Source organism: Diaphorina citri, unplaced genomic scaffold (assembly GCF_000475195.1).
Source record: "Diaphorina citri unplaced genomic scaffold, Diaci psyllid genome assembly version 1.1 scaffold1858, whole genome shotgun sequence".
NCBI lineage: Eukaryota > Metazoa > Arthropoda > Insecta > Hemiptera > Psyllidae > Diaphorina > Diaphorina citri.
Window position 1 is genome coordinate 1 of NW_007379284.1, and position 59,769 is coordinate 59,769.

The 59,769-nt window shown below is 37.2% G+C and overlaps 2 protein-coding genes across 2 annotated transcripts; one reads left to right on the top strand and one right to left on the bottom strand.

Annotated features, from left to right (window-relative positions):
- Positions 1-779: 779 nt before the first annotated feature.
- On the bottom strand, positions 780-15,390 carry LOC103517469 (protein Dok-7-like; the record flags this gene model as incomplete). The annotated part of the gene is made up of 4 exons (XM_008482504.2): positions 15,323-15,390; positions 9,456-9,535; positions 2,076-2,226; positions 780-958 (listed from the first exon to the last, which is right to left on the bottom strand). Coding segments are annotated over exons 1-4 (478 nt in total), but the record flags the coding sequence as incomplete, so codon positions are not given.
- Positions 15,391-38,092: 22,702 nt separating this feature from the next.
- Positions 38,093-42,364, top strand: LOC103517470. The gene is made up of 4 exons (XM_008482505.3): positions 38,093-38,225; positions 38,466-39,269; positions 40,186-41,139; positions 41,464-42,364. Exons 1-4 carry the CDS (start codon positions 38,216-38,218, stop codon positions 41,757-41,759), a joined length of 2,064 nt encoding a protein of 687 aa, XP_008480727.2. The 5' UTR covers positions 38,093-38,215; the 3' UTR covers positions 41,760-42,364.
- Positions 42,365-59,769: the final 17,405 nt, after the last annotated feature.

The window sequence follows — 59,769 nt, forward strand, 5'->3', positions numbered from 1 at the left end:
AACTTGAGAGAAGTTGTATGTTTGGAAAGTGAAAGTATAACTACGGCTAGATAAAAGTCACGAAAGATGCTTTTAGTTAAAAGAGTTAAGTTATGGCGTAGCCTGGAGAAAAAGGTTTCCTCTTGGAAAGTACGATAGTATCTACTTATCTACCCACTGAAGTATAATGTAATAAAATGTGGTTTTGACTGACTTTAAAAAAGCCTTTGGAATGTCCGACCGATTTTCTGTGTACCTATTTGTATACAAACTTAATATAAATGATCCAGTTTTCGTACACTCTTTATCAACTTTCGTGGGTGGTTAAAAACATTAGTTGGGATAAGAATCCCGACCGATGCAGGCTTTCCTCAGGGAGGGAATTTCGGCCCTCTGAACTTTGTCAGACCAATTTTCAAAATGAAGCCTTCTGAATGTTTCTGAAGTATTGAACCTCTCAGAGAATGAGCGTGGATATTATAAGAACCTTCCAAGTTTTTATACACCGAATTACCTACAGATCTGACTGTAAAGCTGCTAAGATTATTGTAATTCCCTTATTGTAAGGCGGTCTCTATGTCCCTTAAATGCCGTCCATTTTTTCTTCAGGACTATTGAACTGTGTTAGCACTAGAAATGATGAATACTAAGTCATCTTACCTGACATATTCCTGGAAATGGTTCTCCTCTTGGAAGCTATCTTCCCTTCAGCGGCCAACTCCCTTAAATGTCGTCCATTTTTTCTTCAGGACTATTGAACTGTGTTAGCACTAGAAATGATAAATACTAAGTCATCTTACCTGACATATTCCTGGAAATGGTTCTCCTCTTGGAAGCTATCTTCCCTTCAGCGGCCAGCTTGAAAGTTCGGGACAGCTCCTCTGCTTGGTCCGTGATTAGTATGAACAGTCCTTCTCCCTTGCCACAGCGAGATCCTCCCTCGAAACAAAACCGTCCTGTGTCTACAACACCGTATTTCCTGAAAAGGGAAAAGAAGTTTGAATAAAGTGGTAGACTTAGACTGGCGAAATATGTAGGACATGGGTGAGAAAAGCCAGTCGAAATAGGTAGGTATGTGGGACATCTTCTAATGGTCCTCGTTGACCTAGACTGGCGAAATATGTAGGACATGGGTGAAAAAAGCCAGTCGAAATAGGTAGGTATGTGGGACATCTTCTAATGGTCCTCGTTGACGTTGATAAAATATGACATGAAAACCAACGTTAGGTACTACTTTTTAAGGTTAACTGATTGAAGACTTTTGTATGTGTGTTGGACATTTCCAGACGCGCTACACTTCAAGCCAACTAAGCTGACTCGGATATACTTAAGAGCGGGGTTTACCAAATCAGAATTGAGATGAAACAAGGATTTCACAATACTCAATACCCAAGTCAATCTCGGATTGCACTCAATCCTGAGACAATCCACGGTGGTAAAACTCCACCTTCGTTTGATGGTACTTATACTTACCTCTTACCTAAGAGGTATGCCATATCACCTAACATCTCACCTAAGAGGTATACCATGCCACGTAACATCTTACCTATGAGAGTTATACGTTATACCATTCCACCTAAATCACCTAATATCTTACCTAAGATGATGGATCTCCCATTGTCCGGATAACCGAGGTGGAACTCCTGACGTCATACAGAACTCAGACGCGCTACGCTTCAAGCCAACTAAGCTGACTCGGATATACTTAAGAGCGGGGTTTACCAAATCAGAATAATTGAGATGAAACAAGGATTTCACAACACTCAATACCCAAGTCAACCTCGGATTGCACTTAATCCTGAGACAATCCACGGTGGTAAAACTCCACCTTTGTTTGATGGTACTTATACCTCTTACCTAAGAGGTATGCCATATCACCTAACATCTCACCTAAGAGGTATACCATACCACCTAAATCACCTAATATCTTACCTAAGATCCTCGGATTGCACTTAATCCTGAGACAATCTACGGTGGTAAAACTCCACCTTCGTTTGATGGTACTTATACCTCTTACCTAAGAGGTATGCCATAGGTATCACCTAACATATCACTTAAGAGGTATACCATGCCACCTAAATCACCTAATATCTTACCTAAGATGATGGATCTCCCATTGTCCGGATAACCGAGGTGGAACTCCTGACGTCATACAGAACCTCCTGTCCTGAATATGTAGTCTGGCTGGTCCTGGAGTCAACTTGGTCTTGGGGGGTGCGGACTGGATTTGAATCAGAAATTGCTGATCTGAAAGTTGAAACAGAAGAGTGGTTTGAGAAAGGGGCAGATTGGCAGTTTGACCTTGGGTCAGTTTGGGGGGATCAAGGGAATTAACGTGCTGCGAAAGTCGCGCCTCTGTGAGTACTATGCAATCGCATTCCGAACTCAGAGCCCTCAGCAAAACCAACACTTGGTTAAAGTTTTTCTTAATGCTAGAAACATTAATGTGAAAAACCCTAAGGGAATGTTCGTCGCTTAGAAATGATTTACAAGTCTCAATATCTCCCACAATGGCTTCATCTCCTTCATATGTCATTTATCAAGGGACTATTCTTAGCCGGATAAACAGAGTAATAAGTTTGCCTTCACATCTTGAAACGAGAGATTTAGTGTACTTTTTGTTGGTTTTCCGCCTTACTCTAGAAGTTTCCTTTATTTGCACTCTGTGTATAACACAAACATAGTAGGTAGTAGGTACAGGGAGTTAGGGAGCAAAATAAAACTACTTAGTCAAGTAGCTCCTTAGCTGCCGTAAAGTTAGCAAGTATATTGGGTGTTAAAAAAACTAGTTAAGGAGTTATAGCCATCTGAGGTGTTGTATAAAAACCAAGTCACAGTAAATAACCTGATCCCTACTTAACACACAGTGAAAACTGGTCCCTTTCTTTGCACTCTGTGTAACACAAACATAGTCGTAGGTACAGGGAGTTAGGGAGCAAAATAAAACTACTTAGTCAAGTAGCTCCTTAGCTGCCGTAAAGTTAGCAAGTATATTGGGTGTTAAAAAAACTAGTTAAGGAGTTATAGCCATCTGAGGTGTTGTATAAAAACCAAGTCACAGTAAATAACCTGATCCCTACTTAACACACAGTGAAAACTGGTCGTAACTCAAGTATCTCTCGCTTTTCAGACGCAATTTTCGTTTTTTTTTTTTTAATTTTTTTTGTTTGAAAAAAAACAAGTCTCTCTCTCTCTCTCTCTCTCTCTCTCTCTCTCACTCTCACAAGAAAATTCACTTACAAAACTTTACTCTTGGCGTAATACGTGCAATTAAAAACAAGCGAATAAAACAGCTCTCTCTCTCTCTCTCTCTCTCACTCTCACAAGAAAATTCACTTACAAAACTTTACTCTTGGCGTAATACGTGCAATTAAAAACAAGCGAATAAAACAGCTCTTTTTTTTCTCTCTTCGTTTCCCCAATTGACATCAAAGAGTACTTTCTTTGGAGAGGACCGAGAGAAAATGACAGAAAGATGTTGGGGGAGGGAGGGAGGGAGGGAGGGAGAGAGAGAGAGAAACTAGAAAGGGGAAAGAGTGGATTAGAGAGAAAGGGAAAAGAGAGAAACCGAGAAAAAGGGACCGAGAGAGAAAAAAAAAGGAAAAAAAAAAATACGAAAGAAAAGTGTATTCCTTTCTAAAACGGTCATTAAAAAGAAGGGGAGAGACTCCACCTCCTCTTTTTGTGCGTACAGAAAAGGAAAAGGGCTTTTAAAGTTTCGCCTTCAGGCTAAGGCGTTCAACCTGGTCTTTAATCACGAGAGGCGAGAGCTGCCAAGGTAAGAGAAAACTTGTATGTTTCCCTCCACACATATTTATGTTGAGAAGATTATTTCCTTCCCTTTCCCTCCCTGCAGTTCTCTTTCTTTCCCTCCTGAAAATTCCCTCTTCTGTTGGGTACCCAGCGACATGTATGTGAATTAGAATCCAGGGCTGGATGCTGGATCCCATTTCTCGGATTTATCACTTCTCAAGCAGGAAAAAAGCGTCGTACCTTTTGAGAGTGTTTACTTGTTTACAGTTCGAGTAGTGGATAGTGGTTCAAATTTTGAACTTCAAAGTGAGAGGTCCATCCCTCAAGAATGGGCTCTGGGTCAAATCAATCTTATGAAGAACCAGTACCTAACCACGTATCGAAAAATCAAGGCTGAGCCCTATACCCTCAAGAATGGCAAGAATGGGCAAGAATGGTCAAATCAATCTTATGAAGAACCAGTACCTAACCACGTATCGAAAAATCAAGGCTGAGCCCTATTCATACTGCCCAGAGTGCCCAGGGGCGGCAGTAAAGGAATTGCTCCAATAAACATTGTCCTGTCCCTCACTCAAATATATATAATCATCCCCTGAAGAAGACCATAAACAGCCGTAGGTAGCTGTCTGCCGACCACCCCTGTCACACACAACAAATGGAAATATAAATATGAACATAGTACCATGCTACATGTATTCAAACCTTTAGAATGCAAAACCGCTTAAATATGAGAGAGAGGAGAGAGAGTGTGTGTTTCTCGCAAAAGACATTTTTGTTTCGTAGGCACCACAGTTTCTCTTTAGATGACAAGTTCCACCCTACGTCAAGTTGCTATCGAAATTAAATTTAGAAAAGTACCTATTAGTAAGTATCTACATATGTATTAATCAATCCATTGGTATTGAGCTCTTACTCAAAAGGTACTAAGGTACGGTCCTACATAGGTGCAATAAACATGTTGTAATACAGGCATCTCCACCAATGAAACTATTATTCAAACCTCAGAACTCTGAAGGAGAACAGGATAGAGCCGTTCCGAGAACGAAACTTATACATATAGGATAATGTAGCGTTTATAAAGTAGGTAGTGCCTTAAAATACAAAGCCAGTCGTTCCAGGAACGAAACTTATCCTTTTCGAATAAAATAGCGCTTACAAGGCAGGTAGAGCCTTCCAAGATAACTATAGGCGGGCAATCTATTTCCTTACACCACTGCCTATCCTGGACACATCTCAGAACTCAGTGCCTCATTCATCTTCACTATCTCCTCTCCCTCTCCTCTCTCTTCCAGTCCACTCTCATCCCTCCTCCTCCTAATACGATCCTATCGTCACTTATCCAACTCCTCTTCCTTCTCCTCTTCACCCCCACCATCCTTATTCCCCTCTTCTACCATACTCAATTCCTCACTCATATCCTTCCCCCTCTTGTCCACTTTCATTCTTCTCCTCCTGTCCTCAGTCATCCCCCCTCCTCCTGTCCTCAGTCATTCATCATCCCATCCATCATGTCTCCAAGCTCATCTGCAGACAATACGGATGGTTCAGGAGAAACGGAGAAATCCGATATAGTTTTCGTTTTTACTTATACTTTCTATTAGATAATATTAATTAACGAGATGAATGCAGTTCTGGGATATGAGGGAAAGGGGAGAGGGAGAGATAGAGAGGGGGGAGGCCATCAAATTATTTAGTTTTGAAATCTTGAATTTTGGCGAAGAAACAATAAAGCCCAAGGACTTGAGGTTGACCCATGTTTGTTTTTGTTTGTCTAATATAGGAAATTCGAGCTTGGAAAGACGGGAAACATGGAAATGGAACTGAAAATGGGTTGGGTACAATATGGTACATGGAAATTCCGGAGAAGGACAAACAAAATAATAATTGGTGAGGAAGTCCTTCGCAATATGATGATACCTATAAGTAAGTACCTACATAGAACTTTGAAAATATTCACTGGCAAGGGTTGTAAATTAGTAGGTAGTAGGGATGAATTCTGTAAACATGATGAGGGGAAAATCTTCAAAATTGTTGACAAACAAAATTATAATTGGTGAGGAAGTCCTTCGCAATAAGATGATACCTACCTATTAAGTAAGTACCTGCATAGAACTTAGAAAATATTCACTGGCAAGGGTTGTAAATTAGTAGGTAGTAGGGATGAATTCTGTAAACATGATGAGGGGAAAATCTTCAAAATTGTTTTAATTATGAAAAATTTGTAGCAAAATTTCATCATCCTTTGGAAAGCACAGAGAATTTTCCCTGAAACTCTTCCTCATTTTCTTCATTAACAAAAAAAGGAGAGAGGCCCTCGAAAATTTGTACCTTTTCTTTTGCAAGTTCTTTTCCTTAATTTTTATTATTTTACAAAATACTTTTTTGTAGGAGAAAAAAAATTGTTAATAAAGTAGAATCTTCATAAATTATGAACTTTGGAGCTTGATTTAATTAAATACTTGGGATTAGGAGTGGGGCAAGGATAGCGATGAAATTTACAGCATCCTCCCTAGTCCCTTTTTATTAATTTGGGTTGGGAAAGCTTCAATTTTCCAATGCCTTGTTCTCACACTGTGAAAATCTTTGAAAACATTACCTTTTGAGTACGAATAATAAGGGACATCATTAGCCCCCCTGCCTCAACAACTTCTGTCCAATTAATAAAAATCAAAAGCTTACTCAACATCATTTTAGGTATGGTCCCAGTGAAGAACACTTGTCAGGAATTTGAGGAAAATTGTTAAAGGGTAAAAACTAGTCAGAGAGAAATCCAAGGTAACTGTCCTCTCTTAAGGTGTGTCCACACATAGTAGACCGGCCGTTGATCGGTGTCGACTGAACCGTCCACACTACCTCGACAACATAGATTCACACCTCGTCGATCGATGCGACGGCCGGTCGACTATGTTTGGACATACCTACTTTTAGGGAAATCATTTGTATAAAATACACTTTGTTCATATTGTTCACGTATGTTTCAGGGGAATTCCCTAAGCCTTGCTTCAGTTCTCCTTCAAGATCCATCTGAAATGTCTGCCGAATGTTCTAATGGAGTGCTAACAAGTCTAACAACTCAATCAATATCCTGACAGTGTAAAGATAGAATTCTGTACACATCCCACACACAACATAGACAGGGAAACGTGGAAACCTTTCCCGTATGACAGTCACGTAGGAGACAAGAGCTTTCCGACAGATACAGGGCGCACAAGAAGTTCGAGACCATCCTCATGTGGAAGTTTTGAAACGATGGGTTTTTAAGGGTTGCTATAGGTCTTTATGGGCACAGGATGCTCTGAAATGACTGCTGACTTCTGCACCAGCAGACACTTGACAAAAACGTCCAAAATTTGACACGAAGCAACTTGAGCTAGTAGGTATATTCGACAAACTCGAGAATCAGTCAAAATGAGGGTCTCACCCCTTCCAAAAATGAAAGTAAAAGTTGATACCTACCTATTTTCCACAGCAAGATAATGAAAAGATAGAAGTTAGGACATGGTGGATATTTCGAGATTGCTGCAGTTGTAACTTTTAACTTTCAAGTCATAATATTATGTATAGGTACCTACCAATCACAGGTCTTCTAAAGTCAGACTGAGAGAATGTTAATTGGGATTTTAGTCCATGACAATTTGGCAATGCTGTAAATTTGACACGAAGCAACTTGAGCTAGTAGATATGTTCGACAAACTCGAGAATCAGTCAAAATGAGGGTCTCACCCCTTCCAAAAATGAAAGTAAAAGTTGATACCTATTTTCCACAGCAAGATAATGGAAAGATAGAAGTTAGGGCATGGTGGATATTTTGAGATTGCTGCAGTTGTAACTTTTAACTTTCAAGTCATAATATTATGTAGGTACCTACCAATCACAGGTCTTCTAAAGTCAGACTGAGAGAATGTTAATTGGGATTTTAGTCCATGACAATTTGGCAATGCTGTACGTACAATCCATGATATAAGCTCAAAGGTAAAGGGAAAAGTATAGTAATAGTACCATGAATACTTTAAATGGAAATGTCAAAACGTATAAAACCTCGTTTAAATGTGCATCAAATCCAAAATTTTGACCTCCTGTCAAAGCGCTTTCAATCCCTCATTGATAATAAACGTCTCCCAATAGTTGCCATTAATTCTGATTGGAAATTGAGAAAAAGAAAATAATAAGTAATGGTAGCTTATCTGAATATGTAGGAATTGCTATTCTATTTGATCCATTTCCTCCTCACATCTGATCTGGATTCTATTCTTGTCTGAGTCATTTTTACGTGCATAGATTGTCCCATCCTTGGACCATACATATTTCCAGTTGTTGGCTTTTGCCCGTTCCTTGGTTTTCTTCAGGAGCATCTTGTTCTTGGGGGTAAGATGCTCAGAGATATAGATGTCCTGATTTGGAAGAGAAGTATTCACGTCCTTTGCTTTGATCTTCCCGTTGTCTTTTCTGTACTTTGCACATGCCTGGAGTAGTATGTTTCTCTTCCAGCGGGAACAGAACTGAATCACAATGTTTTTGGTTGTATTGTTGTATTTAAAGAGGACTGTTTACAGTTCGAGTAGTGGATAGTGGTTCAAATTTTGAACTCCAAAGTGAGAGGTTCATCCCTCAAGAATGGGCTCTGGGTCAAATCAATCTTATGAAGAACCAGTACCTAACCACGTATCGAAAAATCAAGGCTGAGCCCTATTCATAGTGCCCAGGGGCGGCAGTAAAGGAATTGCTCCAATAAACATTGTCCTGTCCCTCACTCAGATATATGTATATAATCATCCCCTGAAGAAGACCATAAACAGCTGTCTGCCGACCACCCCTGTCACACACAACAAATGGTAATATAAATATGAACATATTACCATGCTCTATATGTGTTATTCAAACCTTTAGAATGCAAAACCGCTTAAATATGAGAGAGAGGAGAGAGAGTGTGTGTTTCTCGCAAAAGACATTTTTGTTTCGTTTAAAGAGGAGCTTGAAAATTGGAGTCTTATTTCAAGTAGGTAGCAATTTTTCTTGTCTGTTTCAACTTTGTCAAGGGGTTTTCTCTCACCCACACACACCGTACACACCCACACATCCCTTCACTTCACTGCATAATATAAGAAACGTACTTAAGGTACGAGACGAGGTAAGACATGTAAAATGAAACTCACGGAACGGTTCTTTTGTCACAAAGAAACTGGAACTATTCAGGTAGAAGCTCCCTTTTCTTCCCTCCCTCTTCCTTTTCTTCCTTATTCCTTTTCATCACATTCTTTCATCCCCTCCCCTTTTCTTTCCTTCCTTCTCTCCTTCCCGTGGCCTCTTACCTAAAAACCGTGTTCACATTGCGTGTGCAACTGGCTGAAATAATGAACCTTTATATTCTTTTTATACTAATGTGATGTGTGTTCAATCCAATTGAGTTGCAAAGACACAAATTTGTAACCATTGAACGTGTGTGTAAAACCTAAATTGTATCTTATAACAAATTTGTAACCATTGAGTTACCAAGGCAGGTATCGACTAAATCAGGGACAATCTTAAAGAGGGGAGTTTTTCTTGGTACCAAAGCCACATTTTTCGGCGTCAAAAAAGTCCAGAAAAAGAAAAGAGTGAATGAAAGACAAACAGAAGGCAAAGAAAGAGTTTATATCCTTTGAGTAGGTAGGTACCTACAACCTTGAGATAAAACCAAGGAGCAAAGTAGCTCCATGGATGAAACACTGATTCTATCAACTTACCATCGCCCAGATTGTTGTTAATTTTCACCTGCCATTGAATCAGTCGCTCCCAATGCTGTACGTACAATCCATGATATAAGCTCAAAGGTAAAGGGAAAAGTATAGTAATAGTACCATGAATACTTTAAATGGAAATGTCAAAACGTATAAAACCTCGTTTAAATGTGCATCAAATCCAAAATTTTGACCTCCTGTCAAAGCGCTTTCAATCCCTCATTGATAATAAACGTCTCCATTCTTGTTTATTCAATTAAAATGGTATTTTTCTCGTTTCCAACCAAAGCAAATCCACTTTGTTAATTGTCCTGAAATTGAACCAAGTTTAGAGTGACCAGTGACGGCGCGCTATGAAAGAAAGTGGGATCACATACCTAAATGTTGTTTGTTTATTGGCATCACACGAACCAAGTTTTTTAAGAGGTTTGATCGTTTTATAGAGGAAGCTGTAACTGCTAAGGTCATATCGTCCCAAAAGTGAAGAGAGAAGACATTGAAAAGAAGGAAGGAGAAATAGGGGCTGTGGTCTGCAGAAAGATGAAATTTAATTGTGAAAAGACGTGGGTGTGAATTCGACTTTTGCTAAATTGGGTGCCTATTCATACAACCATAAGGACCTATGTAGCATTTTTTTTATGTGTTTTATTTGTAATTGTAATTGTAATTTGTTTATTTGCATCAATAATATTATAGATTACAATATTGCAAGGGTACAAAAGAAGGTGTAAAGTGGACTTACGGTAGGACCACTTGACCCAGCAGCGATAAGTTCAGACTGGAGAAATAGTAATATTTAAATACCAAAAATTTGTGTAGCCTTATGTGCTACAGACCCACAGAGGTAATGCTCGTGATGTAGAGCCGATCCACACATAGTAGACCGGCCGTTGATCGGTGTCAACTTTACTGAACCGTCCACACTGCCTCGACAACATAGATTCACACCTCGTCGATCGATGTGACGGCCGGTCGACTATGTTTGGACATACCTACTTTTAGGGAAATCATTTGTAATTTTGTATAAAATACACTTTGTTCATATTGTTCACGTATGTTTCAGGGGAATTCCCTAAGCCTTGCTTCAGTTCTCCTTCAAGATCCATCTGAAATGTCTGCCGAATGTTCTAATGGAGTGCTAACAAGTCTAACAACTCAATCAATATCCTGACAGTGTAAAGATAGAATTCTGTACACATCCCACACACAACATAGACAGGGAAACGTGGAAACCTTTCCCGTATGACAGTCACGTAGGAGACAAGAGCTTTCCGACATATACAGGGCGCACAAGAAGTTCGAGACCATCCTCATGTGGAAGTTTTGAAACGATGGGTTTTTAAGGGTTGCTATAGGTCTTTATGGGCACAGGATGCTCTGAAATGACTGCTGACTTCTGCACCAGCAGACACAATTTGACACGAAGCAACTTGAGCTAGTAGATATGTTCGACAAACTCGAGAATCAGTCAAAATGAGGGTCTCACCCCTTCCAAAAATGAAAGTAAAAGTTGATACCTATTTTCCACAGCAAGATAATGGAAAGATAGAAGTTAGGGCATGGTGGATATTTTGAGATTGCTGCAGTTGTAACTTTTAACTTTCAAGTCATAATATTATGTAGGTACCTACCAATCACAGGTCTTCTAAAGTCAGACTGAGAGAATGTTAATTGGGATTTTAGTCCATGACAATTTGGCAATGCTGTACGTACAATCCATGATATAAGCTCAAAGGTAAAGGGAAAAGTATAGTAATAGTACCATGAATACTTTAAATGGAAATGTCAAAACGTATAAAACCTCGTTTAAATGTGCATCAAATCCAAAATTTTGACCTCCTGTCAAAGCGCTTTCAATCCCTCATTGATAATAAACGTCTCCATTCTTGTTTATTCAATTAAAATGGTATTTTTCTCGTTTCCAACCAAAGCAAATCCACTTTGTTAATTGTCCTGAAATTGAACCAAGTTTAGAGTGACCAGTGACGGCGCGCTATGAAAGAAAGTGGGATCACATACCTAAATGTTGTTTGTTTATTGGCATCACAGTTTCTCTTTAGATGACAAGTTCCACCCTACGTCAAGATGCTATCGAAATTAAATTTAGAAAAGTACCTATTAGTATCTACATATTAATCAACCATCGGTATTGAGCTCTTACTCAAAAGGTACGGTCCTACATAGGTGCAATAAACATGCTGTAATACATCAGGCATCTCCACCAATGAAACTATTATTCAAACCTCAGAACTCTGAAGGAGAACAGGATAGAGCCGTTCCGAGAACGAAACTACTTATCTTTTTCGAATAAAATAGCGCCTACAAGGCAGGTAGAGCCTTCCAAGATAACTATAGGCGGGCAATCTATTTCCTTACACCACTGCCTATCCTGGACACATCTCAGAACTCAGTGCCTCATTCATCTTCACTATCTCCTCTCCCTCTCCTCTCTCTTCCAGTCCACTCTCATCTCTCCTCCTCCTAATACGATCCTATCGTCACTCATCTAACTCCTATTCCTTCTCCTCTTCACCCCCACCATCCTTATTCCCCTCTTCTACCATACTCAATTCCTCACTCATATCCTTCCCCCTCTTGTCCACTTTCATTCCCTCCATATCTACCCCCACCTCCTCCTCCTCTTCCCCCTCTCTTCAATCATCCCCCCTCCTCCTGTCCTCAGTCATTCATCATCCCATCCATCATGTCTCCAAGCTCATCTGCAGACAATACGGAATATGGATGGTTCAGGAGAAACGGAGAAATCCGATATAGTTTTCGTTTTTACTTCTACTTTATATTAGATAATATTAATTAACGAGATGAATGCAGTTCTGGGATATGAGAGAAAGGGGAGAGAGAGAGAGGGGGGGGGGGGGGGGGGGGGGGGGGGGGGGGGGGGGGAGGGAGAGAGGAGAGAGAGAGAGAGGAGAGAGGGAGGGAGAGGGAAAGGGAACGGGGGAAAAAAAGAGATGAAGAGACAAAAGGAGTGACAGAGACAATGGCTACTATGGGAGGAGAGAATAGAGGGAGGAGAGAGAGAGAAGAGAGAGAGAGAGAGAGAGAGAGAGAGAGAGAGGAGGAGGAAGGGAGAGACAGATAGATAAGGGAATGAAAAAGAGAAAGGAAAAGAATCAGACAGTGGAGGGCATAGGAAATGAAGAGAGAGGGGAAGAGGGAGAGACAGATAAGGGATTGGAAAGAGACAGGAAGAGGAGGTAAGTACATACGCCAGCATGACTTTCTCTAATTTGATTTTCCCGAAATCCTTTGAGTTTAACGAGAAATAGTCGCTGTGTAGAATAACTAGAAAATAAACAACAGTCCTGAATTCCTGATAGTCACTAGGGGCGAAACTAAATGTCAGAGTCTGACTTGGGATAAGAAAGAAGACAAAGTTTTCGATATTATAACTTTACTCGTAACTCGTATACAGAGTAGAAGGCTAGACAATTATGTAATATCGTAATTTAGGTACTAAGATAGTAAAATCCCAAATTTCTAACGCGCTAATACCTAGTAGTCACTATGGGCGAAACTAAATGTCAGAGTCTGACTTGGGATAAGAAAAAAGACAAAGTTTTCGATATTATAACTTTACTGACTTTACTCGCAACTCGTATAGGTACAGAGTAGAAGGCTAGACAATTATGTAATATCGTAATTTAGGTACTAAGATAGTAAAATCCCAAATTTCTAACGCGCTGATACAAAGGTTTTTTTCGAAGATGTTAGCACTTCTTTTACCTAGTTGACTTAGTCCTGAATTGTGATGACATTACGAGATTTACGAGTCATCCAACAATTGCAATGAATATTTTATCCAGTGATATTTTCTCACATGATGTTTTACTTGTTCAAAATTTTTACTCTGCGAGGTTTTTACTGTGTGAAATTATCCCGTATGAGGGTTTTCTCTTATGAAATTTAATTGAATGAAGTTTTTACTGGGGGATTTTTTTCTTTTACAAGGGTTTTCTAGTATGAAATTGTATCCTATGATGCTTATACTGTGGGAATTTGTATGCTATGATGGTTTTATCACCCGAGTTTTTATCCCGTGACCATTATACTCAGTGAATTTTTCTTGTACGTCATTTTCCACCACAACTTTTTCTCCAATGAGTCCACACCCAAGCTTCATCACAATGCTTTCCTCGATTTCTATTATTAAATTGTCTCCATCGGTGAGCCGCTAACATTTCAAGTTGCCAAACAGCACCACAAAGTCTACAAACCACATGACGGCGAGGATCAAAAAGTAAACTTGCTGCCAAAACCCATATTTCAGACAGTAAACACTGTTATTCCCGGAATTATTTCACAGTCAGCATATTCGTTGATTAAATTTGGTTACCTACGTCACAGGACGCCAAGCCAGCTGTCATTGCTCATTGCAGCGAGCTGTGGAAATGCAAGGGTGACATACTTTCGAGCTTTGTTTTTGGCGAGCTTTCTAACTCAAAGTTCGATAATGTCAACGCTACAAACAGGAGTAGCAGCTTGGAATTGTTTATCTTCGCAGAAATACAGTCGGTCCAAGGCAGCTTTGTCTGCAGTTTCACCTAGCGAATGCGTTAGCAAAAGTTCTCTCGTTGTGCTGAACACGGAAAAGCATTTAACGGTAAAACCGCAAAGAGTTCAATTTCAATATGAAAATGGTCTTTAGATCGTCTTTCAAGAGTTCATCGGAGTTATGAGGCTAAACAAAAGTTCCAAGTTTCATCTTCTGATCCTTAACCTTATCATTATCAGATCTTGATGGAATATCATACTTAAGATCATTGTGAAATGTGAATCTTGGGTTTGCACGGTCAATACGCACGCAACTAACTCAAGATGCATTCGAATCCTTTGGGTTAATATGCTAAATACGATAGGATCAAAGAAGATCCTGAGGATCACAGGATAATCTCTCTAGATCACGTGGATATGAGATATCAAATACCTCGAGGCACCCACTTTCTACCGGGGCGGCGAGTCTTCACGCCCGTGACGTGAAAATGAATGGATTTGTCACGCGCGTGATGTCATTACAGCCTGGGGGAGAACTCGCATCGTCTGAGAGCCTGTATGGACCCTATAGTTTAGTTTAGCATGCCCTGATGATACCTCTATACGTAATGGTCATTGTTTATAAATACACCGTTGTAATAGTTACTGTTGCGAAACTTCTAATACTGGGTTTCAAAAGACCTTTCTTACTTTCTACCCAATCACTAAATTCGCGTGTGCATATCAATATGTCAGGTTCAGGTCCATATGGCCTGCTTCCTGAGTTTCCTTCTTTCCCTTTCCAGCGACCCAAGTTACGACCACTGTGTACTTGTTAGCTTTCTACCCAATCACTAAATTCGCGTGTGTATATCAATGTGTCAGGTTCAGGTCCATATGGCCTGCTTCCTGAGTTTCCTTCTTTCCCTTTCCAGCGACCCAAGTTACGACCACTGTGTACTTGTCGTAACACACTGTGTACTTGTCATAACACACTGTGTACTTGTCATAACACACTGTGTACTTGTTACTATGTAGGTACTTGTCACACACTTGCCATGGCTTATCATAACGTCGCACCTGAGTCTTTTCCGGAAAGCCTTGTGGCTTGACAAACCGCGGACTTTTGCCAATGGCTTGTGGAATTTTGCAGAAAGTTGGGGAACCAAGAAATTGCAACAGCACAGGTCACAATTCGCGGGTTCCAGATAGGTCAGAACTTGTTCTGGAGCACTGCCGACGCCATGTACCTGATTTACTATGTTATAAACAGAGGCTCCTCAGCATCACCCAACACCCATGTTATCACCGGACTAACCCTGTAATTTCACTATTTATCACGCCTATTCCACGTCTATTTATCATAACCTCAGACTTACCACTTATCAGCGTGATAGAATCTGCATATTCCAGAGGCTCCAGGCAACAGATCTGCAACACTCTTCATGCTAACCCTTATAACCCTACGTCACAATGTCAATGATTCGCATTATGTGGGTGCCATACGATATGAGACCTGCCCCCGGGAAGGAGGGAATGAATTGGCAGGGAAAAAACACAAATCTGAATTCAAATTCAAAAGTTGTGCAAACAAATTCAACTTCTGACTTTGACTGTTGTGATTATGTTTTTTTATCTTTTATTTTCCAAATACATTTCAATTTTGTTTGGCGCGCGGAGGGATGAATTTTCGACAGCAAAAAAAGTGTAACCAAACTTTTCAATTTTATAACTTTGTTATTATAAATTAAAATGAGCTGAAAGGCTTTTGTTCGAGGTTAAGCTTTTGAAAGTTCCTGCCTCCTACACATAGGTGCTCAAAAAAAAGCTATAAAGCCGTATAATTATACAACATAGGAACCACTTTTTATAGCTCAGAAATCATAGTAAGTAATGTGAGTATTAGGGTAGTACTGGTAGCAGCCTACGTATTTCAACAAATTTAATGGTATAGATACACATGAAGCTGATGTAAAAACTACATGTCATGGCATTTTGACAGATTAGCTACGAGAAAATTGGTATAATGTTTTATTGTAGGCTATTGCATTTTCAAGAACAATAATTGATATCTCTCTTAAATTAATGGTGTACTGAGTCCAATTTAGTCTGGATCATCACAGTTAAGTAAGACAGTAATACTTATAATCAACATTAGCTACACTATACACTGTATAGTATACAGAACGCTATACCATCTACTTGTACTATGAAGAAATGTTCCGGATGAGATGACCTACTACTGCGGAAGTGGATGAGGCAAATATACTATGTAGGTACTTGTCACACACTTGCCACATGGCTTATCATAACGTCGCACCTGAGTCTTTCCCGGAAAGGCTTGTGGCTTGGCAAACCGCGGACTTTCATCAATGGCTTGTGGAATTTTGCAGAAAGTTGGGGGACCAAGAAATTGCAACAGCACAGGTCACAATTCGCGGCTTCAAGATAGGTCAGAACTTGTTCTGGAGCACTGCCGACGCCATGTACCTGGATTATTATGTTATAAACAGAGGCTCCTCAGCATCACCCAACACCCATGTTATCACCGGACTAACCCTGTAATTTCACTATTTATCACGCCTATGCTATAAAGCCGTATAATTATACAACATGGGAACCACTTTTTATAGCTCAGAAATCATAGTAAGTTTAGTAATGTGAGTATTAGGGTAGTAGGTACGTAATTCAACAAATTTAATGGTATAGATACAGCTGATGATGTAAAAACTACATGTCATGGCATTTAACAGATTAGCTACGGGAAAATTGGTAATGTTTTATTGTAGGTTATTGCATTTCAACAAATTTAATGGTAAATACAGCTGATGATGTAAAAACTACAGCTGATGATGTAAAAACTACATGTCATGGCATTTAACAGATTAGCTACGGGAAAATTGGTAATGTTTTATTGTAGGTTATTGCATTTTCAAGAACAATAATTGATATCTCTCTTAAGGGTGTACTGAGTCCATTTTAGTCTGGATCATCACAGTTAAGTAAGACAGTAATACTTATAATCAACATTAGCTACACTATACAGAACGCTAGGTACTGAGTCCATTTTAGTCTGGATCATCACAGTTAAGTAAGACAGTAATACTTATAATCAACATTAGCTACACTATACAGAACGCTATACCATCTACTTGTACTATGAAGAAATGTTCCGGATGAGATGACCTACTACTGCGGAAGTGGATGAGGCAAATAAATCTCATTTCAACAAACTTTTTTAAAAATAGTTCAGACCACATAAAAACGAATAAAGAAGATAATGCTTTCACGCTTTAATAGTTTCGACGCCTTTCAGAGAGAAGAAAAACTCTTCGACCAACATTCTCTCCAACTTCAACAAGAATCAGGAAAAAACAAAAGTTTTCTCTGGGAAACTTCTTAAGTTCAGACCACATAAAAACGAATAAAGAAGATAATGCTTTCACGCTTTAATAGTTTCGACGCCTTCCAGAGAGAAGAAAAACTCTTCGACCAACATTCTCTCCAACTTCAACAAGAATCAGGAAAAAACAAAAGTTTTCTCTGGGAAACTTCTTAGAAGAACTGTTTCCAAGAAACACATAAAATGCCCCCAAGCAAAGAGACGTGCCCCGATATTTCTGAGAAAAACTCATCCAACCCCTGTGGCAAGGGGTCAAAGACTTTAGTCCTAATACTTGACAAAAGTTTGAAGAGACAAGAACCCTAAATTGCAGGAAAGTTTGACAAAGAAGGAACCATCAATTAATACAATTTCGTTAGGTACATTCAAATTCTCAAATTCCTAGAAAATTACAAGATTTTTCAAGTCTTTCTGTTCTTTGTTGATATACCTATACATATAGAAAGGTAGGCACCTACCTTCTACCTATCACATATAGGAACTTACCAAGGAGTCTTCTGAGAAGAAGTGGAATATTATGGTACATTCCTAGGACAACTCCATTCTACTGAACAAAACAAAACTATGCTAAGGCAGTAGGTATAGCCATTATAATAAGGGAAATAATAAAGAGCATTACAAGTTTGGTGTGAAAACTGATGACATTTGAGGCTTTTGCCATTTCAGCACCAGAGTGGCGTGGAAAGGCATAGAATTACATTAGAGAAGCAATACTGTCACAGTTAACAATTTCAACTTTTCACGGAGTTTTTCCCAAGTTTTCTCCTCTTCCCAGCAAAAGTAGGAAAAGTCTGCAAGTTTCTTAATTAGAAGAATTAATATGAACATGGGGAAGCAATACTGTCACAGTTAACAATTTCAACTTTTCATGGAGTTTTTCCCAAGTTTTCTCCTCTTCCCAGCAAAAGTAGGAAAAGTCTGCAAGTTTCTTAATTAGAAGAATTAATATGAACATGGGGGATCTCGGGAGCTGTTCTCTCTATTGTATTTTCTAATGTTCTCCAACTTCTGTGTCTTGTAGACTCGCATTAAAGTTTTCAGCTTGCCTTCTAACTTTAACTCTTTGATGTCTCAGTAGGCATAGAAATGCAATTGATTGCGTCTTCTTCAGGATATGGTTAAATGGTTTGACACATTTTCCTAAATTAAAACTGCTTGAATCAGATTCCCTAAAGTAAAGTAAAGTAGATTCATAAGTATGTACTGAACTGTGGATGGATGTGTCATTACGAAAGTACATCTTGTATATTTTATCCAAGATATGGTTAAATGGTTTGACTCATTTCAACCACTGCTAGAATCAGATCTTCAGGATTTGGTTTGACACATTTTCCTAAATTAAAACTGCTTGAATCAGATCCCCTAAAGTAAAGTAAAGTAGATTCATAAGTATGTACTGAACTGTGGATGGATGTGTCATTACGAAAGTACATCTTGTATATTTTATCTAGGCATAATATACTATAATCCAGGTTGTCAGAAGTGTCATAACCGAATGGGTTAGCAGATTACTACAGCTTTGTTCTAGTTAACCTACCTAAGTACTATCTCGTACGTGATGTTGTCAATATTGAGGTTTCTGCATTTGATTCTGACTTTTGTTTAAATTTCTGTCGTGTTTGGTAGCTTTGGGTTACCCTGCTAAAGTAAAGAAAGACTTTTTGTTCGTAATATTCAAACTTTCAGAAATGTAGGTAGGTAATTAATTTTAAGAAATTGTAACCATCACTTATGATATGAAAAATCCGGAGGGTAACTTATGTGTTTGAATATCAGTTATATTTCATAATTTCGCCAAGTGTAATCGAGAACGTGTAACAGTTATCATAAACAAATAAGCATAGTATACCTACAAAGGTTGAGACTTCTTGCCAAATCACTAAAACACTATACACTCCAACTGCAATAAAATATGGGTGTATCTCATATGAGCAGATACTTCGGTGCTTGAAGGTACAAAACTAAGGGAATATGTAGGTAGGTATAGTATAGTCTTTATTCTGTTTTCTGACATATGTTACGTACCTACACCTACCTACATATTTACGGATTTTAGGGACTTTTTCATGTTAACAAGCTATGAGCACCAACCTTATGAAGACAAAAACTCAATGTAGGCTGCTATCCCCTACCCGATTTTGCAATGCATCATTTGGGAATGCATCATTTAATGAATCATGTACAGCTAGGTATGTATGTATATTAGGCATCTAAAATGAACTCACATTTGAACAGCGTACCTAGTAAATTTGACAGAAAAAGAAATGATAAAGAAAGTCGAAATTGAACACGAAGATAATGTTATTGACAAGGAATTCACCATTGAGTTAGTTTCTTTGAGAAAAGGTCCTGTTGAAGAGGGTTGACGAGGAAGACGACAATAAATAAATTGTATCCGGAAATGATTTTTGTTCTTTTTGAGAAATAAAGAAGAGAGCCGAAAGAAATGCCTCACTTATTTTTAATTGCGGAAGTATTATGAGATTTACTCTAGTGTAAACGAAAATGCCAAAAACTATAGAAGCCTAAAATGGGAAAGGGTAAATTGGTGGAAACTAAGGAGTATGTTCCATGATCAATCAAGCGTTGTACACTTAAAACTTAGTTTACCTGCCTAAAACTAAAAGTAAATGATATTTTTCGAAAAGTGAACAACCGTTCAATAATTCATTTGAGAATGGTATTGTACCCTTATGTACAGCATATAATTCATATATCATATAACATGTAGGTACTTGGAATACGAGTACACCATTATATGAACCACCATTTACCATTTCCTTAGTCACAAGTCCATCATAAACTGTTCATTTAGCACCACTTACAACAGCATAAAAAACGGGACTTTTCCCATTCCCTCTCCGCAAAGTCCCCATTCAAGCGTCCTTAAAATGTGATGTATGCTTCCCCTTTTTGAATACAACGTCCCCCATCTGTCTAGTCCCCATATACGAAGACAAAATGCTCGCCCATAAACATTTCGAAAAGACAATAAAATTCATAAAGACGTCGATAAAAACGGAAAGTTATGCGTCTGACGGAACAAGTGTCGTGTGGTGACGTAGGGAGGGGGAAATGCTCTTCAAAGTGGTACATATCCAGTAATACTAGATGACTCATATTGATCATTTCCTCATGGTAACCGGTACTGAAAAACCCCAAAGACGCTTTACCAGAAATTGACGACCGGCGGACAGTGAACTTGATAAGGCTCTTGTCCCATTGCATCGTGGTTAAACACTGGTCTGAAGGGAATAACGATTAAGAATGACTGATTGGCTGACTCATAAGATACCTCACTACCTATGAGTATGTATTTACAGAGTTTTCTTTTATTTTTGGTTTATCCGGTAGATGCCGTCAATATCGAAAAGCTTAGATTGATGTTCATCTCTTTCCCCTCCGGCACTGCTAATGGGTCTGTCATAAAACTTCTAACTTTTAAGTGTCCCACCAAATGGAAACCCGCCTCTCTCCCATTTTTTTCATTTTCTTTAATTTTTGGTTTATCCGGTAGATGCCGTCAATATCGAAAAGCTTAGATTGATGTTCATCTCTTTCACCTCCGGCACTGCTAATGGGTCTGTCATAAAACTTCTAACTTTTAAGTGTCCCACCAAATGGAAACCCGCCTCTCTCCCATTTTTTTCGTGTAAGCTATCCTGGCCTGCTGATTTTATTTTTATTGTTTTTATGCTTTCTTTGCCAGCATCACGCTCCTTACTCGGTTCCATTAAATAAACTTTCATAGTATAAAACCTCCCTTTCGGGGAAAGACGGGGAGAGGAGCAGACAAAATGGATTTTTTAACACCGTTCTCCACGATTCTGATGTGTGTTTTTAAACTGAGCAATCTGACAAATTGAATTATGACTATTATTTTCTTCTCTGTTTTTATTTCGGAAATAAAATTTATACTTTATGGACCCATTTCATTTTTCTATTAGTAGGTTATGGGATATGGGACCGTCTCATTTTTTACTATCATTAGATGGTACTTTATGAGGATCGGAAACGCATATGAGCTTTTATACGAACTGATTCGAGTTATTTTAGTCATTGAGCTTGGAACAAAATGGAGATTGATTTCTCCCTCTAAAAGTATAGAAATAAAACACTGAAACAGACACTTCTGCAAGAAAATCTCGATTAAATGCCCTTACTACACGTACTTTATGTTTTCTGCTGTTTCATTATCTAAAAGTACAGTAGCTACACCTAATGGAAGTAATGGATGGGATATGGGACCGTCTCATTTTTTACTATCATTAGATGGTACTTTATGAGGATCGGAAACTCATATGAGCTTTTATATGAACTGATTTGAGTTATTTTAGTCATTGAGCTTGGAACAAAATGGAGATTGATTTCTCCCTCTAAAAGTGTAGAAATAAAACACTGAAACAGACACTTCTGCAAGAAAATCCCGATTAAATGCCCTTACTACACGTACTTTATGTTTTCTGCTGTTTCATTATCTAAAAGTACAGTAGCTACACCTAATGGAAGTAATGGACACCGTCTACGAGTAGCTTTGGGGAATCAACAAAACAACACACACGTCAAAAGCTGCTTTCACACTGAGAAAAGGAAAAAATTGTAATTAATACAAACAAAAAGCCAAAACAGAAAAGGAAAAGAGATTTTCCCATTTTCCGTACAGAAGATAATTTATTGTTCACGCAGACAGACAACCATTTACTCAGGGTCAAGATAATTCTCACTCCTATTTGTAGGGTACCTAGGTATTTTGAAAGACACATCTGGATAAATTATTATTCTCTAGATTCGCCCTTACCACACGTACTTTATGTTTTCTGCTGTTTCACTATCTAAAAGTACAGTAGCTACACCTAATGGAAGTAATGGACACTGTCTACGAGTAGCTTTGGGGAATCGACAAAACAACACACACGTCAAAAGCTGCTTTCACACTGAGGAAAGGAAAAATTGTAATTAATACAAACAAAAAGCCAAAACAGAAAAGGAAAAGAGATTTTCCCATTTTCCGTACAGAAGATAATTTATTGTTCTCTGTACAGTGCAGAGAGCACAAGAGAAGAACTAAAGAATTGTAAAGAAAATTGCATTTGTAATTAATACAAACAAAAAGCCAAAACAGAAAAGGAAAAGAGATTTTCTCATTTTCCGTACAGAAGATAATTTATTGTTCTCTGTACAGTGCAGAGAGCACAAGAGAAGAACTAAAGAATTGTAAAGAAAATTGCATGACGTGTTAAAAACTAAATGAGAAATGAAAAAACTAAAGAAAATAGAAACCCCGCCAGAAAGAGAAGATACGATACGGAAGGAGAGAGTGTATTTGTAAAGACAAAAGATGCTGCCAGGCCTTTGATGAAGATGATTAATAGACAAGAAACTTGCCTAGTTGTTTAGGATTATATTCTGGAGTTATTACACAGGATCTCATTTCTTCACTCTGATGCAGCTTTGAGAATCTGGCCTTTTTGCCTGTTCCTAGATAGATACTCCTCCGAAAACAGAATTTATTATGATACTGCGTATAGGTTTTAGTTACATAGTATTATGGAGGAGCAGGATCTCATTTCTTCCCTCTGATGAAGCTTTTCGAATCTGGCCCTATTGCCTGTTCCTAGATAGATACTCCTCCGAAAACAGAATTTATTATGATACTGCGTATAGGTTTTAGTTACATAGTATTATGGAGGAGCCCGACTAGGGTCTGAAAATCAGAGTCCTAAATTCATCCTTTTGACACCAATATTGTCAAATATTTGCCATCACAGATTGAGTACCTATACTATTTTAGTTCGACTTCAAGCTTCACTATATTTCCACTATGTTTTACTAGTGAGGTGATGCATGTGCTAAAAGGTTTCAATTATTTATAGCTTTTTTTTTTTATTTTTCACTCGCATTTATTTAGCTGAAAGCACTTAGCTTCGGGTGTTTTATTGTGCTATCGTACCAAACAGGTACCTACCTATTTCGCCATGTATGTAATTCAATGGTCAGCAGCCCAATTCTACATATTGCCATCCTCCCCCTTTTCTTCCAAGGAAAATTTTGCTCGGGGCATTTTACTAAGGTCTGAAAATCAGAGTCCTAAATTCATCCTTTTGACCCAATATTGTCAAATATTTGTCATCACAGATTGAGTATACTATTTTAGTTCGACTTCAAGCTTCACTATATTTCCACTATGTTTTACTAGTGACGTGATGCATGTGCTAAAAGGTTTCAATTATTTATAGCTGAAAGCACTTAGCTTCGGGTGTTTTATTGTGCTATCGTACCAAACAGGTACCTACCTATTTCGCTATGTATGTAATTCAATGGTCAGCAGCCCAATTCTACATATTGCCATCCTCCCCCTTTTCTTCCAAGGAAAATTTTGCTCGGGGCATTTATTTACCATTTCCTATCGAATGGACTTACAGTTGGACTCAATACTGCGCTGGCAAGTTCTCTGGGTGTACCTTCAGGTGAGGTGTTGAAAGGAATGCGTCACTTTCTTCATTTATGTGTGCATCTAGTTCAGATTTTGAAGTCAAAACTCACCAAAAAGCAAAGGTAGGCTAGGGCATCATTTTCACAGAGGCTCGAGAATAGTCGAGAAGTGTGTTGTGTGTTAAGATTCAAGTGTTTCTAAAAACAATTAGCTAAAAATCACACGCACACCACGAAGATTGAACTTATTCAAAACCAATACACACCCCCACCACAACATCAGCTCTTGTGTTATTTGTATTCGCCGAAACTTTGCCATTCACATTAGAGCACAGTTTGCCACAACTTTCTCACAGCTTGAAATAGAAAACTTTTAACTACCATGAATTAATAATGAGCACACAACCTGCCAGCAGAAAACCCTTCCGCAGTTAAAAGCAGGGGGCTTTTTGTTTTTCAATACACAGAGGAAAGGATTTGTGTGTAGGAGAAAACCCGTGGAAAATCGACCTTTTCTTTTCACAAATACGGGAAGCTGCTCGCATGGGGTTTTATCAACCCAAAATTGAGGTAAAAAGACAGACTTAGGGTACCTAAAGTATTAAATTTCCGTACGTTAAATTCATAGAGGGCCATTGGTTAGGTAGATACCTATAACTAGAAAGATTTTGCTCATTAAAAGGTACCTACCTAGACTAGAGCATCTACATCCTACATTAATTGAAGAGAGAAGAATCCAGGCTTTTTAAAAAACAACATTCAAAACAAGCAAGACAAACAAATGACAACCCAACATCATCATTATCAGGGATACAGTGCTGTCATTACACCTCTAATTGGATTAGTAACACAATCATTTAGCCGTTCAACCAGCTCCACCATTCATGATTCATCAATCAAAAGTCACTTCCTTTCATTAAAGACAAACATCAATTGGAATGAATTGACCTTTCACAACGGTTAGTAGGGCTTATCCTCCATTGTGACCTTACAGACACACGTGAGGTGACGTGAGGGAGAGGTCTTACTACTGGGAATGTACAGTCTCACGGTTTACGTCTGGTAGGTAACTCGAGAGGAGGGAGGTTACAGTTCACGCTCTGCTACCCATGACACGTGCTGTCTGGCGTAGTATTAATTAATTTGCTGCAGTAAGCACAGTTCAAACTTTGACTACTATTACTTTTGTAGTGGGAGTCTGTAGTACGTCTATAGTGGAAGTTATAGGTAGTCGTAGTGTTTGACTAGTAGTAGCAGTAGTACATAAGGAAAGTTTTCAACAAGGATAATATGAGTGTTCGAATATGATTGCACAGATTACCTTACAGACACACGTGAGGGAGAGGTCTTACTACTGGGAATGTACAGTCTCACGGTTTACGTCTGGTAGGTAACTCGAGAAGAGGGAGGTTACAGTTCACGCTCTGCTACCCATGACACGTGCTGTCTGGTGTAGTATTAATTAATTTGCTGCAGTGAGCACAGTTCAAACTTTGACTACTATTACTTTTGTAGTGGGAGTCTGTAGTACGTCTATAGTGGAAGTTATAGGTAGTCGTAGTGTTTGACTAGTAGTAGCAGTAGTACATAAGGAAAGTTTTCAACAAGGATAATATGAGTGTTCGAATATGAATGCACAGATGAAGATTGCCTGGGGTTTAACTATACCATTTCTCAGTCTTAAAGTGGTACGGGTACGCTAACCTTAATTGAGTGGTCCGGTGCCAGACTTGCCTAACCCACAAATTTGAAAATTTCGAGCTACATTCTTTAGGAGCAAGTACTAAAAAAGATCTGTTCCCACCAGCATCGACAACTACATATGTTTCCAAATGTCTGATGACATGAAATACTATGTTGCTGGAATACTTCATTTCAGAGTTTTAAAATTTGGCCCAACTTTAGATCTCATTATCTCAATTTGAAGAAACTGAGGGTTAGGCAAGTCTGGCACCGGACCACTCAAATATGTATTAGGTATTTGTACCACTTTATACATGGGGTAATTATGCCGTCAGATTAGTGAGGTAGGGGAATATGACTAAATAGCTTTGTACCTAGTGGCGTAGGTTCAGTTGGTAACTGGGATAGTTTCCTCATTACTGGAATTTCATTTAGGGTAAGTCATCTTTCCTTGTCTTGGGAGCCACAGGTGATGACAAACAAATAAATTTAATTATTTATCAAATAGATAACACATAAATAAATTTATTTAATTTAATTTTCACTTGGTTATTTTTTTCTTTTCCATCTCTCCCTATTCTTCTTCCTCTCCCCCCGTTCTCTGAGACTTACAAAGTCAGATTATGTCAGAATTGAGATAATTTTTTTTTCTTAAAGTCACTTACTTCAGATAAATAAGACTGAACATAATCCGAGGACAATCTACAAGGTTGGACCACACCCTTAGTCATAATCATAAGTAATTGATGATTTCTAACTTTGCACAACATCGTCTCACATATACCTACGCCACTGATTGGGGTTATACACAGGGTTCTAGTTCTACTTGGGGATATAGAGTCTGGGGGAAATTAGGAGCTCTTTATCGACAAGGAAGTCCTTAGCGTTTTCAGACGGCAAGATTCCCTTGAAAATTTCCGAAGCTTTCGTACAAAGATAAAGGGTTCGAAAGATTTTCGAACGTGGGAGGCTCGGGTAAGGCCCTCCTCGCACGAGTAGTCACAAATTCGAAAGATACAAGTGTGGTACTTGTACTACTGTATACTATACCACATGTTCTGGAATGCCACGAAAAAGGTAAGAATAGCCATATAATGATCGCCAACATACTTAAACTGATAGACACTCAAAGAAGGAGCTTGCAGGATCAGACCTACATATTAAGAAGTCCCATTATGCTAACAATATATTTAATAAGTACCTACCTAGATGAGTATTTCTAGAATAAGAATATGTGGGTGATCAATTGATCATGTCGAGATTTAATCCATTGAGCTTAAAAATGGGATGGATGAGTATTTCTAGAATAAGAATATGTGGGTGATCAATTGATCATGTCGAGATTTAATCCATTGAGCTTAAAAATGGGATGAACGCGATTCGAATTTTTAGATAGCAAAAGCCGCCAGTGCAAGATATTTACCCGCTAATTACTTATTCACAAGTAGGCAGAAGTGTGTTAAGATTCAAGTGTTTCTAAAAACAATTAGCTAAAAATCACTCGCACACCACGAAGATTGAACTTATTCAAAACCAATACACATACTGTGTACAAACAAATTGATCTCATTTTGAACAGCTTTTATAAATTTGTTTGTTGTTGTTGATTGTTATTCTCTTGGAGGGTTTCAGCAGTCATTATATATAAGTTCTGTGGGTCAACTTGATAAGGAGAACCAAAAAGGCAGATATATTTTGCAGAACTTCAAAGAATTATTACAGTTTATTTATTAAAAGCCGACATGTTTCGGAGGCACTCCCTCCATCATCAGGGCTACAGGAAACACTAAAAGGTTAGGGGGTCATTTTTAATACCGGGCAAGAAATTAATAACCTCGATGAAAGATATTCGTGTAATCTGTATTGTTCTGAGGAAATACACACGGGGTATCTGTTGTTCTATCCAGAAATGCGAGTAGGTATTAATAAAATTGCTCGTTATATGACCTATATTAAATTAAACAATGTTCGAAATAGGCCAAAGGCCAATTCAGAACCTGGTGATAATTGTTCGTCGTTTTGTCGACCATAATCGGTTGTAGTAAAACAACTTTACCTCGGTGTAAAGGTGCATCTACAATACAGTAAATCGATGTCAATAATGTCGCCTTTTGAGAGTAATCAATTTGATCATTGACTTTTGTAGATAACCTACATTTTCATTAACAGTGTTGTGCTACGCTTCCTTTTGCTTTTGAATTTCGAACCCAAGGTCTCCTGAACAGAATACAAGTTAGTGAATTAAGTAACTATACCCCATGAGAGGATTGCGGAGGCCTTAATAAAGAAAATAGCCCCCGGCCCAGGAAAAGCCTAATCCTCGGACACCATTTTGATTAAGAGATTTCCAGGAGCCGTCAACATTTTATGAATTCATTCCATGATTTGCCACTCGAAATTAACAGATGTCACGTGATTAAAGTGGAGGAGAGAGAGAGGGGGGAGAAGGAGGAATGAGAAGGAAGGAGAATGAGGTGGAGGGGAGAGAGAGAAGGGATGAGATGAGGAATAAGATGAGAAGGAGGGAGAATGAGGTGGAGGGGTGAGAGAGAAGGGATGAGATGAGGAAAAAGGAAGAGGAGAGAGATTCAATATTACCCCGCCTTTTCCTATTTCCCTATCCAATGCACTTTAGGGCATTATTTGAACCTTTTGGTACTCACTGGAGATACAAAGTGTCCTGAGGCCATACACTAGGTTGCCTTTGAAAAGGTGTCCATTCATTTGTCCAAATATATGTATGTACCTACGTCCAAATGACAAGGTGTCCGAATACATAAATCCTGAAATGAGTTAGGTAGGTATATTTATCTGTTATCCAGGACTCATTTAGTCATATTCCCTAGCTCGCTAATCTGACGGCATAATTACACCATGTAAGTATTTAGAGATTGTAATACACAGGATATTTCTTGAAGCTTTCATTATCTCTTGGCGGAAAATAGAAAGCGTTATCCAAGAGGCAAAACTGCAAAGTGTGGGTAAATATTTGGTTTGCTTCAGCCACAAAAGTTTAATACGTGTTGTTTCCACCTATCTTGCATTATACATTATACACTTCTGTTGATACCTACGTAATACATACTATATCATTGTTGCAAATTAAACAAATAATGAACAGGTAATAGAGGTATATTCTCATGTTTTGGTTGTAATGTTTTTGGTATTATTAGGTACTTGGGGGAGACAATATACTGTATAACCGAGACAATATAAACGGTAACTTCAAAATTATGTATTTCTAAAATCGCAAAAAATATGCATGAAAAGCTTCACCTATACTCGTATCAACAAAGTAACCCATTAAATTCAATCCGCAATTCTACATTTTCCACTTCAAATAAGTTCACACGACTTCTAATTTCCACGTTTTTTTTTTTTCTCAAATAATATTATTTTCTTGGAAGTCGGAATATAATTATTTCAAATGTGAAAAAGTCGGAGAAGTACAAGAATATTCCTTGATTAAAAATATGAATTTTCCCTGGAACTGTATAATGGGAGGTGAGGAGGTGGGAGGTTTGGGAGGTGGCAAGGGGGGGGGTGAGAGAGAGAGAACGCACGCATGAGAGGTAACACGCAATTATGTGGAAAGGCAGGTGTTCCAGAATTTTGTTTAGGGAATCGTAGGGAAACACTGGATGAAGGGGTATAATACTTTTTGTTAAAGTGGGATTAAGAAAAAAAAAAAAAGAAAATCAACGGGGCGCTTTTATGGAAGAACTGAGTCAAATTTTTTACTGACTAGGAGAGTATAGGCAATCAATAGCTATTACCACCTACCGTTATCGATGAACAATGAAAGTATATTAATAGGCAAACAGATCCATCCAGATAGGTACTATGGGAGAGGTTGTCAGTTTGCCGCCACTTCCCCTACATAATAAATTTCGGCAGTTTCACTAAAAAAGGAGTACGTTTGGGTACGGCAACATATTAAAATCCAAACCACGTATTTATTTATACACGGGCTCAAATTTGTCGTAAGTTAGGTATGTACCTCCAGAATAAATTTCAAATACAAATTTATGAAAAGTACCTCCCGTTCAGCCCGTCACAATGTCCTGGAGTTTCATATTCGGGGTTTCACCATTTACAATGGTGGGAGAAAATCCCCCTAGGTCCCTCGGGCACATTTTTCCACTTTTTTTTTCCCTGAAAAAAAAAAAAAAAAAAAAATGAAAACCCTAAAATCCTTTTTTTAAAAAAAGTTGGAATTAATTCAATTAGAAATTATGAATTATGTCTGTCAGAGAATTTCTCTTTTTCAATATAAGGACATGGTTTCTTTACCGACCTATTAAAAAAACTTGGGCGAAACTGGTTTATACCTATAGTGATAAAAAGCACCTAAATACATGGTGTACCATTTGTACATTTATTATTATCCTCGTCCCATATTTACAAACTCAAAATAGCACAAAAGATAAATATCATAAAAGTAAAGTAATGAGAATATGAAGGACATCCATTGCAAACAGTTTAAAAAGAATTTCAAAGGAAAACGGAAATTTCTATGCTTCGCTGAGTTTGGTCGGGCGTACCAAATGGATTAGAAAAAAAGCAGGGAAGCCCACGGGGGAAGAAGTTGATTGTGGTGGCCCTTTTAACCCATCATGGACTCGAGGTTTTATGAAAAGTCAATTATTTTCCAACCCTGCTCCTGTGGCTTGAATAAACCCAAAGTTCAATTTCGAAAACGATGGAAGGACCCACGGGGGAAGAAGTTGATTGTGGTGGCCCTTTTAACCCATCATGAACTCGAGGTTTTATGAAAAGTCAATTATTTTCCAACCCTGCTCCTGTGGCTTGAATAAACCCAAAGTTCAATTTCGAAAACGATGGAAACCTAATTCTTCCTCCATTTCGTTACAACAATAATAACAAATTTAAACCATTCTCGGAAGAACTAAAATGAATAAAGCAAACTTATTTCGAATAAGTAATACTCAGAGCCCACACACTTTTTGGAAAATTGAAAGTTTCCAAGGAAAATACCTCATCATGTCCAGATCAGGGGGAGGGGGGGTGTATAAAATATAGACTATCTCCACCGAATATCCCAAACAGATGGTAGATCATCTATCAATAGGATATTATGATGGAATTAGGATTAGGAATTGGAAGTAGGTCAGAAAATGAATTAAATCGAGAAATCCTGAGGGCTAATGAAATATATTGTTCATATTTTTCAAAGAAGTGCGGAATTCTCATTCATTCCTATAGTTATTTATTTTATACCGTAGAAGCTTTTCGTATAAAAAGAAGTATAAATTTTAATCACACTTTGGTAGACCCCCCTATTTTCCATGGTATGGTTTTGGGGGAGAAGAGAAAAGGGAGGGGGTTGGGGAGGGATGGAGGTGCTTTTGCTGGTTGATGGAGATGTAGAAACCTCATAACTTTTTTCATAAAGGTTTTTGTGCTGAATTTTTTTCCCTCATTTCTCTACGGGGGTTGGGGAGGGATAGGGGTGCTTTTGCTGGTTGATGGAGATGTAGAAACCTCATAACTTTTTTCATAAAGGTTTTTGTGCTGAATTTTTTTCCCTCATTTCTCTCCTTCTTTCTCCCCTCCAAACTTCTTTAATTCTTTTGGTCTCGAGAATTTTTTCTTTCATTTCATACAACATTTTGTTTAAATTTAATTTCTTTAATTTAAATTGATTTTTCTCCTCTTCTCTTTCAACGGTCGTTTTCATTTCTTCGCTTCGCTTTAAACCCTTGTTTTTATGTTTAGGTACTCTTAGAAGTTATGATTTTTTACTTCTACCATTTTCCCACCTAAGCGACTACATTTCTAAATCTGCACATTTGCAAAACATTTTCTGTCATTAAAAGTCATACGTAGGTTTTGCTTCCTCATACTTTCCACTAATGTGTCTACAATTCTACATCGTACTCTTACGTTCGGTAAGACTGAGGGGAGGAACGCTTCACATCTTTCAGAGTCGGATCGTAATGTAGGAAACTAAGATATCGATGTAGAGAGCTACATAATCTTGAAAAAAAAAAGAAAGCTTTTTGGGGCGACAGTGATGAGAATTTGAGGTTTTATTGAATTTTACAAATCCCCAAAACGCGTCACTGATGAAGACTACACAAATAGGTGCCGAAGTACCTATAGATGTTTCAGAAAAGAAACATACCTACATGTCCTACATTACCTTTTGGTAGATTCGTACTAATATGTGGAGCGCACTTTTCATTCAAATCCCTCGCCCCTCTACACTCTCACCTTCCCTTCGCCACCAAAAAAGGGGAAAATTAAACGCTTGCAAAAGCCAAACGTAATGGTGGATGCTTAGATGTTTTTTTTTTTTTTTTTTGTTTTTTTTTTTTACAAAACAATAGGAAAATTGTTCTCCCCCATATAAATCTCCATGAAACAAACATCACCCTGTGCCACATTGTACTTTCCCAAGGAAAAAAAAAAATCCCTCATATTTTGTCCCTTTCCAAGGGAGACCGGAAAAGAGCGGGGAATTTTTTTATACCTATACCTACATAAATATACATATTTTGTATATCAAAGGTAAACAAAAACAGCCCATTCCTGCTGGCAAATTAATTACAGTGTTGCCAACATTGCATACTATTCAGTAGAGATGTCAACTTTTACCCAATTTTGAATTAGGAAGTTCTGGCGTCTCCACTAACCGTGATAGGCGACAAGGAAAGTTAAAAGAAAATCATTGGATTTCTACTTAGTGGAGATGTCAACTCTCCGGAATTTCAGAGCAAGGAGTTTCAGCGTCTCCACTAACCCAATGTAATGAAACCAGGAAACACAGATCAGGGATTTTGTAAAACAGGAGTCAACGTAGGAACTTTACTAACACAGACATCAGGGATAGCTCAAACTTATCAGAGCGCCAACTGTCTGCTGAGGAGTCTCAAGTAGCAATAAGTGAGATTAGAAAGCAGAGTAACAACCGCTTTATGGAGCAATCCTTATCAATCATCAGAACACGCGACATGTGATGTTCCCGACAGTTCTGGAGTGACAATGTCATATCACATGTGCCGAGGAGAAGTCCCATTATGCTAACAATATATTTAAAAAGTAGATGAGAGATGAGTATTTCTAGAATAAGAATATGTGGGTGATCAATTGATCATGTCGAGATTTAATCCATTGAGCTTGAAAATGGGATGAACGCGATTCGAATTTTTAGATAGCAAAAGCCGCCAGTGCAAGATATTTACCCGCTAATTACTTATTCACAAGTAGGTATTTCCGAAGCTTTCGTACAAAGATAAAGGGTTCGAAAGATTTTCGAACGTGGGAGGCTCGGCTAAGGCCCTCCTCGCACGAGTAGTCACAAATTCGAAAGATACAAGTGTGGTGCTTGTACTACTATATACTATACCACATGTTCTGGAATGCCACGAAAAAAATAAGAATAGTCATATAATGATCGCCAACATACTAATACTGATAGACACTCAAAGAAGGAGCTTGCAGGATCAGACCTACATACAGGGTGGTTCGTGATTTGCGAACCACGCTTATATCTCAGAAACGGCTGGGAATTAAGGAATGAAATAAACGGCATCATGAACTTTACATATAAATAACCCTAATAACCGTGGTATATCCACATTGAGTGACGCTAAATTCGTCAATATTTTAGTTTCTAGGTAAAGTTACTTACAATAGGTAGATAGGTAAAGTTACTAAGAATCTAGGTAGACAGGGATTCCATAATTTATCATACTTTTATTACTATGGTGGAACTCCACTCAGAATAATACAATAAGAAAACGATCAAGTCAATTCAGCAAAATAGTTAGTTATTATTAAATATTTATGTAACTCTTTTCAAACTTTCAAATGTTTTGAAGTATCATTTTTTATGGAATAAAAAAAGCATTTCAAGATTCAAGATAATGAAAAGAAAGAACTTTTTCGATTTCTTCATTATATTCGGAAGCAATTCCTCAAAACTTTTCTAATTAAATTGTAAATTAATATTTTTATAATTTGTTCAAGTCATTTCTTTTCTTATCATTATTATTACAAATGTATTTTCATCCCAAGAAAAGAAAGGATTAGTTTCCCGTCTTGGGAATTCTTAAGATATTCGCTTGGCTTCGTTCTGATTTACTTAAAATATTTTCCTTTTGAAAGAGAAAAATATTAAAATGTTCTTCGGTTTCAATCAGCAAAATCTCATTTCACTCATCAAGCAGAAGATTCCGCTTGCTGACTTGGTTATGCTTGTCTCTCACAGTCTGTTGACGTCAGTCGTACAAGGTCGGGCAGATGTCAATTCATTCAAAAATTCTATGAAGCAAAAGTCTCTCTACTATGCTCTTGTCAATAATATCGTTAGCGTACTTACCCATTCTCATGTCAATGCTAAGACCGGTTAACATTGAACAACTCTGCTTTCATGGGTAAACAAGATGTCAGTCATGATCAAAACATTTTTCAAACACACGAAAAATGGCAAGAGTAAATAATGTAGGCACTCCCTAACCTGTGTAAATTTAACGTGGGTAAATGAAACAAATGAAGAATCGTTGGCATAATATATGTGTACATTGATACGTGTACGTATGTATCTACCTACAAATTTATGTAAACGCAAACCCACATATTTATTTCATTATGAAAAACTGATTTATGAAAATTGGAGCGCATTCATTTAGGAGAAAAAAGAGAAAATTCTCGAGAAATCATATTCATAAAACATTTTTTTCTCATGTTTTGGTTGTTTTTGGGGGAGACAATATATTGTATAACCGAGACAATATAAACGGTAACTTCAAAATTATGTATTTCTAAAATCGCAAAAAATATGCATGAAAAGCTTCACCTATACTCGTATCAACAAAGTAACCCATTAAATTCAATCCGCAATTCTACATTTTCCACTTCAAATAAGTTCACACGACTTCTAATTTCCACGTTTTTTTTTTTTCTCAAATAATATTATTTTCTTGGAAGTCGGAATATAATTATTTCAAATGTGAAAAAGTCGGAGAAGTACAAGAATATTCCTTGATTAAAAATATGAATTTTCCCTGGAACTGTATAATGGGAGGTGAGGAGGTGGGGGGGGGGGGGGGGGGGGTTCTCCTCTTCTCTTTCAACTGTCGTTTTCATTTCTTCGCTTCGCTTTAAACCCTTGTTTTTATGTTTACTCTTAGAAGTTATGATTTTTTACTTCTACCATTTTCCCACCTAAGCGACTACATATCTAAATCTGCACATTTGCAAAACATTTTCTGTCATTAAAAGTCATACGTAGGTTTTGCTTCCTCGTATTTTCCACTAATGTGTCTACAATTCTACATCGTACTCTTACGTTCGGTAAGAGGGATTATACCTGAGGGAAAGACTGAGGGAAGGAACGCTTCACATCTGGAAATTTCAGAGTCGGATCGTAATGTAGGAAACTACGATATCGATATAGAGAGCTACATAATCTTGAAAAAAAAAAAAAGAAAAGAAAAGTTGGGGCGACAGTGATGAGAATTTGAGGTTTTGTTGAATTTTACAAATCCCCAAAACGCGTCACTGATGAAGACTACACAAATAGGTGCCGAAGTACCTATAGATGTTTCAGAAAAGGAACATACCTAAATGTACTACACTACCTTTTGGTAGATTCGTACTAATATGATTGTGGAACGCACTTTTCATTCAAATCCCTCGCCCCTCTACACTCCCTTTCCCTTCGCCACCAAAAAGGGAAAATTAAAACGCTTGCAAAAGCCAAACGTAATGGTGGATGCTTAGATGTTTTTTGTTTTTTTACAAAACAATAGGAAAAATTGTTCTCCCCCATATAAATCTCCATGAAACAAACATCACCCTGTGCCACATTGTACTTTCCCAAGGAAAAAAAAAATCCCTCATTTGTCCCTTTCCAAGGGAGACCGGAAAAGAGCGGGGAATTTTTTTATACCTATACCTACATAAACACATATACATATTTTGTATATCAAAGGTAAACAAAAAAAGCCCATTCCTGCTGGCAAATTAATTACAGTGTTGCCAACATTGTATACTATTCAGTAGAGATGTCAACTTTTACCCAATTTTGAATTAGGAAGTTCGGGCTTCCCACTAACCGTGATAGGCGACAAGGAAAGTCAAAAGAAAATCATTGGATTTCTACTTAGTGGAGATGTCAACTCTCCGGAATTTCAGAGTAAGGAGTTTCAGCGTCTCCACTAACCCAATGTAATGAAACCAGGAAACACAGATCAGGGATTTTGTAAAACAGGAGTCAACGTGGGAACTTTACTAACGCAGACATCAGGGATAGCTCAAACTAATCAGAGCGCCAACTGTCTGCTGAGGAGTCTCAAGTAGCAATAAGTGAGATTAGAAAGCAGAGTAACAACCGCTTTATCGAGCAATCCTTATCAATCATCAGAACACGCGACATGTGATGTTCCCGACAGTTCTGGAGTGACAATGTCATATCACATGTGCCGAGGAGTCTCTTAAAAAAAATCAAAATATCACAAGATTATGTTACACTTCTCAAGCACCCTTGAAAACTTAACCTTTTTAGAGCACTTACTGAAATTGAAGTCAAAATATCACAAGATTATGTTACACTTCTCAAGCACCCTTGAAAACTTAACCTTTTTAGAGCACTTACTGAAATTGAAGTCACCCTTTAATACTTGATGAATAGATTGAAAAAAGGGTAGATTATGATGTAGGTAATGATGGATTAAGAGAAAATCAGATGCTCGTAGGCTGTTTACTTTGGCGACTATCGGAAAAAGGAGAAATGCATGGAAATGATATTAAAATTGCTAATTGGTTTTTCCCCATTAACGGTGAATGCTAAGGCCGGTTAACATTGAACAACTCTGCTTTCATGGGTAAACAAGATGTCAGTCATGATCAAAACATTTTTTAAACACACGAAAAATGGCAAGAGTAAATAATGTAGGCACTCCCTAACCTGTGTAAATTTAACGTGGGTAACTGAAATAAATGAAGAATCGTTGGCATATGTGTACATTGATACGTGTACGTATGTACCTAGGTATGTATCTACCTACAAATTTATGTAAACGCAAACCCACATATTTATTTCATAATGAAAAACTGATTTATGAAAATTGGAGCGCATTCATTTAGGAGAAAAAAGAGAAAATTCTCGAGAAATCATATTCATAAAACATTTTTCAATTTGGAATAATGAGTGAAGGAGAGCAAAAAGTACCATTACCCAGGGTAATGGAAAAATCTACATATTAGACAATTTTGTTTCATTCATATAATTTTAATTAGTACCTACCCAAAATTCCATTATATTGTTTGAAAATAAATTTGAAAGTACAAGTATAGGTACGAAAATGACTAGAAATCATCTCAAACTTAGTAAGTCTTAGTAGGTATAACAATAGGTGAAAAGAAGTTCGTTTTATCAGATATTAGACAATTTTGTTTCATTCATATAATTTTAATTAGTATCTACCTACCCAAAATTCCATTTCATTGTTTGAAAATAAATTTAAAAGTACATGTATAGGTACGAAAATGACTAGAAATCATCTCAAACTTAGTAAGTCTTAGTAGGTATAACAATAGGTGAAAAGAAGTTCGTTTTATCACTAGAAGACTGGCTGAAAAGTTGCCAGTAGGTAATTAATCAAATGTCACAATACCTGCCTAATTTCTACGTATAATGTTTCCTTTATTCTAAATTACTTGTATTACGAGTAAAATTATTTAGGTACCTAATTTATTTCAAGTTCAACTTACAGACTTGATACTTGAGAAATTTCGGTGAGAAAATCATATGTACCTACTTGAGAAATCTTTTATCTTTTTGTTATGAGGGATTTTTTGTGGTATTTCAAAGTCATCATGCCCTTAATGTGAGTGATGACCTTGAAAAGACCTTGAAAATAATTGCATGTATCATGAATTCATGATAAAGGAAAATTTGAACTTGAATTGTGATAAAGGCATCGAGTACGATACTGCCAATGAGTTGTACAATTACTTTATCCTTTTACGACAAATTTTCTTTTCCTGCCTACCAGGGTAACTATATATTTTATTTATTTAACGTAGCTACCTACCATACAGTGATACAGTACAAAAGCTATGAGAGCTCATTAGTGTCTTTGTATGCCGTACGCAACTTTTATGTATAGGTACAGGGTGACAAAGTTTCAACTTTCCCAACTGATAACTGATGAACAAAATTTAGATAAAACAACCAATGATTTCCAGAATGTCAAACTATTTCATTAGTAAGTAAATGGGTTTCTTCAAATTGAATTGATACCAAGGGCAAGGTGATGCCTAAAACCCTTGTCAAATGGAGTGTGCCTGAAGGAGGTGATGTGTTCCAATCCACTCGACCCCATCATAAAGACTTTAAAGCCTCATCGCCAATCAAGTCTTTATTTCCTCATACAAATGAAAGTTTACCTATACTGATTAAACTCATAAACTGAACTTACATTTTTGCATCAGATTTTTTTCTCTCTTTTAATTCGATTTATTTACAAATGATTTTACGTGTAATTTACAATTTATACAGGATATAACGTCCATTTTTAACGCCTTCTTTTATATGAAAGTTTGAAGCCACCCCATAGACAAAAGCATAAAACATAGATACAGGTATGTTTATTATGTAAATTAATCAAATGTCACAATACCTGCCTAATTTCTACGTATAATGTTTCCTTTATTCTAAATTACTTGTATTACGAGTAAAATTATTCTGAAAATTGACACACACATAAGGCAAGGAGGTTCTATGGAGCAAGGTAATTCAATTATCCTTAATTTGTAAATGTACCTACCCATTTTGTACAACTACAGACCACCCTACTTATGGGTGGTTTTTCTTCATTTGGTGTCTCTACAGTTGGGATGTACATATGTACACGGATCTTAAAATTCCATTTAGATCATCTACTCAGGCTTACTCGTAGAAATTATAGGTAGTAAACTTTTCTGAAAGTAACACATACATAAATACCTAATTATTCCTAAAACTTTTCCAGTAAAATATGAAACGAGAGATGATTATCAAAGACCTATTAATACCAGAAGGACAGAATGGGATAAAGGTTGCTCCAGAGTACAACCTCTCAAAATCACTTGGTCTAGTCAACAATGTGGTCCTAATCTCAAGCCCGGTGTCACAGTTATGGATAGTCACACAATATTTATAAAAGATCAACAGGACAAGATCCGAGCCAATGAATGTCTCTTGAGAAATCCTGCCGATTTGGATAAACATGTCTATGCAATGTGTTCTAAGAACGACAATGTCCCTGAACTACTACAAAGTTGTTCATCTGAGCACTTTAATACACATAATGATGGATTTAGACCTCGTGATTCTTTAAGAAGAAATGGAAGATTCAAAGGAGGCGGAGAGAGTTATACCACATTCTACATCAATGCTAAAGAATCAGATAAGAGTCATAATAAAGCTCACATAGCACATAATGATGTAAACTACAGAAGAGCTGATGGTACGCATTATCATAGAAGCCCAGAGTATTTATTGCATAAAGACAAGTGTGACCCCAAAATTTGCCACAACAAACACAACGATCAGAATTATTATGAAGAGATATTGTTAAAATACTCCAATCCTACACACAAATGTGTTGATTTTAAAAAGCAAGAAAGAACCAGAAGAAATCCATCAAGTAATGAAAGACGACAAACATATTATGATGAAAATAGTACACATTATTACACACATCAAGGAGACCAAAACATAGACGGGTATTTGAATGCTGAGAAAATAAACACCAAGAATGAAAAATTGAAATTTAGACACCCTGAAAAGAAAAATCAGGACTCTCAAAAAAAGTACAAATTATTATTTTGTTAGGTGATTCCGTCAGTGTTCATCAAAAACAGGATCCATCCTGTGTGGCAAAAACAGGATCCATCCTTCCCACTATTTTTGGGGGTGACAATGAATGGGGATGATAACAACTTAATTTAAACTATTCTCAAGTAAGCCATTTTCCCGCAAAAACAAATCTAAAACCGCCCTGACAATCGAGGGGAAATGGGGCACTGGCCGAGGGGAGGGCAGCAGTGACAATCATAAATTTCATCATTTGTAATGGGGGTCAGAGATTTTTTTGGGTATGAGGGAAGAAGAAGGTCTCCACTTCCCATTGTCCAGTTTATGACACGTTCCCATAAATCACTCCCATGTATGTCCGGTTATTGATTTTGCTATACAACAATATAACGATACACGTATAACGTATAGATATATTGTATAACGAGACACGCACGTTATATGATAGTGCCGTGTCGTTAACCATTAATGTGTGTCCTACTATTGAAGTATCCATTAGTCAAAAAGCTCCGACTTTGATTTCCCGTTCAGCCGACAAAAATATAAAATCTTCATGCCCAACGTGGGCGATTGTCGATTCCCCCGATTTGACATGCTCAAGTTTTCTACCTGTACACAATAATCGGTGGAATAGAACATCCAGTCTATGGCAACCCTAAAAAAATATCGGGGGAATCGAACACCGGAAATAAGACAAAATCAAAAAGTCGGGGGAATTGAATGCTGTCCCCCAATAAATCCATCAAGTAATGAAAGACGACAAACATATTATGATGAAAATAGTACACATTATTACACACATCAAGAAGACCAAAACATAGACGGGTATTTGAATGCTGAGAAAATAAACACCAAGAATGAAAAATTGAAATTTAGACACCCTGAAATGAAAAATTCAAATAAGCTCAATGATAAAACTAATCGAGAAAAGAAAAATAATTCAGGACCTAAAGATTTGCGTCCATCAAATGGAGGATGGAATCAGGTGTACTCGTACTACTGCTTTGATGAAAATAATACAAAACCAACACATGGAGTTGCAAAATCAAGACCTTCAAACAAATTTAGTAATCTTCAAGAGGAAAGTAAAGAAAACTATGCAGATTCATGGGGTAGGGAAGAAGAAAATATCTTTGAAAACATACAGAATAATATACATAATGACCACAAAAGATATATTTGTAGGAAATCTGAGCAGGAAGAAGACAGCGACAGTAAAATAGAAAAAGAGCTTGCATCTACAAGTAGTTTCAACAAAGACATAAATGATCCAAAGATAATTCAAATCGCAAAACTAATAGTGGAATGCTTCCAGAATGATCCACAATTTCCAAATAAAAATAATACCAAACAGAGAGCCAACAAAGGAGGTGTCACACGAACAAACATCCAACAAAAAAGAAGGGATCATGGTAACAGTAATGAAGTTTCTAATGTTATAAAAGCCGAAGATGTACTATTTGTCAATGACACTTTCAATGAAGAAGAAGAAAGCAGTGATTTTGCTAATATACAACAAGCGAATAACAAAATTCCAGTGAAACCTAAAATTGCCGCTTTACAAGGAAGGGGATTTTCAAAAAAATGTCTCCAGCGGACAACTGTCAAGAAAAAAGCATCCAAGATGATGAAAAAACAGAATTCGAAGGTCACAAGTCTGAGGCGTCTAGGTTCGAAAAAATACCATTGCAAACAACCTGTCTGTTATGGACAAAAAAGAAAACAAAATCAATGTGTTGCTATGAAAAATAATGCTAATAGAAAAGTACGGGAAGTATCGGTTCGATTGGAAAATCAACTCCCCTTGTATGACGAAAACTCGCATCTTTTAGGGTTTTTGAAAGAAGGTAAGTAAGTTTCAATAAGTGAATCAAAGAGAAAACAAAATCAATGTGTTGCTATTAAAAATAATGCTAATAGAAAAGTACGGGAAGTATCGGTTCGACTGGAAAATCAACTCCCCTTGTATGACGAAAACTCGCATCTTTTAGGGTTTTTGAAAGAAGGTAAGTAAGTTTCAATAAGTGAATCAAAATCAGCTTCCGTATTCCTGTTTCATTACAAACATCGTATACATCTTTAATTTAATTTGATGTGTTAGGTGATGCGTTGGGTGCGCTAAATTCGATGTCAGCTAAACTAGACGTTTTTCTTTTCTTGTATTTCAACAGGTACTCAGATTGTAGGCCCTGCTTGTCCACAAAGCTGCGATGACCATCTTTACAAGAAGGTTCCAAACGTGAAGGACTGTTCAGGATGTCAGTTTTCCATTTGTAACAAAGCAACTCAACTGAAAGATGACACCTGTACACCACCTAGCGCCCGATGGACGTATGGACCCAACTTTACTTCGTCCATTCGACATGAACTCGTCAAAGCCAAATTCAACAAGTGTCCAAAGTGTAAACGATGTACTCAACGGGTAATTCGAACTGAAAGTCCAACAGTAATAATGAGCGAATTGTAAAGAACGATTTAATAACAAAGGCATGCAATGCTGATGCTACAAATGATAATAGTTGGCATCAATGGTTGAAATAAAAAAAAATATTATGTATTACTTACTTCAAACTGTATTGGTGCTTCTTTCGAACCAGGGAAAAACCCCAAGAGTAGTCACAAGTAAAACCAGAAGCCTATAATGTTTTGACTCCTATATCATTTGTTTATCCCCATAACTAAAAACTTCACCAATTTGACAAATGTTAGTGTTCTTGACAAAAGTTTAATGTGCCACAGTATGTAATTAAAAGTTTTAATCCAGCATGTTGAACAGAGGAAGTGATAGTAAAATTTAAGTTCTAAATTGTACTAAATTCGGAATTGTTCCATAAATTTTCCCTAATGATATTACATCACACAACTAAGACTACATAGTACCAGCAGACTCATATGAAACTTTATAATGACGTTTCTTTTTCTTTTGTATGCTATCTACCTACTCCTCATTTCTCAAATTCTTGCATCTTGCATCTCTAGGGTCGAAAAATCTTTCCGGATACTCTTTTTGACGATGCGTTATTGTTGATTGTCCGATTTCTAACACTATTCCTGAATGGATCTTTTGTTATTTTTTTTTTCCATGTTTATTTCAGGTGAAAATTGAAACCCATTTTATAACTACCATATAGGTACCATAAGAATTTGCACCTTGTAACGAAGGAGCTTACTCGTAAATGTGTAATTTTATTGCGGAAATAATTTTCATGATTATTTAGGTACCTAACACGAGAATGTTTTACCATGTTTATTTCAGGTGAAAATTGAAACCCATTTTATAACTACCATATAGGTACCATAAGAATTTGCACCTTGTAACGAAGAAACGAAGGAGCTTACTCGTAAATGTGTAATTTTATTGCGGAAATAATTTTCATGATTATTTAGGTACCTAACACGAGAATGTTTTACCTACATAAAATAACAAATTTACCTTTCAAGTAAATTCGCAAGAGATGGGAGAGCACATGCCTTACCTGCTTACTGCAAGTATGAAAATATGAATTTGAATTCCCCGTAGCAAAAAGTTCAGTAGATAGGTACATTTTCACGAATTTGCAGGTGAAATTTAGATTAGTATTTATTTTAGAACATTACTGTGCTATTAATTTAATTTGCAATCCTTACGAACTTACAATTAGCAAATTTTTCGGCACTTGTTCATTTAATTTCATAAATGGTACTTACAAAGGTATTTAAACAAGACACGCACGTTATATGATAGTGCCGTGTCGTTAACCATTAATGTGTGTCCTACTATTGAAGTATCCATTAGTCAAAAAGCTCCGACTACCTACCCATTTTGTACAACTACAGACCACCCTACTTATGGGTCGTTTTTCTTCAATTGGTGTCTCTACAATTGGGATGTACATACATATGTACACGGATCTTAAAATTCCATTTAGATCATCTACTCAGGCTTACTCGTAGAAATTATAGGTAGTAAACTTTTCTGAAAGTAACACATAAATACCTAATTATTCCTAAAACTTTTCCAGTAAAACATGAAACGAGAGATGATTATCAAAGACCTATTAATACCAGAAGGACAGAATGGGATAAAGGTTGCTCCAGAGTACAACCTCTCAAAATCACTTGGTCTAGTCAACAATGTGGTCCTAATCTCAAGCCCGGTGTCACAGTTATGGATAGTCACACAATATTTATAAAAGATCAACAGGACAAGATCCGAGCCAATGAATGTCTCTTGAGAAATCCTGCCGATTTGGATAAACATGTCTATGCAATGTGTTCTAAGAACGACAATTTTCTTTTCCTGCCTACCAGGGTAACTATATTTTATTTATTTAACGTATAGCTACCTACCATACAGTGATACAATACAAAAGCTATGAGAGCTCATTAGTGTCTTTGTATGCCGTACGCAACTTTTATGTATACAGGGTGACAAAGTTTCAACTTTCCCAACTGATGAACAAAATTTAGATAAAACAACCAATGATTTCCAGAATGTCAAACTATTTCATTGGTAAATGGGTTTCTTCAAATTAAATTGATACCAAGGGCAAGGTAATGCCTAAAACCCTTGTCAAATGGAGTGTGCCTGAAGGCATGTGATGTGTTCCAATCTTCCAATCCACTCGACCCCATCATAAAGACACTATAAAGCCTCATCGCCAATCAAGTCTTTATTTCCTCATACAAATGAAAGTTTACCTATACTGATTAAACTCATAAACTGAACTTACATTTTTGCATCAGATTTTTTTCTCTCTTTTAATTCGATTTATTTACATATGATTTTACGTGTAATTTACAATTTATACAGGATATAACGTCTATTTTTAACGCCTTCTTTTATATGAAAGTTTGAAGCCACCCCATTGACAAAAGCATAAAACATAGATACAGGTATGTTTATTATGTAACTGTAGAACATCCACTAAGAGCAATATAGTAATGGATTTCAAGTGGTCTCGCTCCGCTGAATAGAAAGCTGCCTATAATTATGTATGTGTAGCTACATTTTATGACAATGCGAATGTACATAAAGCCCCATGTATGTATATACATATGTAACCAGATAATTGGATAGGTGGCTTTCATTTAGAAAGCCAGGTAGGTAGTTAGGTAGGTGCAGTGCGTTAGGAGCTGTTGAGTAGGTGTCTGTATCAATCAGTGTTGTGTACCGCTGTATTAAATAAAAGCCAAAGTTTGCATCAGCAGAATCGTATGACCTTGTTATAAACGTGGCATGCAAAGGGAAATCTCCCTTATATCTCGATGTTCCCTACATCTCTTAACAAGTCTGATTTGACATAGCTCAAATGTGTGTAAAGCCTCTCATTTTGGGATGCTAGAGGCGTGCATTTCCATAAAGTTCCAAGTTCCCATTCATAAGGAAAATCAATAAATGAACCATACTATTGCATTTATTAGCACAGTGTATAAAAATCTCAGCAGAATTCAGCAGCTCTGCAGATACAAAACGTACAAAAGCGCACTGAGGGGAAAATAATTTGATTGTACTCGTAATCTATCACGATTTCAGCACTCAATCAATCTCGTTCGCGCCGAATTATTTCAATTCAAATCTATCTAACGACATAATACATTAGTGTACCTCATTTTCATTTTTGTGTTTCCGAATTTGCTATTTCCCGGGGCACTGTCAAGAGGAAAATTTCGCTGTCAGGTTGTATATACCTACGGAGTAATTCTTCTTTTCTTTCTTCATCGAGAAAGAATATCCACCTGATCTAAGCGCACTTGAAGACGAATTTTGGTATATCCTGTTTTGGAGATTTCGATTTAATAGTTTTAGCTCTCTGGAAAAATCGACAAAGTACCCTTCGCTGTCAGGTTGTATACATATACCTACGGAGTAATTCTTCTTTTCTTTCTTCATCGAGAAAGAATATCCACCTGATCTCAGCGCACTTGAAGACGAATTTTGGTATATCCTGTTTTGGAGATTTCGATTTAATAGTTTTAGCTCTCTGGAAAAATCGACAAAGTACCTAAATGGGATAGGATAGGTATAAGCAGTTCTTTATAATTCAGATCTTGAAGAAAAAAGAAATAAACAGGAATACATTCATGTAGATATTATGTTGAAGCTTAACTATCTTCGCAATCCTTCTTGTTCTTCACAAATCTCAAATCAGATCACATTCTGGTGGATCCCTTTCAAAATTAATATTGTCAAATATTCATGTTTGAATATTATTATTGCATAATGAATCTAATTCATTTTTTTCCCATTCAAATGATCGATTTAGATAAATTTAGGTCCTCCCTTATTTCGTTTTATTTTGTATTAGGTATTTATCGTCCTTTTGCAGAATTTATCTGTGAAAATCCACCAGAATATTCGAGGATTTTATGTCAATTCCTTGTCTTGTTCAAAAGGATGACGAATAGACAGTTTAAAGAAATAGACTGATGATGAAATTTTTAATATTTGCTTTTCATTTTGATTATTTAGAACAAGAATGTTGTCCATTGAAATTTGCCAAAAAGGAGTATGCATATATGTATATGTAGGTATGATAAATATAAATTTGAATGAAATCTCGACGGTTTTTTAAGGGGGGAAAATGGGTTTATAAAAGATAACAAAAAAGTTGGAAAAACAAACAGAACAACACCATTTCATCATGATTAAAAGAATCATAATAAAATGAAAAATTGAAATGAGAAACTTTTCACTTTGAATTATTATTGTCAAAAATTCGAAACAAAACTTTGACAAATAAAAAATGTATAAAAAACCCCTAGAAAGTGTGGTGTAGACGAATACAAATTGAAAAGGAAATAAAAATCACAAGATGGGAACGAAACGAAAGAGGAAATGGTGAAGGAAGTGGGGAGTGAAAGGAGAGAGAAAGAGGAGGAGGAGGAGGAGGAGAAGGGTGAGGAGAAAGGGAGAAAAAGGAGGAAGAGAGAGAGAATGCCCACACGTTTCGAAATAAATTTCTGCTTTCATACTGAGTGTTGCCAAAAAATGGGCCGCAGTTGCTTTTTTTTTTCAACAATAGACACAGGCAGAATAGCAGGCTTACTATAGGTCTCCAACCCTTCTCATTAACAAGGACACCTCAGCATAATCATTAATTTATTTATTAGAACTTTTTTGTCAACAAGAAGAGATAGAGCACATGCCTTACCTGCTTACTGCAAGTATGAAAATATGAATTTGAATTCCCCGTAGCAAAAAGTTCAGTACATTTTCACGAATTTGCAGGTGAAATTTAGATTAGTATTTAGAACATTACTGTGCTATTAATTTGCAATCCTTACGAACTTACAATTAGCAAATTTTTCGGCACTTGTTCATTTAATTTCATAAATGGTACTTACAAAGGTATTTTACCTTTACATTACACAAAGAAACCGTCAAGCAATAATAAAGCATTCGAACAATAGTATACAGTCACCACCACCAAACAGCCACCTTCTCACTGGTAATTCCAACTCAACCGGCTGACAATGACACTTCAAACGGCTTACAATGACACTTTAGTCACCATGTCGATATGATTAGTCACTTCGGGCTGATTGGAGTTTTAAAGTTTAAACCCGAGTCAGCAAAAGGTATTTCTCAAACTTACTGTACATTAGGGTAACTTCAAAGTTGCCTGAAGTTCTTTCTAGTCTTTTACTATCACCTACTTGACTAATCTTACGAATTCAGTCCTCGTGTGGAAAAGAAGGACTCAATGTATCTTACCTGAAACAAGAAAACAAAAGTTTGAGGCCTATCACCTAGGTACTTGACTAATCTTACGAATTCAGTCCTCGTGTGGAAAAGAAGGACTCAATGTATCTTACCTGAAACAAGAAAACAAAAGTTTGAGGTTAGATTGCATTATAATTTACCAATAGGTACCTAATTTATTTCAAGTTCAACTTACAGACTTGATACTTGAGAAATTTCGGTGAGAAAATCATGTGTACCTACTTGAGAAATCTTTTATCTTTGGGATTTTTTGTGGTATTTCAAAGTCATCATGCCCTTAATGTGAGTGATGACCTTGAAAAGACCTTGATAATATCATGAATTCATGACAAAGGAAAATTTGAACTTGAATTGTGATAAAGGCATCGAGTACGATACTGCCAATGAGGTGTACAATTACTGAGGGGGAGACGATGTGGTTAGGTTCAGACGCGTAGGTGAATATTGCTGACTGTGGGTAGCGGACGAATGACCCCCGATCTCCCACGTATTTAATTTAACGGAATGTTTTAAACTTTTAAGGAAACTATTACGAAAAGTACCTATTGGGGATATTAATGTCTAACCACGTTTTTGCAAAAGGGAAAAACCAAAGTAACTCTTCCCCCTACACCACTAACAATTGGTTAGGTTATTTTAAACCCTACCCTATCTGGTGCTGCTTCACTGCTATGTATATTAATTGAAATAAATGTGCTGATCAAACCCATATTACACACGAAACAATTGAGCGCACAAAATAGTATTTAATTGATCATTATAACCATTATGGAAAAATAAACTCATCCAAAAGTTTATTTTAGGGAAATTATTGTTCAAATCTGTAATTTAGTACCAATAAATTAGCACGAAATTGTCCCGATAACTTTTCAAAAGCAGATCTTAATTACATCTTTTGTGGACGTAATTTACGGGTCTATTTCTCCTTCTCCCGTTGCGTCGGCCAGTTCCCCTCATATTTGTCAACCTTTATTTCTCCCCCCCCCCTCCTTGCCTTCCTCTCATGTTAAAGTTCCAAGGATGAACCCTTAGGATGGGGGTGTTCTGGGATGGGGATTATGAGAATCTAACAGTCTTGTACCAGATGGTGCTTCTGGTCCAATGGATGGCGATGTCTGCCTCAATGGATGAGACAGGGAGGAGGTGAAGGAGGAGGAGGAGGAAGAGGAAGGATGTGTACTTACCTCTAGTTACATCAAATACCGCCTGTGTAGGTACTCTTTGTTTAATTTTCCACCCTTATTAATGTACAACCCCCAACTTTCTCCTCCCAAAAGTAGAGCCCCCCTCCCCTCCCTCCTCAACAAACTTAACATCTGAGTCTAACTGGAAGGTTGGGGGGGGGGGGAGTCTCATTAATGATTTATTTGCCAGAAGTATGCTGTGGCTCTTGCGGATTTCAGGGAACAATAAAATTAGGTATTCCTTTCTCATTGAATGCCCTTTGAAACTAGAAAGGGTTTAAGACAAGGTTCGTGTGAGCTGTTGAGTAAATGAAAATGCGATCAATATGTATAAGAAATGGCCTTCAAACCAAGAGGTAGGTACAGGAATTATTCTTTACATTTTCTGATAGTGAAATCAATATTTTGCAGTCGACATTCATCCACATCACGCCGCCATGATACAAAATCTGCTTTGATTTAATGATGATTTATTTTCCCATCTATTTTTAATTGAATTAGCATTCTATAGAATTAGGATAAAGGGTTGCAAGCTTGCAAGTTATATACGATTAGATATCGATTTCAATGAGAGTAATTTTCTTACATTGTGTAAGAATTAATGTATTTTATTATCCTCAAAGGAAGACCTAACAAGATGTGTCGGATAATGGAAATTGCTTATGAGAAAGTTTCGAATGAGGGAGAGGATTTTTAGGTGAGACGATCCTTTGCTGTGTTCATTTGAGTGGTTTTCAGGATCTTCATCGAGTATTTTTGAGCTCCACATTAATGACCCAAATTCTTGTGATAGGATTCGATCCCAAAATGGGTATTTGAATCCTTTGAATTGGTAAAGGACGCCTTAGCGAAACAACTCACAGAGAGGTTCTGTGAGTCAGTGATCTCTCTTATGACATTGGACATGTGAGTATTACTCAAAACTTTTCGTACTTCGTTATGACAAAACTGATATGAATCCACTGATTGCTCATTAAAATAAACTTCAAATAGACTTTCCATCAGAACAAAGCAGCACAAGCCTTTGCTGAGTTCATTTGAGTGGTTTTCAGGATCTTCATCGAGGATTTTTGAGCTCCACATTAATGACCCAAATCCAGATCAAATTGCCATTAATGCTTCTGATAGGGTTCGATCCCAAAATGGGTATTTGAATCCTTTGAATTGGTAAAGGACGCTTTAGCGAAACAACTCACAGAGATGTTCTGTGAGTCAGTGATCTCTCTTATGACATTGGACACGTGAGTATTACTCAAAACTTTTCGTACCTCGTTATGACAAAACTGATATGAATCCACTGATTGCTCATTAAAATAAACTTCAAATAGACTTTCCATCAGAACAAAGCAGCACAAGCTCTATTTATAAAACTTTGCTATTCTCTTTACTATTGTTGGAACATAACTAGGTAGATATTTCCTCTTTATTACCTATTATGTTTACTTTGAACTTTCAAATTTAAATATTTATCTTGCAGCAGTTTTGCTTCCCCCAGGAGGGACTTTTGTCGGTTGAACATTGCACTCGTATTCTCATTAACTCTGTGCTCTGCGTATGTGAAATTCCATGGAAGTGTGCAATAATTCAATTACCTACTATTATTCCATATACCTTGGTATACGTCGAAGATGGTTCATTAATAATTTACTATGAGACGAGTACGAAAAAGATTAACTAGCTCTTGGAAAAACCAAAGTTTCAACAAGTGGTGCTAAGTGATTGGGAAATACCTCAGTATACAGGGATGGATGAGATTTGATTATTTGAAGTCTTCTCCTCAAGAACCTAAATGTATTCTGGAATTTTTCCTTGAGCAAGCAATGTGAAACACAAAGTTATACCTCCCCAGATTTGAAGTTCATGCTTGAAATAAAGTCGTTGCTCGACAATATTGACTTGTGAGATATTGATCTTTAGTAAAGCAATCATAAGTAAAGCAAAAGCTATGACATCTCCTATAATGGACAATATGGTGTTCGATTCCTCGGGCAGTAATAGATTATTCGAATTTCAATGCATATCTCAGACAAAGTAAAAGGAAAACCTGAAATCATTCAAAGGTAGACTGTAGTTTGGTCATACCACGGGGCGTTTCAGTAATTGGTTTGAAGTTTGGACCTACAATAGAATAAATGTGTAAATAAGGAGTGAAGGGTATTTGCTTGCCTTTTGCCTGATCTGGAGTTAAACAAAATAAGTACAAATCTTTTTAGGCCAAATTTTGACATTTGTCCCACCACAACCCTTTTTCTTTGAAAGATTTCTCTTTTGTTCAATCACCTTTTTGATCAAATTCTCTTCTCTATCGAGGAATCGACAGAATATATACATAGGTACCTACACAAGTTCATTTTCTTTCTTTAAAAAATCCTTATAAGGTTGAAGTTCTCGAATAGTACAACTTGGGTATTCGTCATTTTATCTTGACCCTCTCTCAAAGGTACACCAAAGACAAACCTCATCAATTGCAATACAATCACATGAAAATACACAAATAAGCTTTCCAAGCACACTGAATGATTCTCGGGGTCAGGTCATTCGAGATAATCGTCATTCCACATCAGCAATATTTCGACACGTTCGCTGCCATGTGCAAAGGTTAACTCGCAGTTCACCGTAGTCTCCTGATCCAGAGGTCTGATAATCGAGACTCGTGATTCAATGAAAAATAATGAGACACGCGTCAGAACTCATGCCTCTAATGAAGGGGGGTGACCCATTGTTCTAGGAGGGGGTGGTCGATTGTTCTTTTGGAGAATTTCTTTTGTCCATTTCACTCCTTTTAGATCACCCTCTTATAACTTTGTCCTGGAAGCGTGCTGTCATTTCGGTTGATTTCTTTCATAATATTGAGCTCTACATTATTGAACTCTTTAGTTTCTTTCATAATAATATTGAGCTCTAAGTATAGCGTCATTCAATAGATTATTTTCCTATTCAACACATGGTGCGTGCTGGTCCTTATGCTGCTTTTATAGCTTTTGTTTTAGAATGGTTTTAATGATGTCTGTGCCTCTGGAAATATTGGTTATTAGTGTTATTACGAAGATGTTTATCTGGACGTTGCGTTGAAGGTTATTTGACATGTAATGTGGTTGTGATCTTGTGATAGGTCCATTTCGATCTGATTACCTGCTCTTTGATTTCCTAAAAGGAAATACTATTTGTGTTTAAAAGTTCTTTTGAACTATGTATCATTTGTATGGATAGGTATAGGTATGATAGGCATTTGAGTATATGCTCTTCTTTTCTCGTTGAAACCATCTAACCGTCTTATGACAACAAGTGCAAGATTTTCGTCACTTGACTCAAGCAATCCCTGGATTTCCTGATTATTACATTGAAAGATTTCAAAGATATATCCAGGGTAATGGGATGCATACTGACAGGCGACGGACGCAATATGAATGGAATTGAAACAACCATTTAGTTCTTTTGAACTATGTATCATTTGTATGGATTAGGTATAGGTATGATAGGCATTTCAGTATATGCTCTTCTTTTCTCGTTGAAACCATCTATCCGTCTTATGACAACAAGTGCAAGATTTTCGTCACTTGATTCATGCTATCCCTGGATTCCCTGATTATCACATTCAGAGATTTCAAAGATATATCCAGGGTAATGGGATGCATACTGACAGGCGACGGACGCAATATGAATGGAATTGAAACAACCATTTATCCATCTTATGATGAGAATAAGTGCAAGATCTTCGTCACTTGACTCAAGCTATCCCTGGATTCCCTGATTATTACATTCAATGATAAATAGGGTGCATGACAGGCGACACAACGGACGCAATATGTGAATGGAAAACTAAATTACACGGATTAGCAGGAACCAATACAAATTAGTTCCGTCTTATGATGAGACTAAGTGCAAGATCTTCGTCACTTGACTCAAGCTATCCCTAGATTCCCTGATTATTACATTCAAGGATAAATAGGGTGCATGACAGGCGACACAACGGACGCAATATGTGAATGGAAAACTAAATTATACAGATTAGCAGGAACCGATACAAATTAGAGGGTCTTCCAACCCGACGTGCCAATTGATAAGGAAATGGAATTTCATTGAAAAGATAAGGAAACGAGCCAAAAGGATTATGTTTATTTCAGGTGAAAATTGAAACCCATTTTATAACTACCATATAGGTACCACAAGAATTTGCACCTTGTAACGAAGGAGCTTACTCGTAAATATGTAATTTTATTGCGGAAATAATTTTCATGATTATTTAGGTACCTAACACGAGAATGTTTTACCTACATAAAATAACAAATTTACCTTTGTGGTGCAGACGAATACAAATTGAAAAGGAAATAAAAATCACGAGATGGGAACGAAACGAAAGAGGAAATGGTGAAGGAAGTGGAGAGTAAAAGGAGAGAGAGAAAGAGGAGGAGGAGGGTGAGGAGAAAGGGAGAAAAAGGAGGAAGAGAGAGAAAGAATGCCCACACGTTTCGAAATAAATTTCTGCTTTCATACTGAGTGTTGCCAAAAAATGGGCCAAAGTTGCTTTTTTTCAACAATAGACACAGGCAGAATAGCAGGCTAATTATAGAACTCCAACCCTTCTCATTAACAAGGACACCTCAGCATAATCATTAATTTATTTATTAGAACTTTTTTGTCAAAAGAAGAGATCAATATTATGTATTACTTCAAACTGTATTGGTGCTTCTTTCGAACCAGGGAAAAACCCCAAGAGTAGTCACAAGTAAAACCAGAAGACTATAATGTTTTGAGTCCTATATCATTTGTTTATCCCCATAACTAAAAACTTCACCAATTTGACAAATGTTAGTGTTCTTGACAAAAGTTTAATGTGCCACAGCACCTTTACATTACACAAAGAAACCGTCAAGCAATAATAAAGCATTCGAACAATAGTATATACAGTCACCACCACCAAACAGCCAACTTCTCACTGGTAATTCCAACTCAACCGGCTGACAATGACACTTCAACCGGCTTACAATGACACTTTAGTCGCCATGTCGATATGATTAGTCACTTCGGGCTGATTGGAGTTTTAAAGTTTAAACCCGAGTCAGCAAATTGCATTACGACAGCCAGAGCTGCGGTGGTTGGAGTGATTTGGACAGATTTGAAACAAAAGTGCTGAAAATTAAACGAAGGGGGAGACGGTGTGGTTAGGTTCAGACGCGTAGGTGAATATTGCTGACTGGTGGTAGCGGACGAATGACCCCCCGATCTCCCACGTATTTCATTTAACGGAATGTTTTAAACTTTTAAGGAAAATATTACGAAAAGTACCTATTGGGGATATTAATGTCTAACCACGTTTTTGCAAAAGGGAAAAACCAAAGTAACTTTTCCCCCTACACCACTAACCATTGGTTAGGTTATTTTAAACCCTACCCTATCTGGTGCTGCTTCACTGCTATGTATATTAATTGAAATAAATGTGCTGATCAAACCCATATTACACACGAAACAATTGAGCGCACAAAATAGTATTTAATTGATCATTATAACCATTATGGAAAAATAAACTCATCCAAAAGTTTATTTTAGGGAAATTATTGTTCAAATCTGTAATTTAGTACCAATAAATTAGCACGAAATTGTCCCGATAACTTTTCAAAAGCAGATCTTAATTACATCTTTTGTGGACGTAATTTACGGGTCTATTTCTCCTTCTCCCGTCGCGTCAGTTCCCCTCATATTTGTCAACCTTTATTTCTCCCCCCCCCCTCCTTGCCTTCCTCTCATGTTAAAGTTCCAAGGATGAACCCTTAGGATGGGGGTGTTCTGGGATGGGGATTATGAGAATCTAACAGTCTTGTACCAGATGGTGCTTCTGGTCCAATGGATGGCGATGTCTGCCTCAATGGATGAGACAGGGAGGAGGTGAAGGAGGAGGAGGAGGAAGAGGAAGGATGTGTACTTACCTCTAGTTACATCAAATACCGCCTGTGTAGGTACTCTTTGTTTAATTTTCCACCCTTATTAATGTACAACCCCCAACTTTCTCCTCCCAAAAGTAGAGCCCCCCTCCCCTCCCTCCTCAACAAACTTAACATCTGAGTCTAACTGGAAGGTTGGGGGGGGGGGTAGTCTCATTAATGATTTATTTGCCAGAAGTATGCTGTGGCTCTTGCGGATTTCAGGGAACAATAAAATTAGGTATTCCTTTCTCATTGAATGCCCTTTGAAACTAGAAAGGGTTTAAGACAAGGTTCGTGTGAGCTGTTGAGTAAATGAAAATGCGATCAATATGTATAAGAAATGGCCTTCAAAACCAAGAGGTAGGTACAGGAATAATTATTCTTTACATTTTCTGATAGTGAAATCAATATTTTGCAGTCGACATTCATCCACATCACGCCGCCATGATACTAAAATCTGCTTTGATTTGATGATGATTTATTTTCCCATCTATTTTTAATTGAATTAGCATTCTATAGAATTAGGAAAAAGGGTTGCAAGTTACGATTAGATATCGATTTCAATGAGAGTAATTTTTGTAGGTACTATGGGAGAGGTTTCAGTTGTCCCCACTTTCTCCTACATAATAAATTCCGGCAGTTTCAATAAAAAAAGGTACGTTTTTGGGTACGCAACGTATTAAAATCAAACCACGTATTTATTTATACACGGACTCAAATTTGTCGTAAGTTAGGTATGTACCTCCAGAATAAATTTCAAATACAGGTACTATGGGAGAGGTTTCAGTTGTCCCCACTTTCTCCTACATAATAAATTTCGGCAGTTTCACTAAAAAAAGGTACGTTTTTGGGTACGCAACATATTAAAATCAAACCACGTATTTATTTATACACGGACTCAAATTTGTCGTAAGTTAGGTATGTACCTCCAGAATAAATTTCAAATACACCAAAGACATAAATGATCCAAAGATAATTCAAATCGCCAAACTAATAGTGGAATGCTTCCAGAATGATCCACAATTTCCAAATAAAAATAATACCAAACAGAAAGCCAACAAAGGAGGTGTCACACGAACAATCATCCAACAAAAAAGAAGGGATCATGGTAACAGTAATGAAGTTTCTAATGTTATAAAAGCCGAAGATGTACTATTTGTCAATGACACTTTCAAATACAAATTTATGAAAAGTACCTCCCGTCAGCCCGTCACAATGTCCTGGAGTTTCATATTCGGGGTTTCACCATTTACAATGGTGGGAGAAAATCCCCCTAGGTCCCTCGGGCACATTTTCCACCTTTTTTCCTGCGCTAAAAAAAATGAAAACCCTAAAATCCTTTTTTTTTTTTTAGTTGGAATTAATTCAATTAGAAATTATGAATTATGTCTGTCAGAGAATTTCTCTTTTTCAAAATAAGGACATGGTTTCTTTACCGACCTATTAAAAAAACTTGGGCGAAAGTGGTTTATACCTACTGATAAAAAGTACCTAAATACATAGTGTACCATTTGTACATTTATTATTATCCTCGTCCCATATTTACAAACTAAAAATAGCACAAAAGATAAATATCATAAAAGTAAAGTAATGAGAATATGAAGGACATCCATTGCAAACAGTTTAAAAAGAATTTCAAACGCTATACAAGAATATAACGATACACGTATAACGTATAGATATATTGTATAATGAGACACGCACGTTATATGATAGTGCCGTGTCGTTAACCATTAATGTGTGTCCTACTATTGAAGTATCCATTAGTCAAAAAGCCCCGACTTCGATTTCCCGTTCAGCCGACAAAAATATAAAATCTTCATGCCCATCTTGGCATGCAAAGGGAAATCTCCCTTATATCTCGATGTTCCCTAAATCTCTATCTCTTCCCTAATATATAAAGGTTAACAAGGCTGATTTGACATAGCTCAAATGTGTGTAAAGCCTCTCATTTTGGGATGCTAGAGGCGTGCATTTCCATAAAGTTCCAAGTTGCCATTCATTCAGCCCAAGTTTTGACATTTAGACATTAATGTCCAACCAACTCATTTTCTTTGAAAGATTTCCCTTTTGTTCAATCACCTTTTTGTTCAAATTCTCCTGTCTTTCGAAGAATCGATAGAAAGTACTCAAGTTCATTTTCCTTCTTTTCTATTGCCTGATCCCAGATAGCACAGATTTTCAGCCCAAGTTTTGACATTTAGACATTAATGTCCAACCAACTCATTTTCTTTGACAGATTTCCCTTTTGTTCAATCACCTTTTTGTTTAAATTCTCCTGTCTTTCGAAGAATCGATAGAAAGTACTCAAGTTCATTTTCCTTCTTTTCTATTGCCTGATCCCAGATAGCACAGATTTGTTATAACATCATTTTAAGTTTAACTATACATAGGTATGTGGTTAAACTTCTTGAATTGTACAACTTGGTATTCGTCATCTCATCTTGACCTGTTCCCTCTCTCACAAAGGTACATTAGCACAGTGTAAAAATCTCAGCAGAATTCAGCAGCTCTGCAGATACAAAACGTACAAAAGCGCACTGAGGGGAAAATAATTTGATTGTACTCGTAATCATGAAAATACACAAATAAGCTTTCCAAGCACACTGAATGATTCTCGGGGTCAGGTCATTCGAGATAATCGTCATTCCACATCAGCAATATTTCGACACGTTCGCTGCCATGTGCAAAGGTTAACTCGCAGTTCACCGTAGTCTCCTGATCCAGAGGTCTGATAATCGAGACTCGTGATTCAATGAAAAATAATGAGACACGCGTCAGAACTCATGCCTCTAATGAAGGGGCTGACCCATTGTTCTAGGAGGGGGTGGTCGATTGTTCTTTTGGAGAACTTCTTTTGTCCATTTCACTCCTTTTAGATCACCCTCTTATAAATTTGTCCTGGAAGCGTGCTGTCATTTCGGTTGATTTCTTTCATAATATTGAGCTCTACATTATTGTATAGTACTATTCGTGCAACTCTACATTATTGAACTCTTTAGTTTCTTTCATAATAATATTGAGCTCTAAGTATAGCGTCATTCAATAGATTATTTTCCTATTCAACGTCATTGTTCTTTTGGAGAACTTCTTTTGTCCATTTCACTCCTTTTAGATCACCCTCTTATAACTTTGTCCTGGAAGCGTGCTGTCATCTCGGTTGATTTCTTTCATAATATTGAGCTCTACATTATTGTAGAGTATTATTAGTACCTATATAGTTCTACTTTATTGAGCCCTATAGTTTCTTTTATAATATTGAACTCTATAGCTTCATTCAATAGAGCTCTTGATAGATTATTTTCCTATTCAACACATGGTGCGTGCTGGTCCTTATGCTGCTTTTATAGCTTTTGTTTTAGAATGGTTTTAATGATGTCTCGATTGTTCTTTTGGAGAATTTCTTTTGTCCATTTCACTCCTTTTAGATCACCCTCTTATAACTTTGTCCTGGAAGCGTGCTGTCATTTCGGTTGATTTCTTTCATAATATTGAGCTCTACATTATTGAACTCTTTAGTTTCTTTCATAATAATATTGAGCTCTAAGTATAGCGTCATTCAATAGATTATTTTCCTATTCAACACATGGTGCGTGCTGGTCCTTATGCTGCTTTTATAGCTTTTGTTTTAGAATGGTTTTAATGATGTCTGTGCCTCTGGAAATATTGATTATTAGTGTTATTACGAAGATGTTTATCTGGACGTTGCGTTGAAGGTTATTTGACATGTAATGTGGTTGTGATCTTGTGATAGGTCCATTTCGATCTGATTACCTGCTCTTTGATTTCCTAAAAGGAAATACTATTTGTGTTTAAAAGTTCTTTTGAACTATGTATCATTTGTATGGATTAGGTATAGACCTGCTCTTTGATTTCCTAAAAGGAAATACTATTTGTGTTTAAAAGTTCTTTTGAACTATGTATCATTTGTATGGATAGGTATAGGTATGATAGGCATTTGAGTATATGCTCTTCTTTTCTCGTTGAAACCATCTAACCGTCTTATGACAACAAGTGCAAGATTTTCGTCACTTGACTCAAGCAATCCCTGGATTTCCTGATTATTACATTGAAAGATTTCAAAGATATATCCAGGGTAATGGGATGCATACTGACAGGCGACGGACGCAATATGAATGGAATTGTTATTAGTGTTATTACGAAGATGTTTATCTGGACGTTGCGTTGAAGGTTATTTGAAATGTAATATGATTCCGATAGGTCAATTTCGTCCTGATTACTTGCTTTCCAATTTCCCAAAAGGCATAAAGGCAATACTGTTTGTGTTTAAAAGGTCTTTTGAACTATGCGTTATATGGACAGGTAAATGGTAATAGACATTTTGGTATGTGATCTTCAATTCTCGTTGAAACCATCTAACCGTCTTATGACAACAAGTGCAAGATTTTCGTCACTTGATTCATGCTATCCCTGGATTCCCTGATTATTACATTCAGAGATTTCAAAGATATATCCAGGGTAATAGGGTGCATGACAGGCGACACAACGGACGCAATATGTGAATGGAAAACTAAATTACACGGATTAGCAGGAACCAATACAAATTAGAGGGTCTTCCAACCCGACGTGCCAATTGATAAGGAAATGGAATTTCATTGAAAAGATAAGGAAACGAGCCAAAAGGAAAGGGAAGAGAGAAAAGGGGGGAAAGTATTTTATTAAATTCCCCCGGGGCGGATGCTCTTATACGGCTAATCAAAGGGTGCACCACGCGAGGTAGAGGATATGAGGGGAGAAAGCTAGAAGGGAAGAAGGAAGGAGGTGAAGATTGTGTCAAATTTCATTTCCATCAATACCCACCACCCCTCTTCTGTCAGTGTGACCTAGGGTAAAATATATTGCATTGAGATAGACGACACGTTATGTGATCATTCTTTCAGGGAGTGACTTCCTCGGTGAGATAAAAGTTGCACGTAATGTCGAAATGCAATAATTTCACCAACGGTTATCATGTGAAAAATGTGAATCGTATAAGTTAGGGCTGTGGTACATGCAATGATGCAAGGCGACCCTATTGTTTATCATCGTTTGCATGGAAATCATTGCCCTGTGATTGGATTCTACGAATTAAGGAGAAAATTTTCCAAACATACCAAGCCTTGTAATTAAAAGTCTTGAGGAGAGGATATAAGGGGAGAAAGCTAGAGGGGAAGAAGGAAGGAGGTGAAGATTGTGTCAAATTTCATTTCCATCAATACCCACCTCCCCTCTTCTGTCAGTGTGACCTAGGGTAAAATATATTGCATTGAGATAGCCGACACGTTATGTGATCATTCTTTCAGGGAGTGACTTCCTCGGTGAGATAAAAGTTTGAGCGCACGTAATGTCGAAATGCAATAATTTCACCAACGGTTATCATGTGAAAAATGTGACTCGTATAAGTTAGGGCTGTGGTACATGCAATGATGCAACGCGATCCTATTGTTTATCATCGTTTTCATGGAAATCATTGCCCTGTGATTGGATTCTACGAATTAAGGAGAAAATTTTCCAAACATACCAAGCCTTGTAATTAAAAGTCTTGAGCTCCTCAAGTGAACAACATGAAGTACCAACTTAGTTACTGTTATTTCGAGCCAAAACTAGGAAGTACTTCATCCCTTTAAAACGTAAAAATACTTACCTACGTACCTATTCGTATCTCCT

Coding starts and splice junctions, on each gene's coding strand:
- LOC103517470 (XM_008482505.3), top strand. Junction 39,270..40,185: donor TAGACACCCTGAAAAGAAAA/ATCAGGACTCTC, acceptor CTGAAATGAAAA/ATTCAAATAAGCTCAATGAT. Junction 41,140..41,463: donor TTTAGGGTTTTTGAAAGAAG/GTAAGTAAGTTT, acceptor GTATTTCAACAG/GTACTCAGATTGTAGGCCCT.